The following is a 72,089-nucleotide window of genomic DNA, read 5'->3' as shown; positions in this document are numbered from 1 at the left end:
AAACAAACATATTTTCCCTGACAGTTATTCATTTTGATCAATTCATAAGATGCTAATTTGAGTAACTGAGTACAAGGATAATTAGCAATCATGCCAGTGATAGTACATTTATTCAAATTAAGTCAAATGTGAGTAATCTCTGAATGTTTTTTTAGCCAGCACAGAGGAAAATCATTTAGCAGCTAATTTTATACTTCCCTGAAAGAGAAAAACAAAATCTAGAGGCGATTCCTGCGTTACATTTTAAGAAGACGCTGGGCTTTCAGGAATAATATTTTAACATGATTCAGAAAACTCATTTTCTCATTTTGCTGCCCATTTATGGAAGAAAAGGTTTTCATCCAATTGCTCTCCTAGTTTATTTTTCCTCCCTCTCACCCTGTGAGCGGGATGTCTGCCCTCCACACCAGGGGAGAGGAGCCATAGCACAGCTTGTTGCAGGCATGGACACTTGAGTTTACAGCCATTTGGTTCCCTGGATGTGGAAGTTGCTTGAGTAGATTTATAGCCCTTAGTGAGGATTTTTTTGTGTAATACTGCAACTTCTCTCTAATGAAATTCCTCTGCATAAACTCCTGCAGGACTCTGGCATGTAATTTTACTGCACATTTTTTACTGCTCCTCTGGCAAAGGGGTACAGTGCACACAGGCAGAGAGGTGCAGCAGCTGGATGCCAGAGCTAGTTGATGGATGGACTCCAGGTAGGATCCTTTCCACCCCGCTTTCCGTTTCTTTGGGACTGTGTGATGGTGATCTCACTTTCCTTGAATGAGACCTTTGCATTTGGCCTTTGTACTGACGACCTCCAGCCAGGTGTACAACTTTCCCTGGGTTTGGTGTGCCCTGCTGGCCCATGGTATCTGCACGCACCAGCAAGCACCAGCCCATCCTAGGGCAGTTCTGCATGGTTTGGAGGCCTCATATGTGGAAGAAACCCTGGTCCCTCAGGCACTTCCCAAGGGAGAGTGCACACAGCAGTCAGTGCCCACCTTGCACACGAGTCTGTGCTCCCCTGAAGGCTTTTCATCTTTCTTGAAACCCTTCCCTGTGTGGTCCATCTGCTTTGCTGATGGCTTGGGAGGGACAGGACTTCCCAGGGCTCTGGCCCGGTTGTTGCTGTTTTCTACATCCCCAGGGCATAAGACAAAACTGCTCTGTGTCTCAAGAGCAACTGGGACTAAAGACACAATTTTACCCTCCTGCCTGCCCCCTGAGTCTGATCTCTGCCCTGAAAGCTGCCTTCTGCCCAATGGGGATCCTTCCTGAGGCACCAGGAACAGGGTGGGTCTGGGATGGGCTGCCCTGAAGCTTTGCCAAGCCTTGAGGCAGAAACAAGACTGGGATCATCTCCACTTAGAGCAATCAATTCTTTTATGCATGTGCCAAGGATTACTCCAGGAATCAAACCAAACAACATTAGTTAATTAACAGTAGTTAATTTGAAAGATGCCATAGCAAGTGAGTTAGAATTTAGTGAGTCCTATCCATTGATTCCTTTTTAATGTGAAGGTGTAATATCATAGTAAGATGAAGTCAACCAATTAAAACAATCCCGTTTTAGGTGATGTTTCAAGCAGAGATTTTTTTCCAAGGATTTTTACGCATCCGGTCCCTGATGAAAACCCATGTGTGCCACTGGTGCTGGTACCAGGATGGTGGGGTAAGGACATAAAAACATAAGCAGGACATAAACAGGCTGAGAAGAGTGTTCAGCATTGCTCTGATTTGGATGAAGGATAGGACACCTTCTTCATCAAGATTGCTTCTGCCTGGTGTTCCCTTGCTGAGCTCACTTTGCCTTGAGGAAACAAGCACTGGCTTTGCAGATCTTGGAGAGCTTTAGGGTCTTTTCCTTGATTTTCCTCAGAGGGTAACAGGGTCAAACTCTATTGTGCATACCTCTATTAACTGCTTTAAGAGAGATCCGCATCTTCAAAAGAAGCCCATGATACATGCAAACAGACATGCATTATTTAGAGACAGCTGCTACAGTAATGACCATGTGCAAAGAATAACAGAGCCACAAGCCGTAAGCACCACATCCTCATAGAACTCACTGTGGATGTAACCCTAAGACCCACTTGGCCTGGTGGGACTAAGTGCATCCAATGGTTTTATTTTTTTTGCAGTCCAAAACTCAGTTTCCCCCCTTACTTCCCTCTGTTTGGATCAACCCTGGGAATTTTTTCACTGGCTCATATTTGGATCAACAAATTTTTCTGAGTGCTTGAGAAAACTCTTACCACATGGACCAAGTCCCAGGCAATGGACAATGACAATTTTGGACAGATTGGCCTAACAATGGAAAAACATATTATCAGTGATGGCTTGTACTAATTAATTCTACCTCCCTTGATTCAGGCCATATGTGACATCGATTCATTCAGTCACAGGGTTTCCCACTACAGATATAATGATAATGCAGGGGCAGCAAGCTGAGTGGCTCTCAGCAGCATATCAGAGCAAAATACATAGCAGACACACACCACCAAGAGGCAGAAGATTGAAAAAAAAGCACTAGGCAAAGCTCTAGAATTACCACTTACCTGATCTCGATGAAAGCTCCAAAGGGGAGCTCTTTGTGTGCTGTTTTAGAAAAAGCAGAAACTCATTCAGCTTTCCATGCTCAAAGCACTGCTTTTTGGGTAATTGCTCACTGAAAACCAGTGACTGTTTCTGTTGCATTTTCTGAGGGAAATTGCAGACAGAGCTGTCACTCAAGCGAGCAGGAGTAGGGCTGATCCCTGTAGGGGTCTTGAGAGAGACTTTCTTGCATGACCATGTACAAGCTGTGGCTCCAGGCACATGCATTTATCACCCTGCCAGACATAAGGCATGACTTCTCACTATGAAACCACAGAAGTTACATGTTCTTCAATAACTGAGCACTGTGAAAAGATCAGTGACTTTTAGAGGTTTGGACTCACTCCAGCCTGCATTACAAAGGTGAGAGAGGATGTTGTATGGACACTCCTCTATGGGCTGTTCTGCCAAACCAAACTGACCTGAGTCCGGAAGATCCAGACTGCAGCAAATGCTGCACTTAAACCCATGTTTCTCATCCCATTCCAAGGCAAACCTTGGGATCTACAATTTGAGCAACATCAGAATGAATCACTTCAGCATTTGCTGAAGTGATCAGAGTACCTTGTTTTGGCACAATGAATTGATCTTGTTGCTAGGTTCATTTGGTAATTTTCAGCTCAGAGTGGATGATTACCTTATTGATCTTTGTGAGCAAAAGGATGGAACAAATTCAGGGTGCTGTGACCTCCAAACACACTCATTGGGACAAATTATTTTCTATAAACCCCGTCCCATGAGAAGAAAGAGAAGGGAAAAGAAGTCAGGACTCCCTGAACCCTGCAAACTCAAGACAATTCACAGCAGTTAACAGAACATTGTGACTTGTTTCAAATCTGTGGGGGAAAAAAAAAAAGTTTTCCTCAGGAAAACACTGCAGGCTTCCTAAAAATTATGTTTCTTTAAAATGCCTTTCTATTCAAAATTTATTGGTCAACTCTAATGCTGAATAAGAAAAAAAGTATAATGAGAAATTTAGTTTTTCAAAATCTTTGTAATAAGGTAGGAAAACTTTTACAACAACAGAAACATAAGTAAATGTATGTCTGTTTTCAAGTTATTAATTTTATATTTGAATAAGAAGAGCAAATCTGTTTCTCCCTTTGATGAAACATCATCTTCCCCCTTAGGACAAGATGAATGGACAGAAATGAGTGGGAGCTGTGAGCTCCTAATGCATCACGTAGTTTCCAGCAGGGCCCTAAACAAGAAGGATTTAACCTTCCAGGACTCTGTGGAGCTGGGTGAAGTTTTTCAGTAAAAATCCCTAAAAACCCCTTGCTCTTCTTGAAACTTGCAGGAAACCTGAGGAACTGTTGTGAGATCCACTTTCTTCCCATAAAGCATAACATAAGAGGGACTGCACAACACTGAGCTTGAACAGCATTCAGAGGAAAAAAAAAAAGAACTCCAAAGCCACCAGGCCATAGGTACTCTGCTCTCTGTTACCCGATAACAGGGTCATTTGAAAATAATTCCAAGGTTTTCACTAATCCACTTGCAAAGACACCCACGGGCACAAAGGAGGTTTCAAGAGGGCTCCCTCAAGGGTTTCTGAACCTGTGCCCATTCCCATTATCCCAGCGAGGGCAAAAGGTGGCTTGTATACAAATACAGCATTTGCAGAAACGTCCATTTAAGCAGAAGCTTAACTTGCATGGCCTCTAAGAGATGAATGGAACAGACAGTGCCTCTCCCTTTGAACCCAAATCTGAGCCCCAGGGATGGATTTGAGCTTGTTACATTCGTGGTGGATCCCTCCCCAGTACCTCCTCAAAGGAAATCATCCTGTGAGCCTGATTTTAGTCTGCCATAGGCAGTCACAGTGCTGGCCATGGCAAACAGCCTTACATGAATCATGTGAGATAAGACTGTGGGCAGTGCTGCCTCACACAAAGATGAACATGAGGCTCCCATTCATTTTCCCTTTTTACCTTGGCTTTGAAGGCAAACAATTCTCCTCAGCTTTGAATCTTGAGTGTAAATTGGACTTTCCTTAGCCTTCAAAATATTTTAATCTAGTCCTTTCCAACTGCCAGATCTAGCCAGAATTACCACTAATGGGTTACAATACATTAAGCTTTATGACTCGTTGGCTGACACTGTTTATATCACAGAGGTTTTCATTTATGTACCTTCTGTCTGTCTCAATTTCCAGACCTCAAATTTACTAGCTAAGAAGGACTGCCAGAGCTGATATAGGGAGCAGTATTTAAAATACATTTGTCAGCCAAAATAAATCTGTGATAGAAAGTGTTTCTCTAGGGGTTTCATAGAAAAAGGATTATCAAAAAGGGGTTTTTTGCAGGAGTTGAGCAATTATCCAGCTCATGTATACGTACAGAAATGTATAGGTGTACCAAACAAGTCCTGAGGACTCATCTATCATACAGAAATAAAATTTACTTCAATGAAATGTATAGTTTTCTGAAGCTACAAATTGTTCCAGTGTCCGGAAAAATAAGGTAAAATAAAATGGAGACCCACATTTCACCAAAGGTTATTTGGTTTCATGTGTCAAGCTTTTGCTGTCTGTGGCTTTGCTTTCAAAGTTACTGCAATCCAGGACTTTCCATGGACTTATAGACATGAAACTGTGGTACCAATGGACGTCTACAGCTATTCCATCTCATGAGGCACAAAGTAATTTGCCTGAGGTCACACAGTGTTTTGCAAAAACCCCCAGAATTTACCTAATTCACATTCTCTCCGTCTCTGTGGATTTTCATCACCTTAACCAGGAGTGCAGCAGGGAGCAGTGCTCTGGAAGACGGAGATGAAATACCCCTGAGCAATAGGCACATGCCGGAAAATTTGCCACAAGCCTTGAAAATCAGCTGAGAAGGCATTTTACGGGATGAGCCAAAACAGCAAGAATATAGACACAGCCTGGAAATCTGAAAGTGGAGAGGAGAAGAAATTTTTATGGGTGACCACATTTAGAAGCCTTGACCAATGATAAACAGTTACCAGGGCCTGGTTTTGAATGAAATTTTGTTGAGAGTCAGAACTAAATTATCACAAAAAAGGGATTTCAGTGGACCTGATGAAATACAACTGAGATGAGTCCTTGAACACTTAAGAGCTTATGTAAATTTTTTATAATGTTCAAGCATGATTTGGAGTAAAGATCCACATTTATCTAAACAGTAACATTTTGTTTTATAGATGTCAAGCAAAGGCATGTACTCCAAGACATGAAAAGAACTGTTTGGTTTTTTCTTAATTCAACAAATTGGTCCCTTCAGTGTTGCATTTTTTTTCTAGTTAGCCTTTAAGAGGGTCTTACTGCAGCAACAGAGAAGCTGGAAAATACCACACTGTGTCTTTTCAGAGTATTCCTTGCAGCAGGCACTGACGGGATCAGTGACACACCATAGACTTGGGGTGCTGCTTCTCTGCATTGACCCTGCCAACCAATGGCACATCTGCCTTCTTTGTGGGAACAAAATGCCGTAAAATTCGCTTGTATGTGAGGGTGTAGACTGGCAAAAATGGCAAGAAGGAGAATAAATCTGAGGTGCTCTGGGCATTTTCAACACCAGACTAGTTGGGCTGGAGTGGGTGACTAAAGTCCCCTCACCCTCCCTGCTAAATCTGCTCGAATGGTAGGTTCACTACTCAAAAGAAAAAAAAAAAAACAAACAACAAAAAAACCCCAAACAAGCTGGGGACCAGAGGGAGAAAAGAGAGTGAAAGAAAGGAAGAAATAGAAAAGAGAAGGGAAGTAAAATTTAAGACTGCATGAAGTTTCTAAGGGTCTTACAGGCCCTGGATTTGTTAAGCAATGCTGGTTCTGAGACATGAGTGGTGTGAAAGTTCAAAGTGTTTCAGGAGGAACTGACAGACTTGTAATTATCCCTGCAGGACTGATGAAATGTGTGGAGCTTTGCAGCACACCTGTGAAGAAGCCCCACCAGGTTAATCTGCCTCTCTCGATTTTACGGAGCATTTCCCTTTGCCCATCTTACAGGGCTGATTCACAACCCCTGACAAATAACTAGAGAAAGAAAAGATTGTTATGTTTTTCAACCTGTAAATCTCCTTTTTTTATCTCCCTTATTCATAAACAAAATTGAGACACTTGCCCAGCAAAGATGATAATGTTTGTTATTCAATAGCTTATCGTTGAAAATTCCTGTTTCCTGCCGCTAGGAAAAACAAACTCTCATAATTTTCTATTCAATAATCTCTTCTAGCAAGTGACTTAAATGTAAGACTTTGCCCTGGTTTTGTTTGTAATCAGACCAGGGCTTTAGATGAGCTGTGGACCGGTGCTGCCTGGGCAGAGTGGTGACACACAGACTCCAGAGGCACGAGGCTGGTTCTCAAGAGGGGTGTGGGCACCAGGGCCTCAAGGTGTCAGTGGCCATTGGTGATCTCAGAGACAGCTCTGCTCACAGAGAAATCAACAACATGAGCTCATGTCTTTTTAAATGGTAAGGGATTTGGGACTTATGGTATGATTTTGCCCAGGGAGCTGCACATGCCTGTGAGACCATAGCTTTTAGCAGTATGCGGGTTAGACACAGAAGTCTTATACTGGACCTATTTTGAAAATAATTTGAAGTTCACAAAGTTATATGAAGCTACTTGTCTCCTCCTCTATACATTTTTAATTATATTTGGTAATTTCAGATGCAAGAGAGCTCTTATGTAACATTTGGATGTGTACTTCTTGAATAATTAATTGCACCCTGAAAGGGATGATTTGGTCAACTCAAATATGATTTATTATTTGTCTAATGTGGGAGATTTCCATCTGTACAATAGTGACTGCATGAGATAAATTAGAAAGACTGCATTTTAAAATAAATTCTAAAAATACAGAATTAAGAAAACCTTGCTACGTTCCTCACAGTGCCTGAGAGGTAAAAGCCCAATATTCACTAACGTCCACCACATGTACTCTTTTATTTCAGGCTCACAATTACTGTGAGAGAGGCTAAATGACCCCCTGCTTCAAAAAGGTGCTTTACATCTGTAGTGATACAAACAGAACTTCACTAAACATTCCCCAGTATAAAGATAGATAACTGCAACCTTGTCACCTGAATAGGGACCCCTTACCTTTCTTTATCTCAGCAGATCCCAGAGCCACTCAGCCAGTACAGAGGTAGACCTGGGATCTGTGGACTGCTCCTCTGGCTGTGTATGTACTCCACCTAAAATGAAATGCCTTCAACAGCAACAAGAAGTTGCTGCTGCTCCAGAATTCCAATGGCTCCAGGGAGCATGGAGTGCTCATGCGTAAAACTTAGAGATGGGCACTCCAGCTCCCCCTCAGCACAAGTGAAAAGGGCATTTCAGAAAGGATTTGGCCAACCAAGGCATGAGGAACACCCAAGAAAATTACACAGGATGGTATAAATCATGACCCGTATGCTCTCCTGTATTGTACCATTATTTCCCAGCTCAGGGATAATGAAATGTAAGCACAGGATTTTAATGGTGGTGACGGTGTAAAATCAGTTCCTTGGAGCTGTTAACACTGAGGTTTGACAGAATCATGGGTCTTTGAAATAGGTCTTATAAATGTACATACATATTGTAGAACATATACCTATAAATTCTCTTTAGGCATACACTCCAAAGAGATTGCTGCTGATTTTTTTTTTTTTAATTTTCTTTTTTATTTGTGGATGGGAGAAGAATATATCATGGTTATCTGGAAGTCTGCAATAATAACTATCTTTTTCACTAATCAGGAGGACTTAATGGAGAAAAGAAAACATTTTAGAGGCCCAGAGATATTACAGAAAACAGTATTAGTCTCTTACCAATTTAAACAGCTTATATTTCCAAGTTACCACCCATAGGTCAGATCCCCAAGAGCTGACTAAAAGTAGTTATATTGCTCTGCACTCTGTGGTGTGGCTGCTGTGGAGCTAATTGTCTGCTCCTGAAGATATAAACCTGCTTGAAGATATAAACTGGCTCTTCAGTCCAACTGGGGCATCTCTCGGGAGAAATGTATTAATTTTTTTCTCACCATGGAAGCAATTCCATGTGAATATTTAGGGAGATAGATGCCTGCACCAATCCCTCGAATGTTTTAAACCCTCTGCTCAGCCTCAGCAGCAAACACTTTCCCTCCATTCTTTGCACTGGGAGAGAAGGTTTGGCAAGAGAAGCCTCAATCTGACCCCCAAAATACCAAAGCATGCACTTTTAAGAGCAGGTCACATTTGTGCCGGCAAGATGAGGGCACTTCCACATTGGAGTGTCAGGGAAGGCACAGAGCAAGTGGGGTTTGGAGGAAATCTCTTCCCCAGCACCTTCAGTTGAAGCAGTACAATCCCTAGGGAGGATGCAATAACCCCTTATACTGGATACTGGTAATGAACTCTGCAAGGGGGCGAAGTGTTAATGGAAAACTGACTCTCCTTCACACGCAAACCATCTAAAACCTGCAGATTACAGAAACTGCTCATTGATCTTTAATGGGATGAGGGCAGCAGGAGGAACATGTCACATAACTCATGGCTGTTACTGGGGCATGGATGTGCAGAACTGGAGAGCTTGGCACAGTGACGGGGTGGCTGGAAGCAAAACCAAGCAGGGAAAGGAGGCAACAGGAGAGATGGCTTGAGCAGTGATGTAAGTGATGCAGACAGATTGGACAACTTCCTACAAGGCCATGATCTGTGGATAACACGGCTGGCAGAAAGGTGCCACGTGCAGGGTACTGGGGCACTGAGGAGCTCACACATCTCTCCAGCTCCCAACGCTGCTGGCACTGCTCCTGCAGGGAGGAGAAATGGGACTCTGAGTGGGGAACTTGTTTTGCATAGCTGTGTGGGTGGGATGAACCTCGGGGTAGAGGGAATCACAGAGGTTTTGTGCTGCTGCTGACGGGAATTTTAAAAAGCAGTAGCATTTTGTATAAATGTTACATTTGAATCTCTTTGACATTTTCCCCTTGGTGCTAATTATTCCCAGCAGCTTCTCACCATGCAGCAACGCCTGGCACTGTGACAGTTATTAAAAACCTGTAAACAGGCTCTGGTGCGGAGTGCCTGGAGTCACCTTGCCATGTTAAAGAGAAACTGTCAAATAAACAAAACCAAACTAAATCTGAACCCCACTTAGCTTCAGAGACTTCTCAGAGGCAGAGGCTCAGGTAGGATCTGATCAGTAAGAACATGATGGGAAGGTGTAGATTAGACAGAGCTGAAGTCTTCCAAGTGGAGCCCAATGACAGGACAAGAGGCCTTGGGAACAAATTGAAATAAAGGCAATTCCAATTGAACATGAGAAAATCCTTCTATACTGTGAAGATGGTCAAACACTGTCACAGGTTGCCTAGAGAAGTGGTGGGGTCTGCATACTTGGTGGTACTCAAAAGCCGCCTGGACGTGGTCCTAAGCAGTCCCTGTAGGTGTCCCTGCTTGAGCAAGGGGACTGAAGAAGGTGACCTCCAGAGGAGCCTGGGCTGTTTTCCAGTTCTGAGTTTCTGTGTGCAAATGTGCTGTTCCTGTTGAGAAAAAGCTCAGAGAGGCACTGCCTGAGGGACATGAAGTACAGGGGATCTGCTCACCCAGAAGAAGATGGTATAGCACTGACTCCAGTCCTCTCAGGGACCAAGTGTGATTAATGCTGATGGGAGTCAAATACCCACCTGGAGTGAGGTGAATATTTCAGCCTAGCTAGAGCTGGGCTCCATCTTCCTTTTCCAAGCCAGGAACAATGGTATGGCTCAGTTCACAGGTCCAGTGTCAAATAGATTTTGCAGGATGTACAGAGCACAAGACAAAATTGTAGACAAAAAAGAAACTTCCCTGCTTGGAGCTTCAGCTTTCAAGCACCAAGTCCCCAAGAGCAGGGTTTGGACAATGGTAGCAGGACAATTAAGAGCTTCTAAAGCAAGGATTGTTTATATGCAAATCATATCACTTAACTGAACAAGAGGCAAGCAATGGCAGAGGTAAGCCAGCTCTTTTGAAACAAAATGGTATCTTTTTCAGACATTCAAACTGCATGTGATGGAGTTTTTCACAAGAATATAATAACCTGGTAAATATAGCATGATTATCCGCATTTTATTTTGTTAAAAATGTATTTCACTGCTTATTAAGTGCAAAGTCGTTCCAAAATTTGCATTTGTAGGATCAGATGTTCTAGTTAGCACAAAATCCATCAACATGAAAATTTTAGCCTGAAGAAACAGCAACTGAAAGAGGAACAATCAATTAGTAACTTGGTTTGTCAGGACAAGAGATAGACTGAGAACATGACTGGGCAGAATGAGGCCACGGGACCACAGCTTAGGCTGCATCAAAGCACTGCATCTGGAGCACAGCTCCCACTCTGTTCTGTGTAAAGGGCTCCCTCAAGGAGCTTGCAAACAGAATTTTAGCAACATAAGAAGTCTCTGGAAAAAAAAGGCCGGTGAATTGGCCAACACCACCCATCAGCCCTTGTGACTGACTGTCCTTAGGGCTACCAATGCCTCTGGAGCTACAACTGATCTTGATCTGCTCCAGGCCATTAATTCGTATTTGTGTTTACTGAGGGTTACACCCCACGTCGTTTCTGCTGCCTTGCTAGCCAGGGAATGGCTACTTTGAAGGAGGACCAGTGAGAGCTCTCCTTAAGACAACTGAGGAACTCACCGGTCTTCAGTCCTAGTTTCCCTCCTTCCTGAGAAATATGTGCTGTATTTCTTGCCATTCTCCCAGGCTTTTGGGGAGCAGGTACCAGACAGTGTCACACGGCACCCCTGTGAAGATGGGTTGCAGTGACTGTAGAACTAGGGCAATATGTGAGCTCCTGCTATGAGGACCTTGATGGGATACATTATAAACTGTCTGATTTGACCTTCATCTGGATGATGTCTCAGCTAGAAATACGTAAGTGGGCACAAATCAGTTGATGATGCACAATAATCTTCCCAGCAGATAATCTTCTTTATTGGCTTCTTATTAATTAACAATCTGCTTACACTATTTCTTTTTTGTAAGTTGAGTCTGTAAAACATTTACAACCTAGTCATTTCAACATTTTTGGAGTTGTTCGGTTTAACAGTCAGGCTCTTAAGCCTTCAGACCTACAAAAGCATCGCTTTAAAATTTTATTTCTCACAGGAACAGCTTAGCATTTCTTTTTTAGCTTATAAAAGCAGCATGCCTATAGATTTCCTATAAAGAATGTTTCATTAAACTCCATTGATGTAATTTCCTATCACTCCTCTCCACAACCTGTTTTCCAAACCAGTTCTTCCTTTCTTTGACAGTGAGTCCTTTAGGCCTCTGCAGGCTTTTGCATAATGCCTACTTACCTTTTCATCTTTAAATAAATTATTTCTACTGTGTCTTTTCCCCTTGTGTTCAGAACTAACCAGTGCATGCACACTCCACCAAAACTGTTTCACTCTTGCCATGCAAATGGAGGTCTTAACAGAAGAAATCTCATTAACTGATTTCAGTGGAGGTACTTCTGCTTCCTAGCTGACAAGGGCACAGATAAACAAGTCAAGGGAATCTGTAAAAGCAGGTGGATATAAACAGATTGTTCACCTCTCTCTACTTCTTCTAGTCCCACAGGTCTCTTTCTGTAAACCACAGGCTGGGATCTGAAAAGCATGAGGACTTTTCTTCCCAGGACAGAATTTAAATCAAGTAGTTACACAACGGCTACCACCATGAGACTGTGTATTAAAAGCTGCTATTTTTTATACATGCACATTGTGCATCTCAAACTGAAACGGATAAGTTTTTACCTACAAATCAATTTTGAATCTATTTCTTTGCTGAATGAAACAATCATGTAAAGATAAAACCTTCCATGTGACTGGGGAGGTGAATTTGTTCCATAGTGACACAGTAGATGTGTGTACAGGGGTAGTACAGAGAGCGAAGCCACCATGCTGATGTGAGAAGGGACCTCAGAGCCAGAGCTACACCAGGCAGCACTAACGGAGCAGAATCAAGTGCTCTTAGATTCCTCAGCCACTGCATGATGAGGTGACACCCTCAGGGAGCGTTTTGCTCAGAATTCTAAATTTCTCCTTTAGTTTCATATCAACAACAAGAAGAAGCAACTGCATTAAAGCAAACTCAAATATATTTATTACCATAGTGTCCAATGCACAGAAGCATTCAGAGTTTTACAGCGTTGCAAAAAGCAAGTCTCTTACTACTTCTCCATGTTTTTTGGTAATGCACTGGCACTGTTGGCCTTGGAGGTGTTCACAGTAGATAATTATGGCAGTCTTACACAGTGTTGATCTCACTTTCCAAGAATCTCATTGCAAAGCATCTCAGGCCTCTGGCTGAGACATTCTAGTTCCAGCCACGATAATAAAATCCATGAGAAATTAAAGAATTGAAAATAAGGTAATTTGGACTCCTCCCTCCAGTGAGCAGCCATCAGAGCTGGTGTCAGGGCAAAGCGTTCCTGCACAAAAAGAAAGCTAGCCAGCTTGCAAGCTGCCTGAAGCTTCTTGCCCATTTTCCTAACCACAGAAGAAGAGACAAAGGTCGTATCCTTTTGGGTCTCTCCATGCCTGGGCCACCTGCAGATGTAGAGAAATAAAAATAGATTCACAGCCCTCATTCTCACTCATGAGCAAATGTGGGCCTCAAATACTTCTTCACTCTTCATTTACATATCTGCTCTATTGAAAACTCAAGGGGTTTTTTGGCTCCTGGCAGATCAACCAACCAACCAAATTACCAAATAATTTTGTGAAAGAAACATCTTAACACATGGAAAAATTTTATGCTATAAACATTAAAAACAAATAATCAGCAATGATTCCCAGATTTTCTTTTTCATGCCACAACCCTGCACTGTCCCAGAAAAGGAAACTTCAAGCAGTCAATCAACTTTGCAGACCTGTTTTAATCTGCCTATTACCAAGTGAGTTGTGAATGCCTCTTCTATTGATTTGCTTTAACATTACACCATTTATACTCCACTTGATTTTCATTAGAAACATTAGTACTGTTCCGGCTCATTAACACACTGTTTTGTCCTTAGGTTTCAGCTAGTAAGAGTCATTCAGTCTTCTAAAACTAAAGTTCACATAGAAGGCTTCACATCTTGTTTATATAAACTCTTTGTGATCCTTTGCTTTAAAAAAATCTTATTTAGGTAGTAGACTGGAAGGTCATTTGTGTGATGCTGCTGCAGTGTCTCAAAAGTCAGAGTTTTGGGGTCAAAATACTTGAGCAAATTATGGCTTTGTTGCCTTCCAAACTATGGAGACTAAAATCAGAAGTCTGATGCTTACTAATACCTCCAGAAACCTTGCAGTAAAACCCAGAGCTAACAGCAAGAGAAAAGATGGACTTTAGGTCAGCTACTACTACATGTCAAACCAGAAATAAAAGTCAAGTAAGCAATCAATCAACAAGTCAATGACCTCCTACATCTAAATAAGCAGCCTACAGGTACAACACAGCCTGGACTCAAATCTAATCATCTTTTGTTGATCTAGTCTGCCTTCACAGAGCCCAAAGAGAGATTAAATATCACCATTTGGAAGTTAGACCTGACTGGACTGCGTTGCAAGACCTTTGGAGAATTTGACAGTGAAATATGTTTTGTGATAGCATCAGGCTCCCAATCACAAGGTGTTCATTGAAACAGTATTTTCCATTTGCACAAAACTAGAGGCTGAAAACTGACCTAAAATGGAGGTCAGGACAACACGAAAAAACCCCAAAGATTAAGCTGCCTTTTAATAAAACTAACAGTAATTACAATTAAGGTGATGAACTTATTTCACCAGGGCTTAAAGGATTTGCTGTACTTGGTTTTGCAAAGATGAATAAGGCACAAAAGGTTAAAGAATGCTTTTATTCAGCTTTCACAGTTCCAAACAGTAAACATAATTAACAATTCACTGATGGTATCAGAGAACATAGTCCTGGTATCAGTAAAATGTCTACTGTTTAAGGCACTGGTAGTGGGAAGAAAAAAAGACATAACATGGATTGCTCTTTATTAATCAAAATTTGAATCTATTATGAATATGTGCTTGCTATTCAATGCTTAGAAACCCACAAGCTACATTCACAAACAAATGTTTATACAATTTCAGTAACTACCAAGACAGGAATCAGTGGCTCCCCTACTTCGACTCTAGAGCAACTATTGCTTTTCTTTGGAGTGGAATCAATTTTTAACATACTAAAGGAAACCAAAACAAAAATTACTTCAGCAGTATGGCTTTAAGACCCTGTATTTGGTTACAATATAGCAAGCCAAGTTAAATAACAGCATACAAGTGCCATATACCATAATTTTAAAAGAAGTAGTTTTACAATATAAAAATTAGTTTAGAACATATTAAAGCCAGTTTTTGTACAAACATTTTTACAAAACTGAATTACTAAAAAAAATTCAATAATGTTTTAAATATGAATCACACTTTACATGTTGTATGCATGAAATTACTTATTTTGATGATATAAATTAGGAATGCTACAAAATTTTTAAAGCTGGCATTCATATGCTACTGAAATGCACACATCAGAAATACTGAAATGCTAGTTCTGCAAAAATCCTTAAGAGTCACTTTTATATTTGCCAAATTGATGTAAGATGACTTCAGTTTCTAGAGGAGCCACAGTGACCTCCCGTGGCTACCTAAGAAATCCCCGTCCTTAACCCTTTTTTTTTTTCCATTTTGTACATGACATTCCACACAAATGCCAATAAAACTTAAAATGTGCAACAGTGGTTTCATGCCTGGTCCAGCTACTCCAGAGAACTACAGTATTTCTATCTGAAATAAGCATAAAGGAGCAGAGCCTTCACACACTCTAGCTCCTGGTCACAGAAAAAAAGCTAAGTGTCCTCTAGATTTATCAAGAAACCTGTTTCAGAACCTTTTAGAGAACTGTTTTCTGTAAGTCAGTGAGAGATGATGTACAATAGATGTTCAACACTTATTCAATATTAAGCTCCCAAATACATAGCATCAGCTTTTGAGAGAGCAAAGGAAGGGAATGTTAATTGATGTTGCCTGAACCAAGTCCTAAGCAGAACACTGGTAAAGTTATACAAGACTCTTAAATGGGAGTCAAGTTCATTGGTATACAAAGCCCAAAAATATTCTAAAAAGAAACCAACTGGAGGAAAAGAATCCAAAAGTCACTTAAGTGCCTTCTTCCATTGCTCTGAAGGGATAAAACCAACAGGAACAAAACAGTCTTCCTACGTCATGAACAGATGAACAATGTGAAAACAAAAATCACAGTAGTGGCTGTCTCTCAGCTGTAAAATAGTAATTAACATGTACATTCTTCTACTGCTTATAAATCCTCCCTGTTATATGCAACTTTTTTTCCATTACGTGACTCTTCTGTGTTTGGTGCCAGCCATGTGAAATACACCTTCACCGGATCAATATTCCAGTGCTTGTGAAATGATACTGGAATTTGGTGAGAAAGGTAGTCTTTTGGGTAGTCCATTGGCCTTGCCTAAGATGGAAGAATAAAACAAAAACACCAGTACTTAATGATGAATAAGAATTTTAAAGAGATATCACTGCTCAATGGCCCCTGTAACACAACAGTATGGCACTGACAAAATACACAAGATGGTAACAAAGGGTTTTTTACACCATTATATTATATCAATTGACAAGGCATTAGTTTAAATCTTCAACTTACACTGCAGTCATGCTAGGAATGAAGTACGCTGATACTAAATATCCCGTTTCTCAGGATGAAATGGGCACAACCTCAGAAGTCATGCGATAAACAATGTAGTTGGTATGAAACCTTAAATATGCAGTTTTGGCTCAATAATGACAATATTATTTTAAACTATATTCTCTTCCTTCTCTAATGAGAGTTGTCAGCACTGCCACTGTGACTGTAGTATTCTAATAGGCAGCCAAAATATATAGAGTTTATGATAGGTTAAGGTTCCAAACATCGTGGTGCCAGAAAACTGTGTTGTTATTCTTCATCAGGCTATATCAAACCAGACAGAATAACAACATAGCTACAAGATGCAGCTGCTGTCCTAATGCTCCATGTGTATTTCATTTTCTCTGGCAGTTCAATGGCACTAAGTGCATCATCACATTAAAAAATTCCCACCTGTAGTGGTCCTTGGTAAAACAGCTACATTTTGCCATTAGAGTTTTTGTAAGAAAAATGCATGGAGGGCAAACATTTGTGCTTTACATCTAGGGGGGAAAAACCCAGACAAGAAGAAAATTGAATGATTTGGACAACAAATAATTGATTTGATGCCTAAGCTGGTAATTAATTCAATACTGCACGCTTCACCTACTTATGGTGGTATTTATAAATTTTCTTCATGCAGTTCTGTATATGTTACAGTCATAAAATTAGGCAACAGAGTTTGACATGAAATCTGAGTATGCGTTGTTGGTGTTTTGTTTTTTTTTTATTCTGATATTTAAAACACAGAGTGCTTATTTTTAAAAATTCCACTGGAGAAATCAAGAGGGAATCTGTATCCCTCATGACTTTTGAAAACACTTTGAAGAACATTTAGGTTTCAAGAACCTGAAGAATTTATTTCTGATAGAGACAGTTTTTACACATCTGAGACTAAAGATTTTTTGCTCTTTGAAAATAAAACAGCTTTTTAGTAAGCTGTAGACAAAATTCTGGTGTTTTGATAATTCTAAAATAATGATACCTACTCTAATAACTGTAATTTTTTTTGCTAAAATTTGTATTCGGTGTTCTAGAAAAGCTAAATATATTGCTTTAGCCCAGATTTTATATTTAAGCCCAAAATTCTGGCTGCTACCCAGCATGTGAAGGTTCCTGTTCTCTTTAAGAGTCTCATCATGTCAAAAACCTCTGGAACAGGTTACAGAATAGCTATCTGCCTCAGCAAGTAGGCAGCAGGAAACCAGTAAGAATGAGCAAACACATCACAGACACTCCAAGAATGAAGATACCTTTGCTTCTTTTTCATAATCTGTATCTCAGAACAATTTTAGATTCACATATTTCATGAAACATCACACATCATAATATTTCAGTCAAGTCCTTAAGAAGTTATTTTCTGCTTGACAGAAAACCCAAAATTAGTTTTCTCATCTTTAAAATATTTTTTGCACAATAGTGGATTTTGCAGAATAAGCACATTCAATTTTGATTCAGCGGTTTTCCCCCACGGGTTAATTTTTGTTCTAGGGATATTAAATAGAATTTGTTACAAGCAACAGTAAAGATGAATCAGAAGTCAGGTGCAATTTTCTATGTGAAAAATCAAACTGCTTGGATTTCCCTTTCAAAGTGACTCAGTATCAAGTGCACACTATTAAGGATTACAAGGAGATCCTTTTTTTTTTAAATAAGGATCATTTTAACAAATTTGGAAAATGAGTTCTGTTATGACTCTCCTTTAATTAGGCTGGTTTGTTGTTTTGGTTCTTTTTAACACCTGTGCAAGCAAAATCATTCAGTAATTGTTGATTTATAATATGCATTACTTGTTTTCTTTCTATATTGAAAGGAGTAAGCAATGACAAACAAAACAGCAGAGTAAACAGATAGGATTTTTTTTTATTAGGACAAGAAATTAAAATATGAAATAAAATTGAATAGTATGTTCTCAGTATTTCCATTTCTCTAAATAGCAAGTGTAATCAGAAATGGAATCTTAACATAGAAAAAGATGACAATTTAAATAAGAAACACGCCCTCCCCCCCAGCTGCTTTGAACTACAGGGTAATTTACTAATTTTCAAGTAGCTTACTATCTCAGCTCATATTCAGATATACAGGTGTTCCCAGTTTTCAATTAGATTGACACCTGAAAAACAACGAATGCTACACTAATTTAAATGTTGACTTTTAAAAAAGTTGTGCACTGTTTGGGAAAAAAAATCCCTAGTGCTTCTTGTTCATACCGTGCAAGAATTTGGTTTACTTGGCTTACAAAGAAGAAAATCTCTACAGCCTCAATACATTATGCACAATTTCCACTGTGACACTATGGTTAGCTTGTTAAATACTGTGTGAAAGACAGAAACAAGATTAAAATCTACTCCAGCCCTTTTATTCCAAACTCACACGAAAATTATGTTTTGTAAGCTCTCTTTCCCATGTGCTAGCATACAGCAATTTATCATACTTACATCATTCTTCAGAATCCACCATAAAAGCAATAATTTCATATTTTATATCTTCACTAATGAAGTATTTCAGAATAGTAAATACTGAACCAATAGAAAAATCAGGTAAGTAGAGCAGGCAGATTTATTGAAAAATTTTAGAGTCAGTTCTCCGTTACCTGAAGAAAAAGGAATTGTGCTGTAGGTTTTTTCCCTTAGAGGATATATAACTACTGTTCAAAGCATGTGGCTCCTAATTCCATTTCTTTTTCAAAATCCTCACCTCTGACTGCATTTCTAATAAAATGCAGTTATAGGTTAGCTAAAATATCATATAAACAAGCAAAGCATTGTAGTAATCCATGGTATGAGAATGTTCTTATTTGATCAGTCTTGTTCTCCTGAGAACCAAGGTAAAGCAGCAGCAGCTTCTTGTTCAGTGTTTTTACATATTGATCAAATTTGAATATTTATGACTGTTTTACGTGTATACTTAAAAAGTGAAATACATTTTTAATACTTGAAAATAGCTCTCTGACCTGATGAAAAAGTGGACTGTGTGTTATAGGGATTCCCAAGCCACTGAAACACATCCCAAGGACCATATCATCAGGTGCATCCATGCTGTAACACCGGCATTTGCTAGCAAGTAGTTTCTGAACTGCTGTTCTGCTGAAAACCATCCTGAATTTAAAAAAAGAGCACGTGAAATGTATAAAAACTTCTAAAGATACAAAATAACTGTAACTAATAAATATTGCTAAATTATTTAAAACTGCAATATTGAACGTAGCCCTCTGATAAAACATGTTTGAAATTCAAAATGTAAGGAGTCAGAACTGACAAATAGTGAAAGAGGAATTTTCTGAAAGATAAATACTTTTTATACTGAAAACTAATTACATCAATTACACCCACTTGATGTTATTCCAACAACAAGTTAGCTACCCATCATTTTTACTACAGCTGATAATTCCTCCTAAATTTGGCCTGGACTCAAAAGGAGTGTCCTCCACAATCTTCCTCAAACGTAAGGGAAAATAGTTGGGGACTTGAGATCAGCATGTGTCACTACACAGAAGGTGTAAGGTAAATTGCACACATCTGGGGAAAATATCACTGTTTCTGTTGAGACTGATTTGTGTCATAATTTAAAACATTTGCACTCAAAAAGATCTCAGTAGGAACTCAAACCAATTACCCTCCTCCACCAGTGATATAGCTGTATCCTCCTGTTCCCAAGCCATAGCCATAACGCTCTCCAAGGAATATTGGTTCATTTGGGTCATAGCAGCTGAGCAATTTTCGGAGTCTGAATATACTATAATATGAAAAGTGATTAAAAAACATCTTGTAAACATTCATTTTGGAACAGACATTGCTACCCTCAACAGCATTCTATTAAACAGCACAAAGATGACAGAAGAAATTCAGAAATTCTACCCAAAAAAACTCCCCTAGAGATACAGACTGCTAAACAGAAATTTATGATGGATTATTTACTATGAGATATGACCGCACAATTTGGTCAAATGATGAACAAATTACCTTAAAGTATTTTTTGACATAGATGGTTTGTCAGTAAATCCGCAATTCATCTCAGAGAAAACAGGAAATGACACTTTCCAAGCAATGGTTAAGATTTTGCAAATTATCTATGGACATTTACAATTTGAAAACTAAACCAGTAGATTTAGTTCTATGAATGCTGCATTATTCACAGTTACATCCTCTCACTACTTCTTTTGTCACATGATTTAATGTAACCACTGTTCATCACGATGGGATCCTGTGCATTGCTCACTCTGCCTTTTTTTGCTTATGTTGCAGTGTCAGATTTTACAAGAATGGGGTCCAATTTTCCAACAAATGCAAGTTCCAAAACACCATTCTGGGTAGCTCAGACAACTGACCTGAGCTTATGGAACCTTTCTTCAGATAGATTAGTCTGAGGAACACATCTTAGAAAGGTTTTTAGCAAATTACTAAATCCTATGAGCTCAAACATACCTACACTGAAGAATCACAAAACGTGGTGTGTCCAGACTAAATAATTACATGTTAATACAGCTTTAACCAAGTTACATCATTGTTTTTAATATCTGTCAAAAGAATACTGATGGGAAGTGACAATTTTTTTTCTTCAAGTCATATAAGGCCACATGGCTAATACAATAGCTGTATCTCTTAAACAAAGAAGGATAGGCGAATATTGCTAAATCTCTTATTGACATAAAGAGTGGTAGCTCATGAAGCAATGCAATATATACCTTATCAGTGTGTCATCATCCACTACAACTAACCAAGGGGTTCTGGGAGAAGTATGATTCAAAAACCTTTCCAAAATGGCAAAAGTTTTCCCACAGTGACCTAAAAAGAAATTAACAGGATATATACTTAAATAAAATATGAATTAAGTTAAACCCAAGCTTTATTCCAGTTATCTGTCAAGCTGTTGAACAATACTGGACAAATTGCTATTGTTAATTAAAAGAGCTATAAAAATGAGGAGACTATGATAGAAGAATGCTCTGCAAAATACTTCAAGATACTGTCACAGCATTTCATGATGCTTTTTTAGAAATAATTAAATATACACCTCACTGGGAATTCAGGTCCTGATCACTGCCTCTAAGGAAAGGTCTGAACATTTATCACAAGATTATAATGAAGTCCAGAGGTAAGACACCCTTTGCTAGGAGTGCACAAGTGAAATACCCTTGTTCAGAATAAGCAGGACATGAGAAAGAAAAAGTTTCAGACTTCTGCTGAACCTTTTTTAGATCTTGGACAAACTTCATTTCAGACATTCTTTATTCATCACAGCTGATTGTCTAAAGTAATTACTGCTATCAATATTAAATTTAGTAAAAAATCACTCAACATAACAGGTTTATATCTGAAGCCACTTTCAGTTAAAATGTTCTTTGAGAAAATGCAGTAATTGTATGCTGAAGAAATGAAGGAAATCCTTGCTCTGGTGATTTTGTGAGACTGTGAACTTAATCCAGACTAGTATGTGAACGTTTTTCAAAATTAAACCCAAGATTTCTTTATTATACTCTATCACAAAACTTGGAAGCTCCCTGGCATGACTAGAACTGCTGGGCATGGCTTCTACAATTAATCCATGTGTGCCCAGCAGACTGGCTGCCGCTTGACAACACTCACTGCTTGCTCATGTCCTGCTCCACCTGTGCACACAAAAAATCCTGCCTCTTCTCTCTCTGCCTCTAACAGACAAAAAAAAAAAAAAAGGGGGGCGGAAATAACCCAGAGGTCAGAACAACTGACCTTGTGGGCCACATGAGGCTAACAGACCGCTGCCTGGACACATGTAATTCAGAAGGTAATAAAGTATCAGCCTAAGAACAATAGATCAAATGAAATAGAAAAATCAAAATTAATAAACCTAAGAAAGCCACCATATCCATAGTCTTTTTTCTATTCAAACACAAACTAAATTAATTTAAATGCCTATTGTTTGCTATAAAAAGATGGCTCAATTAGTTTTTGTGCTTAAATCAAGACATGCAAGGCACATGGATATAGTATCTGAATACCATATGGCAAGCAGTTTATGCTTAGTACAGTTTGCACTGCCTAAGGTCTTTTGAAATAAATTTATGATTTCTTCACTGTTGATGATCCTACTGAAAATCATAAATAACTGTAGAGTTATAACTCTTACCCCAAGTAATAATACCATTTCTTTTTCTCTTGGAATGTATCAGTATACCATGCTTTCAAAATCTCAGTATTTAGGTTTCTGCTAAAAAGAACACATTATCTACACAGGGGGACGCTGAATGTACTCTCCATCCATTTCCTGTGTGAAGAGCATTCTTATAGTTTAGGCTGCACATATGTGCTAGAGAAAACCAGAATTTCTAAATGACATGCTTGACATGAGAGACACATATCATCCATAAAACTTCACTTCTTCAGCCAGTCATTTGTGCAAAAGTGACAACAGTCAATAGCTCACCTCTGTCAGTGTTAGGTATGCCTAAATCTACAGTAGGAATGGAGATGTCTGCATAATCACTGTAGTATTCAATAAGGGCAGCTTCTCTTTCCCAAGTCTGCTTTACAACCGGTACTGCAAAACAATGATTGGCATTCAAACACAATGAACTTGATTAAAATAGATACTTGATCCAAATATTCATGTTAACCACGTTTTGTTAGCCACATTTCTTCACATGGTAATAAAAACGCTGCTTCAAATACAGCATCATGATTGTAAATGTTCATTCTATTTTCTTCCATATAATAGTTAGAGAGAAAAAAATTTTACAATTTTATGAAAGCCAGTTGGGCCAGTTTTATTTAAATTATAAAAAAGATTCTATTAAATATGACAATAATTTCATGATACTATTATTTATAATAATAATTGAAAAATGTGATATTTATATTTTGGCTAACCAAAGAATGGAATTCTACTTTTACACTTGCAATTGTACAATTCATAGCACACATCAGCACAAACACTACCAGAGATTAGTCCTTCTTCCAGTATTGAAATGGCACATATTTTAATCCAACTGTACAGTCTGTAACATATTCTGAATCAGAAACAGACCAAATGTACCTTTTAAAATACTGTACTGGTATTAAACACATTCTATCTGACAGCAACATCATATTAATGCTCCAAAGCACCTGTCTCTGGAGACACACTCACAGGGCATTTTATAACCACTCCTGTTATAAACATATAAATATTTATGGTTTCATTTATAAATAAGATGTATTTGTGTAGTATAGCTTATAAATATCATACAATCAATTTTGATCCCATGGGGATTCTATTCAAAGGAGGATTGCTTAATGCTTTTCTAAAAAAAACAACCCTTTTCTTACAAGTTTGCCATTTCACATCAGCACTTAAAATTGATCATACAAAATTCTAATAATGATGCCATGAGTATTTACATTACATCCAGAAGTGAATAAATTACAGGTAACACAAAAACCTGCAGGGTGTTCAGAAGAAAACCATTGGATTGAAATAATGATCTCTCTTCCATCCTAAAAATGAGAAGGTCAGGCCTGAGATGAACAGGTACTCTTGAGCAAGTACTCTGTACTCTGCTGTTACTGCTTCTCTGCTTTATGCTCTGACACATCCAGGAGGTCTCACCAGTAGCAGTTAGTGCTTTAAATGGAGGAAAATATTTATAACTTCCCTTTGCTGCTATACAACCCTGATGCTCATGAACAACTCACTTTAGCCCCTTGCTAGAATCATCCATCACCTAATTTGATGCTTGTTGCCTACCTAGTTGCTCACTTCCCTCTACTCTGAACACACAGGGTTTATTACTCGATTGATCAACACTCAGTTTGATAACAGTTACCCTCTGACTTCATTTTACTGTTAAGACAGAGTAATAAGAACTCAATGCACTAATGGAAAGACTTTAACATTTTGAAAAGAAAAAAATCACTTTTGTAGCATTTTGCAACGGTCCCATACTACTTTTAAAAGTTCTTAAAGAAATGTAAAAGTTCTCATTTTTTCATAAAACATCCTAAAGGAATTATATACAAACAACAGGTACAGGCAGGAAATTATTTTCTTATTTTGTTGAAATCTTTTACTTAAAAATGTTTCTCAGCAGAACAAAACCAGAAAGGTTTCAGAAAACAAGCCTCCAGAACAGAAGAATTACAGACACACAAGAGCATCCAAACTTTCTCTTGCAGAGGGAGATGCACCTGTGAAGGTTGCTCTACCTTTCTCCAAACGAGGACCTGAAACTCAGCAGGGTCCTTTAACACACAGAAGTATTTGCAATTACAGACTGAGCCTCTCAATTCCTTTGGTGGATGCCCCCTTCTTTCTATAAATGAAAAAAAGTTTACTGAAGCAAGGACTTGAGTCTCATCACAGTTAAGACGTCTGGCAAGGGGGCTGTTAACTAAAGTGTCCTTCTCTTTCCCTTGCTTGTCTTGATGGAAGTGTCACCATGCAGACTAATGTCACTTGTAAATTGAATCCCACAATACTTTGTAATTTCTGGCAAATTGTACCTTCCAAAAGAAAACTACTTGAAATTTTGGACTAGATGATGATGAAAATATTTATCAATATGTATTAATACTTGTGATCACACCAAAAGTTTTAATACCCGTAGAGATATTTAAAGATCAGCTCTAAGCTCTTAATGACATTTTATTTCTGCTATTTCTAGAACCCTCTTGCATGTTTGCAGTCTTGAAAATTTCTTTTATAACCACAGATGGTATGTGTAAGAAGGAGAGTTGTATCTGAAGTAAATTCTGAGGTAAAATTTAGCTGCTTTTAAAAGCACATCGATTTCCAAGCCTTAATGCTGCATTAATGTAGTTTTTGGCATACAATAAAGAATGACTTACCAGGTAAAAAGAGCTCTCTGAAGCTGGCATCCATTAATCTTTCAAAATCTGGAGTAAGATTATCCTCTATTGCATAACACTGGAAGCTGTGAGGAAAGTTCAAGAATTTTCCTCAGTCTTCAACAGGTGTTTCTTGAAGGATGTTTATGCTATCTTTTTGAGGCCTTTTGTATTTTTCTGACTTTCTAGGTTGGTTTTTTTCTTTTTTTCAAATTTTGATGTTAAAAAATGAACATGGATCCAGGAAGGAGAACTCTTCAGTGAACTCCAATTACAGGACAGTCAATTTTGTTTTGTCAAAAGCTACTTTAAAGATAACCTAACAACTACATTATTAAAATACTACAAATGTGCCTTCATCAGGTGCAGTAGCATTGAGAAAAAAATTCCATAAATCTTAGTATGAAAAAATCCCGCCTGTTTTTAACCAGACCTAGTTAAGAAGAGTTTTACTTCCATCCTGTCCTCTGAGAACAGGTGTGGAAAACCCTCTCAAAATTTGGTACAACTACTAACTAGTTACTTGATTTTCTTTTTTTTTTTTGTTGTTGTTAATTATAATCACTTTAAATTATGCTTATAAACAAACTAAGCATATTGGAGACAGTATTATGCACCTGGAATATTAAAGAGCACACAAAATTCAAGCAATTTCCTGGGAATAAATCTCTTCCTTCTTAACAAAATGTCTAGAAGCAAACCAGACCAGAGGGGTAGGTGGCATCAAGTAGGTGGAGCATCTTCTGTTAAACTGGTGGATTTAGAATTTTTTCTTCCAAGCTTTGTTAAGACTTGATCTCCCTCAACTTAGCTGAGCATTACTGTGTGTTAGTGGAAGCTCAGAGTCTCTCTGTGTCTATTTTCTGTGCCTCTGAGGAGGAAGTTAATGCTCACTGTGTGTACCTTGCTGGGCTGCGCAAGGGGTTTTTCTGGTTGTTGTTTTTAGCATGGTGACCACCACTGCCTGTGTGACTACAGTTTTCAGATAGACTTTCAGATGAAATCTGCTATAGCGTTTCACACGCTCTTGATCTGGGCCACTGGCTGGCTGAAGTACTACATGTGACCAGATTTCTAGAAGGGACAAGTTTTCCCATTCCAAGCATTATAAAGCACATGTGCACATGGAACATCTAGAAGCAACGTGACAGCATAATAAGCTGCTCAGTCTTTTACTGGAGAGGAGGGCAGGACAAAAGGAAGAAGGAAATGAGGGACATTTCAGCTTGTTCAAATTTCTAAGGCAGCCACCAAAGAGCTGCACAATTGTCACTGCAGGTACAAAGAGAAAAAGTGAAGCAATTATCTGGGGGAAACTCACTAAAGTTTAATAGCTGCTAGTAACTGCTGTATTAATCCATATATTTCATACAACAATATAAGCTAACCCTATGCAGGTTTTAATTTAGGTATTCAATTCCAAGTTTTTTACCAACAGTGACTAAAGTTGAAACAAATTTTTATCTTAAGTGTTTCACAGCACTCCTGAGGACTCTGAACCATTAAAAGATCCCACCTGAAGGATAAACTGTTTATAATTCCAAAACTTTCCTGTTTCCCAGTCGATTTTGCAAACGTTTAGTCCCAAGAGCTACAGAGACAGCATATATCAGCTTTTTAAATATTCATTTTAGGAATTTTATTTCATAGAACTACTACCTTGACCAGCCAACAACTTACTTCTGTCACCATGAAATTTTCGACATGTTTTTACAGCAACAAAAACATCTTCCTTATTCACTGGCTCTCCCTACATGAACAAAACAAAAATTAATCTTTTAAGTGCAGGCTGTGCCTATAGTATTCTATAGGATATGTATGTCCAAACATATAATAAAACACGAAGTATCTTTTCATTGTATAGTCTATCAAGCAGAAGAGCGTTCTCATGATAAGCCAGGAAGTAACTTTTTATCTCTTAAAATAAGCACCACTGGTTGTTTGAAATTCCTGAAATAACATTACTGGAAAATTTTTTCCATTGATGTAGTACTCTAACAAGAACTAAAACGCCTATCATTAGGAAAAGACCATCAGTAGAAAAGCTCGTTGAACTAAGAATGATTCATCTGAAAAAGAATGATTTCTTAATTTCTTTGAAATCAGTCACAATGAGAACACAAATTGTATCACACTTGGGAAAATGCTACTTAAATGCTACACACTAGAAATCTTTGAATTTCCTCAACTCCTTGACTACTTTGACTTGTTATCCTTTTTGACACCTAGAATTTTACTCTCCTGGAAGCACAGAACATATCTTGGCCTCTAGCTACACTTAATTCATAACATAATAAATGTATTCTCCTAGAGGTGGAAGAGATGGGTTGTACTTTAAGGCACCAAATACTATTTTGCATTTTATCTTTAGCCTCAGCAAGTTTTAAATTCCCATCTGTGGGGGGAAAAAAAGATCATCTATACTTCAGTATCTCACTGTGTAAGGATAAATAATTTATAGATTATGCGCCAACCAAACACTGTGGTAGAAAGACTCATTAAAGCATATGTAATATTAGTTGCCAGGAAATATTCTGTGCCACAGAAGCCTGAAAGCATATCCAAAATACTCCCTAGATAAATGCCAGAACAAACTATTTTGTTGGGGTTTCTCTTAGCTTACTTAAAAATATTTTCTCAAGTTTTGAGATGTTTGAACTCAAGTATTATACATTTTAGTCAGTTTTACTTTTGGTAAGCAAATGGTATTTAAAAATATTGTACTTACACAAAGTGGCAGAAAATTACTGAATGTTGTTGCACAGTCATCAGCCTTATATGAATTCACATCATCTGTGCAGAACTCAGGCACTGGAGTAAGATGTGGTCCTTCCCCTTTCTGCCAAATGTACAGGGCAATCTGTCGAAATTGGGAACATTTATATCAGTAATTAAACCAGATAAAAAAATTTCAGAGCATACAAAGAAAATATATTAACAAGGAAAGTGAAAGATACGGGACAATGCAGCAGATTTGTCCCTGAGTTGATTAACTAATTCCTCTATATTCTGCTGGTGGCACCATGCTCAGAGGCAGGTATTGGTTGCTGGCTCCTCCAGTTTCTTCCCTTGTCACTCCCTGCAGCTGGAAGGACAGAGAACAGCACTTGTGCTCCTGAGTCCTTTAACCAATTGTATTAGTATTAGTCCAGAATTCAACTATTCAGAGTTAATGTCTATCACGTGAACCAAAAAAGAACCAAAGCTCCTAGACAACAAAGAGTATTTGACAACTGGAACTTATCACTGATTATTTATGGAAATTCACAATGTCCTAAAATTTCCCACTGAAAAATGAAATTTCAATTGAAAGCCTTAGAATGGCATATGGCTGTATTATTTTAGAAGCGAAATTAGAGTGCCATTTTGGGTTGTAGCACAGGATGACACAAGGTTACTAAAACAATGGAAACAGATCTACAGTAAAAAGACAAAAAAAGTCTTAATCCTAGTTCAGATCTAATTCTACATGTACAAAAACCTCTGTTATTCAATTCCAACATTGACTAAGCAACAGAGAATATACCATATACTGTGGAGTTACAAAAAGTCCAAGCAACAACCAACAAATGAGTAGCATGAGAAAAACACTTTACCACATCTGCAAGATATGGAAGTATATAAATGTTATGGATGTAAAAAATAGTAACTTGGAAAGTAATAAGGTAAAACAAACAAAAAAGAAATAATAATAATGATTGCAAAAAAGAAATAATAATAAAAAAGGTGCAGAGCACAATAAAATACCAAAGACTAGAGGCATATGTTATTAGGAGTCTGTCAAACTAAAATATTTCTTGTAAACTTAAACATTATACACAACCATTATAAACAACAGATTATATTCTTTGATTTGTTGTCAATCTTGATTCACACAAGAAGAGCATAGACATAAAAATGATTTAAGACAGAGAAGATGGTGATTTATTAAATAAATGAGAGGAAATGAAACTGTCTCTAGGGAGACATGAGACTGTGCAGAAAGAATAACTACAGGGCTGAAGTGGGTTATCGATGGCAATAAATTTGAAATGAAACATATGCAAAGACTTGCTAACAGAATAATAAGTGGATGGAAGTCCTTTTGTTGGTCGAGTGATCAATTGTTTTTTACTAAGCAGTCTGTAGCACATAAAAGGAGTGGCTCAATGATTTCTTTTTAATGACAATATGTTTAAAAACTTTGTTAGCGCTGACGTAGGCTGGGAATATATGAATAGTTTTGTCTTAAAAATAAAGATAAAATAAAATGACATTGTGAAGCCTAAGGTCTTGCATCGAGAAAAATTAACAAGAGGTAAAAAACACCTTCTTGTCTTGTTTCTCACAGCAAAATGAAAGCTGAGAGGGATTCAATTGTTTTTGAGAAATACATCAGTCAATGAGGGGAAATTATATAAAAGAATACATTTGCACAATACCAAGTTTATTTAAATATGCTAAAAATCTATACTCTATAAATACACTGTAGATTTGTGTTCTAAAAGAGGAGGTTTATGACCACTACAAGATCTGAAAAAGCAGCAGTAGTTTTATGTAAAGGTGGTTTTTTTCTGGACCAGAACAACAATTTATAGATGCTTTTCAGGAGCGTTAAAAGAATTAAAACTACTTCAGTGTTACACTATTTCAGGCCAAAATCTTTATCCTGTTCTTTCTTCCTTCTTCACATTCCTTATTCCTAACCTTAATCATATTCTTATTTCAGGCCAGAAGCTTATTCCAGATTCAACCCCCTCTCCCATCCCTGGTTCAGAAGTTCACTTCGGTGACAGTACAAAACCCTGGATGGCAAAATTCGTTTAAATGCAGAAAAAACAAAAAGGCCTCCAAAAAGGAGCACAGATACAGCCTCCTTCTCACATACCTTTCAGTCAGTTCACTCACTGTCTGAAATACCTTCTGCCAACCTTCTGAAAGTGTAGCATACCAGAGACAAAAAAATGTCTTTCTAGACTCGCACGCTGCAAGTGGCAGCACAGCGTGTTCACACAAAGGTAGATTCCTCAGAGTATTTAATGCAAACCCCACCATATTTAGCTCTGAGAGTCTGATTCAGAAAGTGAGTGAGGATGGCTGGAATTGAGATACTGCTCACCTCATCTTCTGGTTTCTGAACTGGAAGTCTCTCTCCTTCCTTACAGAGCAAACCTTAGGAGATCCCTTAATATAAACAACCATGTATGCATTCATATATGAATGCAAGCTTATTAATAAATTTTTCTATGCTCAAAATATAGTTTAAAAATACTACAATATTCTAAAGGAAGGAGAAGGACTCTAACACGCCATTGCAGTCAACCTTTTTTAGCAACATTTAAGAAAAATCTCTCGTTTTCATTATGATTTACTACCATTCACATTTATAAATTTGAGACCATTTTTCTTTCATTACACCACTGCTTACCTCATGCTTTAAATCTATTGTGAAGTCTGATTTGAGTGGTTCACTCTTTAGCTTCTTTGCAAGCCTATGCAAATAGAGATGAAGAAATTTAATCAAACATATTAAAAAAATCAATCACTAGTGCATGCAGGCAAGTGTGGCTGGTACTACTGACCACCTTATAAGGGGGAAATAATAATAAATCACATTTCTATATTTTTTGCCTCAAGAAGCAACTCATATTTATCATATAAATCTTTTTCTTAAAAAAATCTGAACAGCGTCATGACATTAATTTTCCGCACACACGTTTTGATACATTCTTCCTGTGCAAGAAGAAAGTTCTCACCTGGGGAAGACTGAGAGTCCGGCATAAAATTTACAACAAATTAAAAGCAACAGTGCATCTGAAGCGCAGTATTGATCAGCATCTCAAACTACAGACAATATTCTCTACGTATTTCAAAGCATATTATTTAGGGACCTTCAATTTGTGAGAACATCGATCCTTGCTATGGTAAGATGCATTCAACTTCTGAAATCCATGAACTTTTCAAATCTCATTTGAAAGCATCTAACCATCTAAGCTGAAATAAATGTGTAGTTTGTCTGAACAGCATGAGAAACACTTCTAGAGGGCAATGCAGCCACTCTGAGACTCAAGAATAAAACCACTGTCTCAGGGAGAATACATTCTTAAAATTACAATATGAGATTGAACTAGTTAAACAATTAGTACTGGACAACTATTAGCTAGTTGATGTAGGCAGAGTGAAGCAAAATAAATCACATCAACACAGCAACGATACAGAAATTTACTTCTGCACTCATTTAATTTTGAAGCATTTACAATAATTATACTTGGAATGTGTAGAATAATGGAGAATAAACAGGAAGTGACTTAAAATTCAATTCTTACTTGTTAACGAGTGGAATGCTAAGAGCCCAACCAGCAGCAAAATCGGGAAATTTAAAGACTGTAGGATTTTCAGCAAAGGCATAATGGTGAATTATTGTAGATTCTTCATCATATAATGCTTTACCTAAAAACCACTCCTGTAAAGGAATATAGGAAATAATTTTGTTCATCTACAGCATCCTTTTAGTGAAGATGACGACTGCATTCATGCTGAATAAAGAAAACCTGAAAACAAAAACAAGGGAAGCATATTGTTCACAATAAATAATCTGGACAAAAACTGTATTTGGTAAGAAATGAAAATAAAGAGTGTTCTCTGAAATCAAATACAGGCTGCGTTTTCAAACTCCAGAACATGCCTTGGCTTCCACCTGTTCAAAGAACACTGAAACATAGAATAGTGGAAGTTGGAAGAGGCCTCTTGAGATCATCTAGTTCAATTCCCCTGCTCAAGTAGGATCACCCAATGCAGGTTTGCCCAGGACTCTGTCCAGTAATGCTTTGAATATATTCCACAATCTCTCTGGGGAATCTGTTCCAGTGTTTGAATTCCCAAATTGACTGCTCTTCAGACAAGACACTCAAAAGCATTGTATTCAAGAACTTCATACATATCAGTTTTGAATTTCCATCCAGCTGGCCTCTTCTACCCTAGGGAACTTTAAAAAGAGATTTCAGCTGTCATACCCTCACTGTTTAACCACAACATTTTATGAGTTCTTATGATTCTCAAAGATAAACTGTTCTTAAGACAGATCTTCCATACCATTTAGGTATCAACAGCTACTAAGTCATTGCTGCCCATCCACTTGGTTTATTCATTCCAGGCATCTTTGGAGCTGTAGCCTATCACCCTGTTAGGATGACTTGAAGAGGAGTGGCACATGTAGTTCAGTTTAACCTTGCTGCCATCTTTCACAGTTTGAATCAATCTACTGTTGAAACACAGAACCACAGAGGGGCTGAGGCTGGAAGGGAGCTCTGGGGATCACCTGGCCTAACTTGCCCTGCTCAGGCAGGTCCAGCCACAAAGCAGGATGCTCAGGGCCACATCCTAATGGCTCGTGAGTTATATCCAAGGATTGAGACCTCACAACATCTTTGGGCCAGTGCTCATTCATCTGCACAATAAAAAGGTGTTGCCTGATGTTCAAGTATAATTCAGCATCTGGGTGCTGAAGACATTGCCCAGTGTTTTTCAGTTTCACTGCAGTCAGTAATGCCATCAGTTATCAATGCAGGACATTTTCCTAACATTCCTCCACAGTCTCTTTCAATGCTTTGAAACATCTGTTTTCACTCATTATTACATTCAATACTACACTGGTATCAGTCTCAATATTTCTGTTACTAATCTCTACATATCCACACTGAAAACCTGCAGATTGATCAATTCACATGCCCACTGCAGACCTCTTAACAAGATAAACATATACCAACTTTTAATTATGCAGACTGCTGAGACTTTAAAATGAATATTGAATGCGCTCTGACAGAAATCACCTTAAATTTTGTACATGATGGACTACTACTGTATATAAGGAATCATGGACGAACTGTTACACTAAGATAACAATTACTATGTACAAAAGCAAAATATTTTATTGCAGGTTGGAACATAATTTGTTATTTTATTAGAATCTGTATGTAATGCAAATGAGAGAGCAAAACTGGCAAAAGGGCAGCACCTAGAACAAAAATATTCGTGTTTCTATTCTCAGAATATCGATTACAAGTAGGTGTTCCTGAAACAGAAAAAAAAAAAAAAGGATTTTCCAAAGGTCTGAATATATTCAGTCCTCTGTTTTGAAGACCAAGTGTTTTAAAAGGTAAGAACTAAACTGTTATTATCATTATTAGCAATTTTAGAAAAGAACTGTAAGAAAACACAAGGCCATGTGCCTGAAAAGGAAGTAAATATGCTAAGGCAAGTCCTGAAGCAGAATTACAATAAGGAAGCAAAACATATTTCACACAGCACAGTTTGGCTTCTTTTATTAGAGGCAAAGGACTGACATTAAGGTGTTTTTTTTTCTGAACACTGAAAACTCTAAATATTAACATCTTTCATGTGTTGGTATTGCCAGATTTGCTTTGCTCCTTGGTGAGTTGAACTTATATTTTGTTCAGCAAGGCTTTTGTTTTTTTGATTTTGTTTTTTTTTTTTCTGATAGGTACAGAATACTAATCACCAAGACAGATCAGAAACAGAATGCAAATAAAACATCAGAGACAATCTAGCATCAGCCAATCAGTCTGATGATAATCAGAATTGATAACAGACAGGAAAATGGGGAGAAGGGATAATAAAACAGACTATATTCGTATTCTTATTTATGGTACGTAATTTTCAGGCTATTCACAGAAGTGGTTTCTCTGCTCAATTTTAACAGTTCTTTAACAGCTACACAGGGTGTGTACTGCTTCATGTTAAATACCTTGTTCTCAGCCTCAGCAACAGAAATCTATGCCCCTGTTTTAAGGTGTTAGGACACATCTTTTCCAACATTTGGCAAAACACACTGAGTCACACACAAAAAAGACAGATCTCTAAATTTTTATTTCACCTTAGACTTGTCAAATCTTCTGAGTGTTTCTAGCAGTTTTTCGACTTGTATTCTTGTATCTTCTTCACAGAAGAAAATCCATGAGGTGTTCCTACCATACGTAACAGAGAAGCTAAAAAAAATAAACATTTTACTAAAAAGGTGGCTTATGGACAAAAATGGCAAATTCAAGGCACATTCCCGAAATATCAATGATTTGCCACTAGTTTTTCATTTACAAAGAAGCAGAAAATTTTACTACCAATTTAAAATGACACATCAAAGGACTACTGTGAATGGATAAAGATACTGACTCTGCTGCTATCTACAGAAAGAAGGGGAAAAAGACACGTTAAGAATTGTACAGGTCTAATAGCCACCTATGAATTCAGAAATCCATGGATAGCAGTTTAAGTTACCTTCCCCTTCTTCCAAGGGACCCCAGCATTGGCCGTCTTAGATCTAACAGCACTGCAACCATCATCAAAATGCCTAATGACAGGTTTTCTCACAGCTGTTGGACACTGATCATTCCCAACTTAAAACTTCATTAGCTTTTCCAGTACAGTGAAACTGTACAGACTGAAGGGACTTCTCAAAGATAGCAATAATTTTAATGCAGGATTACCGGCTCCTTCAGAAAAATGTCACTCCTTGTTTCCCTGTTCCTCTAGCCTTAATTCTTCCACTACTCACCAAAACAGAGCCATATTAATTAATACCATCCCAATGGAAAAAAAAATCTAAAATATTTATTTGTCCAATTTCCTTTGCATGGCTTTTACATTCATTCAATTTAACAAATCATCTGAGGAGAAGGAAAAGAAAACTAGTATTTATAAACATCACAGTCTGCTTTCTCCAAAGCACTTCCTACTGATAAAATCGGCAATGAAAAGAAGTAGCAGGTTTGCAAAAAAAAACCAAACAAAAAAAACCCAACAAAACCACAAAAAAAACCCCCAACCAACCAAAAACCCAAACCAAACCCACTCAAAAAGCCAAACCCGTCATCTGAGAAATATTTAAGGTAGAAAATGTGTTACCTGCCTCTGCAGGTATTGCAATAACATGCAAGAAGCACCAGATGGTTGCCAGGTGTTAAACTAGTTCAGTCTTTTTACACCTGGGACCAGTTATTGTGCTGGTTTGGGTTGGGGTAGAATTAATTTTCTATACGGTATCAGCACAGTCATCTTCTTGTTATGCTACCTTTCCTCTGTGTCTTGCAACAGCATTTAACTATTCACTGTTCTCTGCTTAAGACACTTAATCTGCTAAACTCCAGTAGCCAGAAGAACTCATCATTCATCCTTTCAGGTCATAAAAGCATATAATTGGTGCATAGTCAACACTGAAGTCCAGGTAACTCTGTACCATTCAACCAAGAAAGCAGGACACAGTCAAGTACGAAAAACACTTCCTAGTTGCCCCTCTAAAACTTGCCAAGCAAGCAGAGAAAGGGTATCAGATACACCTCATGTTCTTAAATATGTACAGTAATTAATACCCTCTGAAGACTGCAGGCTTTTCTCTCACATTTTAGTGCTCAGCTAGAACTTCAAGACAAAAATGACTGGATTTACATGAAAGCAGGTGGGTGAAGGGCAAGGGGAAAACAAAAATGACCCCTACAAAAAGAATTACTGAATCTTGTGAAGATAGCACACACAAGTTCACAAAAATAATGAGCAGCTCATCTAGCTATTGATGGACAAACAGAATGATTCCCAAGGCTTAGTACTTAAGGTCTCCAAGAGCGTGTTATGCAGACCTCAGAGCACAAAAGTTTGGAGTTCAGACTGCAAGGAGACATTGGAGAAACCCAGATAAGATTCTGTTTTGGATAATTTTTTAAAAAGTATTTCTTCTCTGTTGAATGAATGTGGTTACTGAGAAGAAATGTAGCGGGCCTTCTGGGCACAGTAAGGATACTGTGTCATAAGGCATCCACTGATCGTAGCTTCTGAAATTAAATATTTTGTCCAACTTAACCTGTGCCCAAGAACTAAAAACTAAGACTTTTCACAACTGCTTAGAGAGCTCCTTAAAAATGCTGAGATCCACAGGACTGAGAAATTTATTCTTTTGAAAGCAGTTTTCTGATACAGATGCATCTTATATCACAGTTTAAAGCATCATCAGCTGCTGCAGGATGAGCTGAACTCCCTTCTTCCTCTTTTGTCCATTGAGAAAACAAAACAATACAAGCTTCAAAAACATCAACATACTTCTAAACTACTCCATGTCTTCATCTGCTAAAAGCACTAAGTGAAACAGTACACACAAGGAAACTCATACTCCATAAATCTCAAGATGGAAATCCTGTACTTTAGATTCCTCTTCTGATTTCTAAAGAATTTTCTTCTGCTTTCTCACACAAATGAGCATTTTTATTTTTTCTTTTAGTTTTGCTGTCTTCTAAGAGCTGTATCTGTAAACCCTGTCACCAAGACATAAATAATTCAGAAGAGGAACCACAAGGTCAATGAAACAGGAGCTAAGCAGGAAAAAAAAGAAAGATGACTGATAGTTTGAACATCATCTTCCAGTTTTTCAATTTACTTCAAATCTCTTTTGCTATTTTTCATAGTTTACATATATCTCTAAGACAGCTGCTATACAGGCACTATTTACATTTTTCTACACACAAAGCAGTGGAAAGCAGAAGGAAAAGTATCCTGTCCTGCAACCACTCTGACATAAAAACCTCACCCTGAATACATCTAATAAATTATATTAACTAAATTAAACCTCAGGAGGTTGCGTATTTCAAATGCAAGCTTCAGGCAAAAGACTTCAGTATCATGGAGCTTCAGGATTACTAAAACAATTTCCTGACAGTTTACAAGATACTAGCATGTAAATGTAACATGTGTTCCTTGGAGCCATCTGTATAAGCTAAGAAGAAAAGATACTTAAGATTACCTTTCTTTTCTGATCATACTAATATGAAAATTTGCCCATATAAGCATCTAAAAAGATGCTGAAACCTACAACTTCTCACTACAGAGACATACCACCTCTTACAAACACTATAAGCAGTAAAAACCCCAAACAAGCATTATGATACATTTTTAAAATTTATTCCACTTCATTCAGTCAAGTAATCTGAAAGACCAAAATTTCTGTAATGCCTCACACCTTACACTGTAAGAAGTGGGGACCAAATAGAAAAATACACATTTAAAAATGCTGCTTCTTTAGACTAGTTTACTTCCCTAATAATTTTAAAACATCAGTGATTCAAAGGTTGTTGCTCAGTTAAATTTTATTATTATTATTCTTTTGTTTCAAATAGGTCTCTGATTTACTGAAGTTTATCAGAAATCTGCTTTGTAAAACAAATAAAAGTAATGAAGTTTAAATATATAAGGCAGCAACTCTCACTAAAAAACTTAGTTTCTGAAAAAAGAGGTCTGAGTAACTAATATATTCATTATTACAAAAATATGTTTGTTACAAAATATGTTACAAAAACCTCGGAAAACAACTGGCATTCATTACACTTACTCTGTCATTAATGGCAATATTGTCCATGCACCTTCATGCCTGTCGATCTGATGAGTAAGCAGAACCATAGGCGATTCCTTTTAAAAAAAAAAAAAAAGTTCCCATTAAACTTGAATTATATGTACTTTCTTCCTAAACATCAATTAATCTTTAAAAAATTATTCTGGAACAACTACCTAGTTTTCATTGGTTTTGAGTGGCAAGTAGCCCTGAAGAATAGATGACTTAGGATGGTATGAGACAAGGTGAATTGCAAGTTAGGGATAGTGCTTCTTCCAACTCATAATTTCTTAATTGTCTTTTTGTTATAAAGCTAACAGAGTCAAGTTAAATGCTTTGCATAAGAACCCGTGTAATCAATATATCATAGTAATCTCCTTGCCATACCATAAAATCCCATAAAAGAAGTACTTATAAATAATAAAGGGTGTTCTACAGAGGCTTCCACTGGACAATCATGTTACACACAACTTGAGTTCTAACACTTTTTACTTTGAGCTGAGCTTTGGCCTGTCACACTAACATAATGACAAAACCCGGTGGATTTACAGAAAAATCAAAATGAAGAGTTAGCTTTTTTTTTCTGAAAGATCAAAGAAGCTTTTCTACAAAAGGGAAATATTTTCTCGTAAGTTCCTTTGCTCTTTTGTTACTTGAAACCTCTGATGTGGCAGATCCCAATGTCGAGCAGATAAGCTGTCATTACGGGGTAGTTTCCAAGAAAAGACCATTTATCAGCCTTCTGATAAACCAAACTGCACAATTTGTAATACATGAGAAAAGCTGGATACATCCCTTAACACACACGCAGTGCCTTACTCCACCAACGAGTCCAGTCCCCCACTGCAGCATCATTCTGGCCAGGTGTGACACCAGCTAAAGAGAAGGGAGAGGCTCCCTGCTCACCTGACAGTCTGACAGAGGGTCGCTGCCCACAGGAGAATGGGACTCACCACAGCAGTCAGGGGAACAGCACTTTGGGTTGGCACAAAACTTCACACAAAATGCTTCGGAAAGCGCAAAAGGTCAGCAAAAGAGGGATCATGGTGGGTTGAGGAGTGGTTCAAGCCCAGCTGGAAATTAAGCACCACACAGCTGCTCACTCAACCCCTCCTCTTCCCCTACCCTAGATGAAACCAGGACAAGGAGGAAAAGTCATTGGTAAATACAGGATTAAAAGGGAATTTGTCACTTGTAACAAATTGCTGGTCAGGACACTTGTCTGGCCATGCACTGCAGTCTGTCCTGTCTTCTCCTTAAATTCCATTTCTAACTCCTGGGCAGGAGGCTTTCTGTGTCTGTACTTGGAGGTCTGTGTTCCCACAACCAGAGAGAGGACCATGAGTCACAGGGGTGCACCTGTCTCTCCAGGCCCTAATCCTTATCCACTAACAGCTTGCACGTGCCAAACATCCCTGCTTGATGAATGCTTTTCATGAACGATGCCATTAACATAAAATTCACACTTAAACACAAAAATGATTTATTTTCTAAGAAAAGCTCTAAGATAAAGTTTATACTATTTGCTGATTCTGTCAAGTTCACTTTAAATCCTTTTTAAAGGCAGTTAAGCACAGCACCTAGAAACAGATAAAACCTCCCAATTTCATATGCTAAAGAAAACAACTCTACTGCTCTAAGGAATAACTGTGCCTCTCAGGAGTGCATTAACCTTACACAAAAATAAGGATTTATGCTATTGGAATGACCCAAATTGGAAAAAAAAAAAAAAAGTGCTAAAACTCTAATTTGGAATAGGATATTGACCTGCATCTCAAAACTCAGCTTTTCTGATTTATGGTTCCAGCTAAAACTAACCGAACAAATATGTTTCTGCTTGTTTTCAATTTACTTAAAAACCAAAAGTTCAGAGTTTTTTGGGGAAGTGGCAAATCTTAGTCACAGTATTCTCAACATCTTGTATTTCACTAAAATGTGAAAATAGTAGAATTTACCTTGGTATAGTTTTCTTTATTGGCTTTATTTACTTGGATTTATTTATTTATTTTTGGCATAATTTTATGGTAAAATCATAAAATTATGGTTACTTATGGGACTGAAGATAGGAAGATAAAAGGGCAGACCTCAGTTTTTACAAGAACATTTATTTTTACATGCATACAAAACCTGCAGTTCCACTAGTATTTGTAGGCAGCCATGTATTGCATGCACAATAGGATCCAGACAAAGAAAAATGTAGTTAATAATAATATACTCAGTGTCTCCATCACATTGAAGGCTGAAACTGGATTAATTTTAGATAAAAACAGCATTGACCCATGCAAAAGATATGAAGTAAATTACATAATCTAAGTAGCTGTACCATATATGCTATTTCCTTTGTGCAGAGCAAAGGAATGATGACAAAGAAAAAGCATTCCCTGTCGAGCTAATCCAATACTTTTACAAGGTATCTTTTCTCTTTGATATCTCATAAACCAGCTCTCTTTTTCTACCCAACTTCCTCTAAAACATGAAAATACATGTCCTGCGTGATCCATTCCTTCCACTCACCTCTAACCATGCATCAATTCTAATTTAACAAAGATGCTTAAAACACACTGTAGAGCTCTAAAACAGCCTCTTTCAAAAATACAGCAGGATCTCTGTTGTTTTTCCTTTCTCATTTTTACTCTGAACCTAGTGGAACTGGGCTGACCTATTCATTTTATTTATTCTATCTTCTGTACAAGGACAGAACAAAAAAGCAAAATGTACCTGCTGTCAGATTTGAGGAGTGGAAGGGCATGTGTAGTCAAGGTAATGAAATATAACTTGCACACTGTGTCCATCTCATAACACTCTCCTACAAATGCATCCATGGCCTGCACTGCATTCACTGGTTATTCTAGCTTTAAACTATTGTTTCCACAGTTACAAACCACTTGTGCTTCCACACATACCAACATTTTACATATGACACAAGTAAAGTACCTTATAATCTAAAGAAAATAATTTAATCACTTTTTGAAGACTGAGAAACTACCCTCCCCACTTACACAACTGAGCTGAATTTAAAGGGCAAAACCAAGAAATGGAATTGCTTGTGGTCTGAAATATAGCACAAGACATTTTTACTCCAAATACCACCTACTCCATCAGCACAGTGAGCTCAGCAATACCTGCCACAGATTACAATTGCAAGCTTTACACAAACGAAAAACTAAGCATGAATAAAGGGGCTAGACCCACGTTTTCAAGTCAATTCTACAGACACAGACTCATTTGTACCTTAAAATCATCAAGTATTTTTTATGCAAGTTGAAGCATGAAGATGCTAATGACACAATCAATTTCCCACAAAATCGTCAAGAGAACTCAGGTTCTTGAATTTAAATATTAAAAGTTCTTTTCATTAACATGAAAAACACCTTGGAGGACTAGCATATCCAATAAAGAAAAGATAATTCAGAATAAAAGAATTAAGAACTAAGTAAGGGAAATGTTAAGCTGAAACAAGTATCTGTATTCTTTCTGCACTACATGCTATTTCCTATTAATTTACCAAATCCAATATGAGAAATGTGCAATTTATAGAGAACAAAACTGTACAGGGTAAAACCAAAAGAAAATGCTAAGGTTTCATAGACAACAAGGCCAAAATGGGCTTCTGTATGCACCCAGGATGACAGAGATCCACCTGAGCTAAAATGGGATTTTCCAGCTAGGTCACATCCTCTATGATCCTCTAGCAGAACTGTGTTTGCTTTGTTTTCCTACAAAATAGTTCACTGAATTTCATCTTAGCATAACCAAACCTTCCCCTACATGCATTCTTTTGTAAGAATACACTTTATTACAACACAACTCAAACTAGATCTTGCTCAGCAAGATTATTTGTCCTGTGTGACATGATTTTGCAAGTATGACATAGAAACACATACAGAAATACAAAACACAACAGTGATGTGTTCGTTATTATACTACTGAGTCACTTGAGCAGAGCAAAAAGCCATCTTGTAATACACTAGAGAAAAATAAAGCAGTGTATAGGAATTTCCTCCTAATGAGTCCAGTTTGCTGGTATCTGTAGGTGTCTTGCATATATTATCTCTGTGCTTTGTGAGCTTATTAAACTGCCTCATGCAGCCCAGAGCCAAGGGGCAGCACTGGGGACCTTAAACCCTGAGCACTGCTGCTGAACTGCAGAGCCCCGGAATCAGAAATGTTTCCTATCTCTACATACCTTACAAGCACGTAAAAACATTTTCCCTACTCTCTCATCTACTTTTCAGTAATCAATCCTAAGACATTTTCAGAGCTAGCCTACCTTCTCAGCCTTCCCTTGGGAGGTTAAATAAGCCAAGCTCTTACCATCATCTGTTATGACTACTTTGACAAAGTAGAGCTGTGGAATACATACTGAAGTCTCCCTACAGCTTTATTTTCAAAAACATGCCAATTCTGTAGACATCCTGAAGGATTTCTGAAAGAAAGTAATACCAATAGCAATAGTAAGAGAAAGTAATAGCAAATCTCCTACCTCTAAGCCCAGCGGGTCAGACAATTTACTGGGAATTGGCAGCTTCAAACATTATACCAAACACTACATCTTCTCTATAGTCTAACAATTTTCTTAAATATTGAAAATCACAATGCACATTTCAAATACTTTTCATGCTTTAAAGACATAAGTATCAATTTTATCAGAGCCTCATTTCCAAGAATCCAGGACAAAACATTATTTCAACAATCCCATTCAAATAAAACTCATAAATGATTTAAAGTACTATTTTACAATACCACTGTAAGAGAACTTTGCTTCTGTTTAACACATCTGTTATTTAAGAGTTTCTCCAAAGTTGTCCAGTCCTTTAAATTCCTTGCTCTATTTCTCCCTCGTAGAACAGTTTTGAGTTGGAAGGAACCTTTAAAGCCCTTGTCCAAGCCCTTCCAGTGAGCAGGGACACCTTCAGCTACATCAGGTTGCTCAGAGCCCCAACCAAAATGATCTTAAATGTTTCCAGGGATGGGATGTCAACCACCGCTCTGGCAAAATTGTCAGTGTTTCACCAACATCACTGTAAAAAATTTCTACCTTATGCTGAAGTCTGAATCTACTCTCCTTTAGTTTACAAACTTTACTCTTTCCTTATCATTGCAGGCCCCCTAAAAAGCCTGTTCCCACCTTTCTTTATAAACCCCTGTTAAGTACTGAAAGGCCACAATAAGATGCAAAAAACCCCCACAACAAGAAATCCCATGATCCTAAATAAGGCATGGTTTCCAATAATCTTCTGCTCCTCAGGAAGCCCAAAGTAATAAAGTATGATGCACTGCTTTCCATTAGAGAGAATTTCTATTTCCGTTCTACTCTCAGATGCCCGGTTATCATTTTAAAAAAGAACTGAGTTTTCATAATATATTAGGTGTAATTTCAGAGAGTTCAGTGAAAGGCCATAGCTATACCCTGCTTTCACAAATCAAGAACAAGTACAGTGTGCAAATCAATAAATTAGACCTTATTTTGTAACAAGACAGATAAAAAGATGTGGAAAAAATCTGAAAAAGTTTTGAGTGCTTACCATAAATGCTACCACAGATGTGTATAACAAGACAGTAGCCTAGGATGACAACACTGCAGTAAAGTGCCATTAGTTTGCTCTTCATTTGAGTGAATAAAAAGCAGCAAGGAATACTTTCTCCACAGCTCACAGCTTAAAAGACTTCTAAATAAATGCAATCATACGAAAGACAGATGCGGTATACAGTACAAAGCTATTACTCATGAAAGCCAATATTAAAGATGAACCACTGTAATTATGTTGCCAACTGGTCTGAGTAAGATCTTTGTTTAGAATGTGTTTAAGATAGGACTTTGGTATGGTAGTTGATAATATTAGTGTATATGGTTAAATTTTTTACTTAAAAGCAAAACCTTTGTCAATCTAACTAGTGAATAAAAACACTTCAGGTTGGATATTAGGAGAGATTTCTTCACTGAAAGAGTGATTATGCATTGGAACAAGCTTCCTAGGGCAGTGGTGGAGTCACCATCCCTGGAAGCGCTCAAAAAACTGAGCAGATGTGGCACTTCCTGATATGGTTTAGTGGGTGTGGTGGTATTCAGTCAAAAGAGATCTTTTTCAACCTTAATGATTCTGTGATTCAAGCACTGAAATTAAGAAATTTATGGGGTTTAGATGCTTCTTCTAATATTAGCAAGATTAGCACTGTAAGTAGATTTTCATATTCACAGAAAGCCTGAAGCATCTTTCACTGACAACAGTATTGAAGAAATTGTCTCCCAAGCTATGTCAGTGTGATACATGGGTGAGCACGTCCCTTCCCCACAACAGGCTCTGGCCAAGTAAATCTAATATACCTTCTTTAACTAGGGAAGAAGAGAAGGAACAGCAGAGCAGAACGAAGCTTCCACAAGGCAAAAAATTTGGTAAATGCATTTCAAGTACCAGTATAGATGCTCAGGAGAATTTACAAGAGCAAGACAACTATCACCAGGCAATTATTTTAATCTGATGATTTAGCAATTCTAGTCTCATGTATACTTCAGCACTCTATTCAAAGATGACTGAGCAATTTTAATATAGCCAACAGCAGTGGGGGAGGAAGCTTTATAGCAATCTCTTACTCTTTACTAAGAACAGAAATACCCTAGTAAAATGGGTTTGTTCAATTCCTATTAAGTATGCAGAGATTGCTGCTGAAGAGGCTAAGAGAGACACTTAGCCTAAAGCACTTTAAACTTCTGAATTTCTTGTATATATTTTGCTCTGACATGACACGACATCCCTGCAAGGTGACAGGTCTTATTTTCTGCATTAGAAAAGCAAAGGAAGTTACCACATACTTGACTGGTAAAAGCAGCTATATAAAAATGGTATATGATGTGTATAGGCAGGGCTGAGGGCAGCCCATTCATCACTACTAAAACATTTAAAAGATCTCATTAGTGCAGAATTATTTGACTTCTACAAATTCCTTCAAATCTGCTGAGCATCCATTAGAGGAAAACTATTTTGTTCACCTTCCAGCACTAAGTGTAGGTAGCTTTTACAATTTCAAGAGTTAATGAGCTAGACATCAATTCTGCTGATAATAAAGCCTAGCAATTGTCAAAAGGATGTGTACCTTTGCAGAATGAGAAGCAAGGGCATAGCAGAAAGTCAAAGATCAAACAATTAAAACAAAAATCTAGGAGAACAGCTGGAGGAAAGCAAAGCTAAAACAAAAGTCACTCAGACGTGTAAAGCCCTGCAAGTTGACCTTGAAGAGATTTAAGACAACTCTGAAATACATTCTCAAAACTAAGCAGTAGCTTTCATACACTTTTCCTGGAACACTTTCAAAAGCTTTTATTTTGAATACATCTCACTTTTCCACACAACAGAGTTTAGAAGCATTTCACAACTTGAGCACCCAAATATTGAAAGCCCCAGAATGAGCAGTTACAGCTTAAAATGCAAATCCTAAAAGGAATGAAACATTATGAAGAAAAACAAAGAAAAATGACCAAGAGCATACTAATACTAGGCAATGTATGCAAGCAGAATAAGTAACACAACATAAAACAAACACAGGTGCTAACGTTTATAAAAAAGTACAAATAGGAACTTCATACACTGACCACTTAAATGCACACTCTTATTAGGGTTTTATACTGCAAGTTCTCCTCACATAATATAAGTGTAGTTTTATGGACAGATTCAGAAAATAAATGTAAATAATAAAGTCGCGGATGACCTTGCAAACACAAGAATGAATAAATCCTCATAGAAAAAAAAGAAAGTTGTTGCTAGGAAGGAAACAAAGGGCACACCATTATTTTACACAAAACCAAAGGGAATCAATCTAGTAATATTGAGAAATCAAAAAGTTTAAAGGTTTTGAAGTTAAAACACATCTGCTTTGATTAAAAAATAGGGTTGATCTTGATCTGGTGGAAGGCCTTGCCATAAAGACAAATTACTGTAGACATGAAGATGGAGGCGCTGGTCAAAATGTAGCCCAACACTTCACTTAAATATAATCTGTTAAACCTTGTTAAAACTGCAGGATCAAAAAATGAATCGCCAGATCAGTCTCAGCTGGAAAGTGGCTTCCATGAAATTGGAAGCCATTACAGGAGAGAGAAGTAAACAGGGTTTTCATACTAAAATGCTGAATTTGAGCAAGAAACTGAAAATTGAAGCAATAGGTATATTACAGATTGCATTGAATTTATGGCATTAATTTTGAAAAGGCTCAAGCAAATTATGTCTGTCTTATCTAAATTTTAAAAACAACTCAGTTGCCTTGAAAAAGAAGTTCTTCCACTAAATTTTATAACCACAACATTATTAACTTGCATGTGAGCTTTTCAATAAGTTCAGACCTACTCCCAAGAATCATTGGGAAATTTTAACTGTAGAGCTTGTTGAAGGTCAAGAAAAGGAATGCATGCCCATTCATTTCTGGAATTCATCTATCATGAAATGAAATAAGGAGAATACAGTCCAAAAAAACATCTTCAGAGTTGTTTCTATCATAGTCTGATAGTATTGAAAAATTAAAAATTTCAGGTGAGATATGGATGTCAGAATATAGTGATTTCTGAATTTGTTGCATTCTGAATACAGGAAATAGTATTGAACACTAACAGAGGACCATTTTGGAAAACAGAACTTCAGATAGATTCATTCCAGCATCTAAAAGCAAATGTAAAAACAGAGCTGGAAGAACTTCAGGAAACATTAACTCGCCCAGAATGTGTCACTGCCAAATTAAGGAAAAAAACCTAAGATAACTGGCCACAAATCCCCTGAAAGCAATCTCTCAGAGATGGCCAAAACATCAGCAGGAACAATGTGGAGACAGATTGTTTCAGACAGTGATGGTGATGGCTTAATATACATACATTAAAATTCAAGCAAACTGTTTTACCTTTCCCCTCCTCTCCAATCCTTTAACAGAGAAATCTTCCGTATCATTAAAACAGTGCAATGCTCCATCAGTACAGCCTAGGCAATTAAAAATAACTGGCTTTTAAAGCACATATGCCATGCCCAATGGTCACTGGCACTTTGGCAACACATACTGTGGCCATGAAACCAATGATACAATAACACTAACATGGGCACCAAGAGGCTTTTCAACATCTGAGATCAGCAGGTAAGACACTGAGTTATAGTTAATTTGTGTTGAAAGCAGAAACCAGAACCTGGTGTAGCCATGATCCTGTAGGTAACAAAGACACTGAACTCCTGAGGCACAGACTGCTGGTACAGGCCAGCTGGGTTTCTGATCACCCTTGTTCCTGATGCACTTCATAAATCAGGATTTTGCAAAGTTGTTTTAAATAAACAAGAACAAAACTACAGAATGGTCCTAACACCTGCCAGTTCTTTGCACATTAGTCCAACTGGAAATTGGGAGACTGAAGAAAAAGTGGTATTATGAAAGTTTAATGATGGTATTAACTAAAGCAAGCATTTACTCATGAAATATAATATACATCCAATTCCTACGTATAGTTCCACACTTTTGACTGCACTTGTTTAATTCAGACTGATGTTAACAACCACTACAGTAACAGTCCTCAAACTCACAAATAAGCAATATTTTCCTCTATATGCAGAGATATTTTAAATGTGTGAAACTTTATTTCTGTGTGATGTTACAATATATACAACTTCCTAAAACAATAAGTCCAGCAGCAAAAATACTGCAAATTAGAGTTACAACACTTATATAAAACATAACTCATACTTCACATCATCTATTACTCAACATGGAAGTATGTGATACTCATTTGCATTTTCCAATACTACATGGCAACCACTTTAAAATATTCTTACCTAATTGGTTTGCTGTTTTGTTTTTTTTACTATAGTGTTTTGATGGTTTATTTTAACTTCATAATGAACAGTACTAATTTGCTATAGTTCTTCTGGTCAATAAACATAGGGCACCATTTGATCTCTAGATCAAATCTTGGGCTTTTTCAGAAAGAATTATAGTTTTTTGAATTGGCCAAGGGTGTTCAATGTGAGAACCCTCAATCATCCAAACCAAAAATATCTCCTACTCTACTAGACCAGTTCTCATAGGGAAATATACAGACTTTTGTATTCTAAAGAGTGTTACAATTACAGGCAAAAAAACCACACTGAGTGCATCTAAACTGGTAGTTTTTCAAAAACTTTATTTTACCTGTTTTCTCATTTAAATGTAATAGTCAAAAAGTAATCCCGATTTTGATTTTTTTAAGACAGAAAAGGCATAGTCCCAAATATTACCACTTTACACTCCCAACAGCTTTCTTATTCTTATTTGGTGCTTCTTACAAAGGTCTAATTTACAGAGGTTAAAGGTTCAGGAATCTCAGAAAATTAAGAAGCTTGGTAGAACATGTAATGAATTTTTGCCATTGCTAAATTCTAACTGAAGGGTTTTGGCTAATATTCAATAAATCGCTATGAAAATGTTTTTAAGCAAGAACAAAATACTGACATCTACTGGTGACCAAAATTACAGATTGGTTTCACATTAAAAAACTGTTTTAAGTACACCATAAAAGAAAATAAATGGACAAATCACTTAAAGATTAATGTCAGTGACTTAATCCATTTTGAAGTGAGACATATATACTAGTTCAATGAAGTAACACAAATATAGCACTTGGATTCCATTTCTCATTCTGAACTAGCAGAAAATAACTAATGAAACCTTATGGACTAAACATCTATTGCTCAGGCATGTAACAACACAGTTATGAACCTGACAATTCAGTCTTTTGTTTCCATACAGCAGTTGTCTTTGAAAGCACAAGGATTCAACTTTTTTTGCCTGAAACTAATAATTTCATATGTATTCTTTGCAGTGAAAAATGCCAGTTTCAAATGTTGATATGCAGGATTGCAGAGATGATCAGCCCCATCTTCATAATCAGCATTTCGGGATAGTGTCTCACAGTGGCACTGTGAGTTGACCAAAACAATCAATTACCAAGTACCTGCTGATTATGCCCGTTTATTTTTTTTTCCTATATACTGATGCCTTTCTTCTTTACTCAAATTTCAAATCAAATGAGATCATTGGTGGGATTTCCATCACTGCTTCTCTTAAGACACCATGACTCCTGTTCAACAGGTAACTGTTAATACTGGAAAGGCATCACCATTTGAGCATTTCCATAAAAGCACCTCTTTAATTAGGCAATAAAGGTTTTTAGAAGCCAGGTCATTTTCAGGTACAACTCTAATTACAAAAATATTTCACCTCCCTCCCTCAAAACATGCTTCTATTCCACCCTCAATGAAACTATTTGTACTTCTACTTACAGAACTTCTCATTACTCATATTCTGCAACATCAATTACAGAACTCAACTAAAATCCTTGAGTTTAACAACTGACACCATAATCTTCTCTGCACACATTGTATCTGAACACTTGTCTCAATTCCGAAGAGGACTCTGAAAGAGCAGAACTCTGCAGCGCAAAGGCTGTTCACATGACTGATTTCATTAAGGGATTAAAAATTGCATTTAGAATGGATTTAATTACAGCAGGTGTGATAAGCTTGGATAAATGAAGCCAAAAACACCCAGCAATCTGATTTAGGCACTACAAGACTAATGTACATAAGACAATTTACATCAGATTTCTTTTTCCTTTACAACAAAAAACATGGAAATGAAAAATAGGTCAAAGAACCTCACAGCAAGCTGTCTCATATCAGGGGATGTATACCACTCTTAAATTTTTCTGAATTTTATAAAAGACAAAGAAAATAAAGTATTATTTATGCACACTGAACTTTCAGTGTAGTATCTTAAAAACCTCTTCTCAGTAGGCATAAGCTTTAAAAATCAAATTTCACATTAGAATGTAAAGTACAACACACAGCTCTCAGGTCAGTGTGACCCACCAGCAGGTCAAGGGCAGAGTGCTCAGTCTGCAGAGGGGGGTGCTGAGGAACAAAGAATAGGGAAGGTACTGAATCATGGAGGGACAGGGGCAAGAGAGGTGTGGAGGACTGCTGTCACAGGAAGGGGGGAATCCTGCCTTAGGAATTTAATGCCCACACACATTTCCATTCTACTGCCATGATATCACAACTGTGCAATGGAATTCTGACAAAATCTACATTACAGCACATTCACTGGCTCTATTAAAATATGCACCTAAATTATTCTAAACAATAATTGTTATGTTTTTCACTTCATAAAGAATGCAAATGTTTTCTCTTTTTTTGTAAACACACTGCAGTCTTATTGGAAAACTGCCTTATTGCAAGTCTTTTTCATCACTTTTGCATCAAATGCCATCCAAACAATACCAGCTGTTACACAAAAAGGTTGATAGTTGAAAAAAAAAGTACTGATAAATCACAGTATACAATCAGTAAATAACCACTAAAATACTTTACTTGTAAGCACACAGTAAGAAATTAACAAAAGAAATAGAATGGATTTGAAAAAAGGCACAACAAATCCCAATATTTTAATAAAATGCAGTAACAGTATATATAACAAGGTGCACTTAATATTATCTCAACATACCTTTCCAAGATCTACAGCCTGTTTTAAAATATCTCTTTTTAGATCTTCTGCTCTCTTGGAATGAAAAGAGTTACTTTGACTCTGGATGACAAATACAATTCCTTTTAATTCTGTAAACAAGAAAATAAGAAGATTTAAAGATAAGAGAAATTGTTTTCTGATTTGTTCCAAAGCTAGTGAGAACCCAGATGTATGTAGGAATCCATTACACAGTAAGCTATTCCTTTAATTAGGCAAACATTTAATGAAATAATAAAAAAGGCATTATTTAATACATGCACACAAAAATCCAAATCAGCCCTTTTCAAGATTTATTTTAAATGAGCATGGCATGACTGGAAGATGTGCAGCAGTTAACAGTACCACATTCATGAGGTTGCTTTTTCTCCAATACATCAGCACTCCTTTGTCATCAGAGCTAAAAGGTGTTCATCACACACCAGCATCTCCCCTCACCAGGAAATGCATGAACATGAAACAGAAAAGCTGCCTCCCAAAGAATTTAAAACCCAACCCAGAAACAAACACCAGGTGGAGAGACACACGAGAACACTGACTTGATACTCTTATCTAATATGACAGCATCACTATCTCACACGTCTTCACAGTGTTTAGAGGCATCATAACTAAAAGCTTTAAACAGGAGAGAAGACTAAGAGAAACTGAAAAGAAAACAATGAAGTAGCTTTGCAAATGTTTATGGATTATAAAAGGGCCTCTTATAAAATACAAGTAGACGATGAAACAGGTAGCCAAATTTGCTTGATGATAGGAATAATCCCTCAATACTTGGAAATCTTAGAAAAACAGGAAGATATGATCCCATTCAGAAGCAGAGCACAGCAGACAACCACAGAGGATGAGAAGATAAAAGGAAGAGGACAGATGCCTGTTCCAGAACTCTTAACAAATTCGATCTATGCTGTTTAACCTACTCAAGAGCATCAACTAAGTATCAATCAATGAGGAGAAATAACACATGATATTGTTGACATATATTGATACGTGGCTTCTGTTTGTTTGGCCACAAAAGGCTGAACTTCACAGATATTATGTAGGAAGTGCACCAGGAAACTCAGAATATAACTTAAGACAGCACCACAAGGAAAGAAACTAATGCCCAGGAGATCTGTACAGAATGTTGAAAATTGTGAAGGAACAAAGTTCACACCAAAAAAAAAAAAAGAAATAAAAAAAAAATATATATATATTTATGCTAACTTGGAAAATAGAGTAAAATAAGTGATGGACAGTAGAACAAAGGCAGAGAAAAACTGGAGGAAGAAGGAAAGTCCAAAGAAGGAATCACAAGGAAAAAGAGTGAAACTGAACCCATGAAGAAGGACCACAAGGAGAACAATGTGAACAGAAAGAGCATTAACCACAAATACCTGCATTAAGGTTATGAGAAGATTGCTAAGTCCAACACCTGAAGATCAATTACATTGCTTTGTTTCTCTGCACAGTTATTCGTTAATTTAGATCTATGACAGCTCAAAGCTGCAGTCAGATGTTTTTCTACTTTTCCCTCAGTTTATTAGCTTATTCATCAAGACATTGTCAAATTGTGTGAGATTTCTGGTGATATATTAGGGAGATGGAATAAGCATTGGTTTAGACATCAATATTCATTTCACATTTTTCCCACAGAATGTAGGAATCAACAGTGTTCATGCTCTGAACCACTAAACAATCTGCTATAAAATCCCATGCATAATATAAACTTCTGAATAGCAACTAATTGCTACCTCACAAGATCTTTGCTAGATTTCCTGTGCAAAATAAAAAAATCAGTGTGAAAACTGAAACTACACTTCGCTGATGCTAATGAGAGTCAAAGGGCTAAATCTACATGCACAACACCAAAAACACCCACAGAGACAAAAAACAAACACAACCTTGTTTTTATATAATTGCTGTGTTAGTAGCAGTATATTTCCAGATATGGAAGCATCTGAATTACACTTAGTTTCACTTATGGTACATTCAACAATACATGTGATGTTCCACAATAGCATACTTTATAGCAGTGAGATAACATCTACTTCGATGATTAAATCAAATGGAAATAGTTTCCTTTGTTATAGGTAGTTTAAAGTAGTTAATAAAAGATTTATTCAGTGTATGAAAGTGTCAGCAGAAAATAGTTACAATATGGAACACCTCAATTGTTTCTCAAGCTGAGAAGCACCCAATGAAGCAAGAGAAAAAAACAGTCTTTTGAAAGCTTAATATCCAAAAGTGTTACTGATCTGTATATAACAGTTCAAAAGAGAAGAATGAAATATCAGAGAAACTAAAAGCCATCAAGAACTACATTCTGTTTCAAGCCCTTACATTTTACCTACAGAAATGGGTTAAAAGACCAAAAAAAAAAAACCAAAAACAAACACCTCAAACCCAAATAACTTTATTAGGGAGAGGCAAAAAATGTATTGCATCAGACCAGCAGTCCATCTAGTCCAGTATATTTTTTTGACAGTAGTAATAGGAAAGAGTACTTAGGGACACCACAAAACCTTCACTTTCTCCTGTGCTCCTCATACCCTCACAGCATTGACAAATATTACATGAGGAAATGCCAGAAGACAGACATAATTAAGCTGGGTCCTTTCACAACAAGCAGAGTCAAGTCCTGAGGGTTTTTAGCAGAGTGAGACATCTACAGTTACAGTGCAGAGAATGCAAGTCAGCTCTGTTAACTTTTTGCCAGAAGGATATCAGACTTGTCTTCGGAGAAGGCAGAACCTTGCAGAAATTTTATTTTCATTATTTACCATGTGTCCAGCAGCAAAAAGTTGTTTTACCACAGTTCCACCTATTAATGTTTGACATGCTTCTTAAATACTTGCTTCTAGATATTACAAAGTTATTATAATTTGTTACAAGCAATTTATAATAACCCTAGTTATTACAAGTACAATTAGAGCCTACCAAAATGGTAAAATTCAGTTTCATCTTAAATTGTTACAAGAACAGCTACTAAGTATCATAAAATTTTATTTTAAACTATAGTGCACTACAAAAAGCAAATCATCCTTTTCATAGTGCAAGTGCACAGGCTCACAAGAAATTTAACTACAAGAACTACAAGTACAATCAAATATTTAGAATTTTCTCTTTTATGAGACTGCATGAATCAAGAAAATAAAAAAAACCAACAAAGTATTTGTGAAACAGCACTATACTTACCTCTGCCTATTTTACTAATTGTTCTACTTTTTTCAGACTTCTAGAAGAAAGAAAAAAAAAAAACAAGTAAGAATATACACAAAGACTCAAGTATTTCTACAGAAGCACACTGGGAGTCAAAGCACTCATCAGATTATAAATGTATGCATAGAGGTTTTAACTCAAAAACTAATATCAAAAATAAAGTTAAATCTTATTCATCATCGAGAATTGCAAGAGATATCCTATATGCTTGCATACTATTATGCAGAAAACTGTATGAAAAGAGAAAATGCTTTTCCATTACTCAATTCATACCAGAATGAGTATGAATGTATGATACCTGAGCTCTTTAAATTATTACAATCAATGCCTTTTTTTTATTATTATTATGTATCTCCTGAGCACTAAGCTCAGAATATGGAGCTCTACAATAAAAACACACCTGTTCAGTGTAGGGAAAAAACCAACACACTTAATTCATTCAATCTACTATCAAGCTCCTATCAAAACACGATTCTTAAAGAAAGACTCAAATGCAATTTATATCAAGACAAATATCAAAAGGTTGTTGCACATAACATGACTCCACTGGAATTTGCTCAGGTATCGCAAGCACCAGATATCTCAGCAGCGCCTAGAAAATTGTAGGAAGGAAAACAGTGCCTTCATTTTGTTACACAATTTATCCCAGGTGACAGCACCCCATTACTTTGGTTTGTCCACATGAAAAAATCACTCATCTCTACTAATTGCATAAGAATGTTGTAGTATTTATCTTGGTTCCAGTGTTTTGAGACTTTCAGAGAGAAAAGCCATACGTATCCTCTGCAATTCACTCGTACATAGTTTCCCTACCCTTAAGACAACTTCTATTTTTAAATACTTAACCCCCTCCCCTTTTTTAAAATATCAGATCTATGTAATCCTTTTCACTCTACTCACATCAGATGATCTTTCCTCTGACTTTTACACTGAAATGAATAAGCTCCAACTTTCCTGACAGTCACCTGTAAAACCTTTTCAAAAATTACTGCAACTGCATCCATTCTTATGACCCTTTTCCTGCTGCCTGGGTCAATAAAGTTTAAAAGATTTCTTATAAGATTAATTTATTTTGATATCTACACACAACATTGTCATTATATAGCACAGTAAGTTAACATTCTAAGCTAACCTGTATCAGAAAAAAACATAGGGAAATTGATTTTCCATGCAAATAAAAACCTATATGTTTTGTAGTACACTGTGCGAAGAATAAGCCATATTTAAAATTACTCTTATTAAAACACAAAACAATTGTTGCCTGTTATATTCCTGTTAATGCTATTTCTAAAAAAAAGGGGGGGAAAGATATTTTGGCCTGAAGAGTTCTAGCAATCACCTCCAACTTCATCTGAGGGAAGGTTTTGAAACTCATAGTAGGAAAGCCTTCATAAATTATATCCTACACAAGAAGGGTAACAGCTGCATTGAGACAGGATTTAACAAACAGCAACCTATTAGCAATGACAACAGAATGACATGACCAAGTCTCCCAGACACTGCAGCAGATCAGCAGCTTGCAACAGGCAAATTTTTCACTTAGAAAATTACTGTAGTTATACCAATCATCATCAAAACCAAACATTATTTAGAGATATATACTTCTGACCATACTTCTATTACATTTGATGTCAGATCATTAGATATAAATGGCAGCTATAGATTCTAACTGTCAATTCATTCCAGGTTTTTTAATTTTCCTCCCTTAAATTTCTTTTATACATACACAAAATATCTGTTACAAATATGTGCTCAGATAAAAATGGTAGTCAGAAGTCTGTCAAAGGCCATACATGTGTACACATCTAACATTTAGTAAGCCATTTAAAGCTAGGGCTAGCTCTGACCATTAGTTCTCCTAATCTGGTTGATTTGAAATTTCATAGGTGAGCTTTGCTTGAGCCATGACTAGAGTGGTAATATGTAATAATGCTAATTTGGCAGAGAGGCAGCCATTTCCCTCTCAATGTATTACATATTTAACAAAACCAAGAAGAAAAGCCTGTCTTTGAATTAACAAAGGTTTTATGCTCAAAAAGACTTTTCTCAACAGCAATAGCACTAAGAACTTATATGACACAAAAAGATACCATGTGAAATTTGATACTAAAGTCAAAAATTAAAATAATCAATGCCACAGATTTTAGGCTTTCTGCTCAGGTCTATTCTAGCTTATTTTATAATGTCTGTAAAATGTTCCTGCTCTAGCAATTAAAATTTATTACCTGCAGCACTGGTAGTTCAGTCTCATCTTCTGCACCTTCAGAAACTACACTAATAGCAAAAGCTGAAAGAAAAAACAGACCTTTTTTGTATTACAGGAGCTCATTTTCACAAATGAAGTTCTGCAGGAAAAAAAAAAACCAAACAACTCCCCCATCATTTAGGTAGATTATTCACATTAAATAATACTGTATTTGTAATAATCTTTGTGAACATGAGAGTCTGTTCTTATAAAATCTATAAATTTGCTGCCTGACAATTCCCACACCATCACTGAAAAAAATCACTCTGATATGAAGCCAATTTTTCTTGGCTTCAAGGCAAATAAATCCCTTAAAAAAAAAAAAATCTGTTCAGTGCAGTATCTCCCTTGATAACAGCCTGATGTGCTACCACACAGGAGACCTGCAAGTCCACTGTTTTTAGGTTAAAGTTTGGATTACCAAAGCTTCTCTTGGAACTGACAGTGGCTGACTAATTTCCATCGAAAGTGAAGATGAACAGGTATTCAATGCTATCTTTAAACAACAATTGAACTTGTGAATGTAGGAGACCCAAATAAAAGTTAGCAAAAAGAACAGGGACCCCCGAGAGCTAATCTGCACAGAAGCAGCGTTATCTTAAACTATTTACAGTACAGTGACACTACCCTTTGCATACACTTCTGGTTTGTATTTTAAAAAATAATCGTAAAACAGGTTCTGGTGTTACTTTTTTTGTTGTTGATATAGTCACCCAATTTGTCTCAGCCTGTTCATTTGTAAAAGTAGTTCCATTTAACATAAGAAAGGCTAGCTAAGGCTCTTCTTAAGAAATCTCTTAAGAAAAAGTACTAAAGAGATGCAAATGAAAGCAAATTGTTACAATTTGGAAGGAATTCAAGATACTATTTACCATGGTCAAACTGATGGTTTTCTTAAAAACTGGGGTGGAAAACAGATTCAAGTGGATTGTCCCACTACAAATTTTATTATTTATTGCTTGAAATTTATTTCAGAGTGAATTGTTAGCCATTATCCTTCCTTTGATGCACTAGAAACCTACAATACAGGACAGCAAGACAAGATCATCACAGGTCCAGGGTCTCTGAACTCCTACATCCTTATGATCTTTCAGCTGGAGATCAAATTTCATCCAGTGTCCAGGAGCTGAGGTTCAAAGTGACATCTCAGGTCCTGATTAACCTGCATCTTAAATCACATGACTAGATCCCGACATCCCCAAAAATCATTCTAACACAGCAGACTCATGATAGCCATAGATCAGAATCACAGAATGTTCTGAGTTGGAAGGGACCCACAACTCCTAAATAAGTGGTCAGTACAGTGACTGAATCCATGTTACAAGGACCAGGCTCTAATCAACTGAGAAAACTTCAAGGTCATTTTCCTCCTCTTCTCCCAAAAAACAGTGTTTACAGATCCAGACCAGGAATAGCTTCCCCTACACAAACCAGATCCACACCTTCTTCCTGACACACTCCTAATTACAAGATCAACACAAAACATCCTTATTCCAGGAAATGTATTAATTATGCAGTATTAATCTGAAAAAGTGTCACCTCATAAATTCAGCTTATTCATAAGCCTCATTTTCAGTTTTTAATATGCACCTGAAGAATGATACATGAAACCTAAGACAACTGTCACTGACAGGAGATGCTGCCTCTGTCACCACAGTGCATTCAATAACCCATGCCACACTGCTCCTCAGCTTTATAAAATATTAACACACACAATCCTTGAAACAAATCAAACAATAATCAGATCACCTATTTCACACCACATCTTTGAGAGCACAGATAAAGCTCTTCCGGGAATTAAACAACCTACTCATCCCGGTATTACAGAACCACAGATTTGTTGAGGTTGGAAAGGATCCCTAATGGTCATTTAGTCCAACCCCCTAGAACTGGATCCTCAGGACCTTGTCTAGTTAGGTTTTGATTTCCTAGAACAGACTCCATAAACTCTGAGCAACCTCTTCCAGCATCCATTCTTAGATTAAAAAAAAAAAAACCCAAACAACAAAACAAACAAAAAACAAAGAAGTAATTATGTTCAAACAGAATTTCCTGTATTTCAGTTTGTATAAACTGATTCATGTCCTGCTAAGTCCCAGAGTCTGGCTCCGTCTTCTTTATTGCATCCCATCAGGTTTAATGTTGGAGGTCCTCCCTGAACCTTTTTTTCTCCAGGCTAAAAAGCCCCAGCTCCTTTAGCTTCTCCTTGTCTGTCAGGGGTTCCACTCTATTAATAATGTTCATGGTCCTTTGCTGGACTCACTCCAGTATGCCCACGTCTCTCTTGTACTGGAGAGCCCCAACTCGGATACAGTAGGCCAGATGTGTCACACTGTGTCACACAGGGCTGAACAGACAGGAGGGGTCACCCTCCTTGCTCTGCTGAAAACACTCTCTCCCCTGCAGCTCAGGGGCTGCTGGCCATCTTTGCCACAATGGCACACTGCTGGTCCATGATCAGTTTGCTACATGCCAGGACTCTCAACTGTCCCTCTGCAAAGCTGTTTCCCAGACAATGTGTGCCCCGCGTGCAATGTTGCATGGGGTGCCTCCATGTCAGGGACTGGACTTTGCATTTCCCTTCACTGAACTCAGTTTCCCAAGTTTCCTGTCTGCCCGCTTTCCCAGCCTTCTGAGCTCCCTCTGAATGGCAGCACAACCAGCTGGAGCAACAACTCCTCCTGCACACTTCATATCCTCTGCAAATTCCCTTAGGGTGCACATCCTGCTGTCATTAATGAAAGGTTAAACACTACTGGAGCCACCATGCTACTCAGCAGAGCCCGTGAGCCCACCAAGTCAGACAGCTTTCTATCCACAGACATAGTCTGTACTTCCATCAGTTTGTTACAACATTACAGGAGACAGGATTGAACTCAAACGCCTTGCTGAAATTGAGATGAACAACATCCACTGTTTTCCCCACATTCATGAAAGTAGTCTGTCAACACAGAAGTCTTTTGGGTTGGTAAAGCATGACTGCCCACCCATAAAAACGTGGTGACTTCTCCCAGTCACCCTCGTCTTGTCCTTCCTTGTTTGGCAGTGATCCTGAGTACTATTTGCTCCACCACCTTCCCAGGGACTGAGGTACCACTAGCCAACTTATCCTTGCCCTCCTTGAAGACCAGGGTGATATTCTTCTAGTCTTGAGGAATCTCCCTCAATCACCATCACCTTTCAAGGATTATCAGGTCTTGGACTGATACTGTCAAACTCCACCAGCTCTTGTATGTGCCTGCCATCAGGTCCTGTGAACTTCTGTATGTCCAGTTTGTTTAAAGGTTCCCTAAACCAGTTCTCTTCCAGTGAGATTAACTCCTCTGCTCCAGACTTTCAAGGGCCTGGAATTTCTGAAGGTGAGTCTTAATAATATTGATCAAGGCAAAAAGGGTTCCAGTTCCTCGCCTTCTTTCATGTCCTTCTTTTAACCCTGTCCTCTATTCATAAGAAGGTCTATTGTTATTTTCCCTAGTCTCCCTTTTGCTGATACACCTGCAGAAGCCCTTTTTCTTACATTTCACAAGTTGAATCTCCCCCCAAATTCAAATCCAGGTGGGCCCTGGATTTCCTAATGGCATACCTGCACTCTCAGACAGTGTCTCCATGTTACTCTTGGGGTGACCTGACTGTATTTCCATCTCTTGCATGCTTCCATTTTTATGTCTGAGCTTTGCCAGGAGCTCCTGTTTGTGCATGTGAGCCTTCTGCCACCTTTGCCTGCCTTCCTGCATGCGAGGATGGATCATTATTGTAGAAGAACCTTGAAAATCAACCAGCTCTGACCCTGTCACAAAGTGCAATTTCAACACACGTATAATTTCGTCAACAAACCAATACATGCAATGAATGCTAAAGTCTCTCACTAAATCATTATTCTTATTCCCTGTGATTCCAGAAAGGCAGCTTTCCCTCCTTTTCCAACAATTAAACACATTAAAATGACTTGGTATCTTTTACATTAAGTATATCAGGAAGACTTTTTCCAGCTAATACATTTTAATAAGACAAGAACTGTTCAGACTATTTTTAAACTACTGAAGAACCATTCACAAAACAGACTAACAGACCACTGAAGACATCACCAAAAAAGCCTTAAGAGTCTTCACCCAACATTAATGAAGTTTTTCTCACACCTAGACTGTATGAATTTATCTTAGCAACACTCTTCTACCTGACTAGCAAATCTGTTATGCACACCTAATTTGATAAAGCAATCTTCAGAAGTCAGCTGTGGCCAAGACTGTTCTGGCTAAGCAACCTGATCTCTCAGCACAGAAATAAATATCCTCTTCTACGGATTTGCTGGGAAAAGGGCAGCAGGAAAAGAACATGGTAAATTTAGCTGGCCTACAACACAAAAACAAAGGGACCACAGAGTAGGTAGAAAATACAGTGCCTTGGCAAAAGTGGACAACTCCAAGATTAACTCATTCACATGCAATTCACTTCCAAGAGGTTTCTGAAGATGTTCCCAGGAGTGGACCACTGATAGAAAAATTCTAACTCCAGATGCAGCTCAAGGCCAGGTCACTTGTACAATACAGGCAGAAACTATAAATTCTCTGTATGAAGGATATCTTTTTGTTGTGTGCAAGACATATGTGCACTGAGAAGGATGACCTATGTCTAGGAGCTATCAGATGCTACTGTAACAAAACAGTAACTTTTCTTGCCCAGACATCATTATTAATTCAGACAACTGCAATGGATTTCTTTCAGTATAACTCCCTAAAATACGTATCAATGTCTGGAGCTAGAGGTACCGTTGCTAAATCCAGAATTTCCTCTAGTCCTTTTCTGTGTTCTAATACAATGTAAGCACACCTCAGATGGACCACAGACTTGCCATAGAGCACAGAAAATACATGGCAAGAAGAAACTTACTAGCTGGTAAAAGTCCAAGCCCTGTAGGTACCACAGTACCAGAAAGACCAGGGTGATTAACTGTAGCACTGCAGCGTTTCTCACAAACAAAGCTACCCAAAGCAGAAAAAAACCAACAGGCACCATCTTAAATGTAACCCGTAATCTTGTATTTGTCACCTCGTTATTTAATGCATTGTGTACTCCGAAGGTTGTTAACACACACTGTGCATTAACATCACGTCATCTGGCACAAGCAGACAGAAACAGAACGTGTCAATCGCTAGTCCTCCCCTCCTTTTGCTAAATGGCCAAGAACTGAGGATAAGAAAAGGAAAGAAAATTTAGAAAGACTATAAAGTTCTATATTGTGATCAACGTTATCTTTATGTCTTTAGAGAGCATGACTAAAATCCACTAGAAAAGCCAGACAACATTTTTGGATCCATTCAAAAACCTGGACATGTAATACTATAATTCCTATACAAATTCAATTCCTTCAACTCCTAATTATTTTTGTCAAGTGTTCTATTATTTCCATTAAAATTTTCATAAGTAAATAGACTTGCTTATAACACTAGAAAGTAAAACCCAGTAATCATTTTCATTGTTCAGCAACCAAACTGCAGGAATGTGTGCAGGATAGAAAAATGGATGTAAACACTGCAGCATTAAAATACAATAAACTGTATAAATATATACAATTATACAATACCACATTTTATATGTAGAAGCAATCCTTTTTTCAATAATAGTCTTTCATGCATAAACACCTTCCAAACGTTTATAACTATATGTGCTTCAAGTGTAAAGGATATTAAAAACTGAGGAGTTAACTCCTTGCTTTCACAGACTAATCCACCCGAGACAGAAAAGCAACACTTCTGTTATATTCCTCTTTTACAGTCTGATTCAAGGTTCACTGACCCCAGAGTCATTACAACCACCTCACTGAGCTGTGGGTCAATTTAAATGAGCTACAAAACAGCAACAATTCTATTGACTTAATGGATGACAAAACTGTGACTGATAATAACCACTTCAAATAATGACACCCAGTGATTATGTTGTATGCAGCAGAGAAAACATTTAAAATAGAATTTCTTCATACTTCTAATAATAATTTAATGAAAGGCCTATTTTTGTTTTGGTTGGGTTCCCTCCCCCTTACAAGTTTTCAAAGAACACAAGAGTCTATGGATTGACGTGATTCCAGAGAAAATCTGCACTGATGCTGTCAGTCAAAGAGATAGGATCTTCTGTTATGAGACAGCCTGTGAGCTCTATAAATTAGTTTTGTGTATTTATATGCCAGCTTTTATAATATTTCTTCACTGTTGCCACCGTATCAAAGACTCTGGTCTAGCCAGATAAGAACGCATTAACATCAACACAAAATGGGGGGAGAGCAGAGGGAGGAGGAATAGAAGAGGCTGATGCAAGCAAATTTACAGCATCTGAAGCTTTTCATAAAATATAAGCACCCACTTATATTTTCTCACACAAATGGCACATATGGGAAGAAGGCAGCTGAAATCAACACTCTGAACCACTGGATGAGTGCTGTGTACAACACTATCTTTGTAAAAGGCAAGCAAAGACAAACAGTAGAAGAAAAAGCATCATCATGATCCCTAGAAGTTACACCATACAAAATCATTTTCCCATTCTGTAAGCTGCCACTTGCAAGTCGGAATTTATGAAATTACCTAACTACCAACAGATAAGCTCTTTGCTTCTGTGGAAGGCAATCCAAATTATTTCCAGTTTTGAAAACCAAACTTACTATTCAGGCCATCTCTTCAGGCCATCTCAAAAGCATGGGTTATTTGGGAAAGGTTGGACTCTGCAATGTAAACAGGTATTAAAAAAAAAAAAAAAACAAAAGAAAACCACAATACTGCAGGAAGCTTCTGGTGAATAAATTCCATACAAGCACTAATCAAGACCTACTAAACAAGAACACAAGTGTTTCCATTTCTGCTTTCTACCTGCATGTCTGTAGGTATGCACACATGTACAATAAATATAGATACAGGAAAACTGAATCTGCTATTCTCTGACTGTGATTACAACCTGTGATTACAAGGGCGATAGTACCTTACTGGAGGAAAACTACTCATCCCGGAAAGAATGAAATGCAGCTTTAGGAAGAGCTGTAGAGTATTAGGACTCCTCCAAAACCCAAGCTGTGTCAGTGAAAGGAAAAGTGCTTAGCAGAAGAAAAAACAAAATATCACAGTTTTACTTTGCTGAAAACATGATTTATTAGTACCAGTCTTCCCCTGCATGATGCACTAGCCATTAGCAGTGAAGAGAATCAAATCCAAAGGCTCACAGCAAACTGACAAGCCTATGCTGACAGAGATGGAAATACTCAGGAATAGAAATAACGAGAAACAGAACAGATGTAAACATTTACTTTTGTCTCTTACACTCATGCCAACAGCTCCCAACTCCAGGAGCCTGTAGCAACCCAATCGCCGACATACTACTAATTCTTCTCCTTTCATCTTCTCCCACCTGAATAAACACATGAAAAAACATCTCTAAAACACAGTAATTTATATTCTTCCTCTCGGCTGGCATTTCAGGCGGGCCTTTTAACCTTTTGTTTTTTCTCTTTACCCCGCCCTGAGCAGAACACCCTGTCAGTGCGGCGATGCCCAGACACGAGCACGAGAGCTCCGCGCTGGGCTCGGCTGTTCCACGAAGCTGTTCCCGATCCCGGGGCCGGTTTCCCCGCGCGGGCTGTCCCTGCCCGCACCCCCCGGCCTCGCACCCCGTCCCGGGGACGGGAGGCGCTGTCAGCGCTGCGCAGGGACCCCGCTCCGCCCGGCCGCGCTCCAGCCCGGATCGCCAACAAACTTCGGGAACAGGGCATCTCGGCTCCCCGCCCGCCTCCCCGCGCGGGGCGGGACAGAGCGGGCAGGAAGCGGCGGCGGCTGCGGCGCCACTCTGAGCTCTCCGTGCCCTCCTCTCCTTGCCATCACCTCCTCGGAGGGGCCGAGCGTCCCGGGTCTCCTCCCTTCACCTCGCCATGGCGTCCCGGCCCGGCCCCCGCCACTCACCCCGAGCGCGGAGCGGCGGGAGAAGGAAGACGAGGTGGGCGCAGGCAGCGAAGAGGAGCCAGCAGCTGCAGCCGGGCTCCCGAGACATCTTGGCGGGGGCCGCCGATCCGCACGGCGCGGGGAGGAGGCGAGCGGCACGGTGCGCCCGGCTGCCCGCCTCTGCAGCAGGAGCGCGGGCGAGCGGCCTCCGGCTGGTGGCGGTGCCGCGGTCGCCGCCTGCCCGCGCTCCTCCTCCTCCTCCCGCTGCTGCCGCCTTCCCCTTCCCTCCTCCCGGCAGGACCGGCCGCCAGCGCCGGCAGCGGGGGGAGGCGCTCCGCGACCGCGGCGCCCTCTGGCGGCGGCAGCGGAAGAGGCAGCGCCCCGCGGCGCTCGTCACGGGACACCCGCCGCCCCCGGGGACAGGGTGTGAGCATCCTGCCCGAAATAGTCCCCCTAAGCACGGCTCTCCTCAGCCATTAACCCTTCCTAACCATCCCTTAGAATGGGCTGGCCGGGAGGTGGTGGCGACTTTAGTGGTGCTTGAGGGAAGACTGTGGCACTCAGTGCCATGGTGTGGTTGACGTGGTGTTCAAGTCATGGGTTGGACTCAATGATCTCAGAGATCTTTTCCAACCTAATTGTGCCTGTTATTCTGTGAAGTGTTACCCAGCACTCCAACAGGAACCTCATCCACCAAAGCGAGGGACTTAACTCATCTCTACAACAACCCTCACCCAAGAGGGCACATGGCACCTTCAGATAGCCTTTCCTAAACTACCTGCGTGACCAGGAGCAGGGACACGGGGTGCAGCGCGGTGTACAGGCACGTGACCTGGAGCACAGCCTTGGCACTGGAGGCTCCACAGCTAAAAGGACTCGCCCTATTTGGCTAAAGAAATGCAGACCTGGAGCTGCACAAAACTGGTTTTAGGGGTAACACAGAGGACAAAATAGATTCTAACACTCATATATGTCACAATACAGATAGTAAATTCGGATATAACAGTCACAGACCAATGAAGAAAGACAAAGTGTGTGAAATCTTGTTGGCAAACAAAAAATGACCCCACATGAATCCTGGCAGAAGGAAGAAGAAACCCTCCACAGGAATGTCAGATTTGTCCTAGTGAAGCACTCCACTCACTTACTATAAGTGCACCCCAGAATTAAACTGCTGCCCTTCAGATCCACAGAAAGGCAAGCAGTGATAGGACTAGAAGCTCAGCAGTGTGTGGATAATTTTCAGTGCAATGTTATTCTTTTTTTCTGTAAAATTAGATCTGTATTAATAATTATTAGAATTTCAAATTTAAACTATAGTAGCAAGAAACAAAAAAATTCTTGGTATTTAACATAGGTGGTGTGTTTTCTCTTTGCCCTTAAACATGATCTTGAGCATAACGCCTGGTGCCCTTAACAATTCCTTTCACACTGGCTACATATAAACATGAATTCCAGCTAGGTCTATATCTACACATTTTCCCATCAAATACTTTTCACACAGACTCTTCCTAGCAACCCAACCATTCAGTATTCCCTGACCTCACTGGAGAAAAAGTGGTGCTGAGTCCAAGTCAGCCATAAACTATTTTTAATCCAGAAAGGCCAAACAACACAAGACCCAGCTTAGATCTTTCTTCAAAACACTGCAACCTTTAGATCTATGGCATTCTTCTCCTGACAGGTCAGGTGGTTACAATAGGATACCTTGAATATGCCAGAGAAGTGGTTGTGAAGATGAACAGAAACCTTTTTGCAGAGATAAATGCTCACTCCCACTGCAAACTCAGGCAAGCATATATGTATCACAGTAACTTGGTAATAGGCCTTACACTTTCCTTTAAAACTATCACAATAGAAATATGTTAACCAGACTTCTCTGGGGTACTCAACCTGCTTTATGTATTTTCTAAACAACACCCCCTGATATCACAAGAGAAGGGAAAATGAGGCACAAGTGTGAACATCAACAGCTTATTATTTGCCTTACACAACAACTGCTTGTTGCTGGCATTCTGATTCACTAAAGTTACTGGCTTCAAGAATAATAATTCTGATGCCAGAATTAGTCTATGTAAGATAATAAGCAGAAACTTACACAGTATTTCTCTGTCTGATTTCATGTGCATGCTCATCATTACCAGAGAAAATAAAATAAGAGAGAAGCATAAAGTTATCCTTCCATTTCTGGAACTATAACAATATAAAAATATTAAACCTTTGGCTTAACATGCATATCTGCATTTGCTTGGTTTTCCTTATAAGTTACAGCAGCATTTCCCCAACATTTCTTTCATTTCTCTGTTTTGTGCTGGTTTCTTCAAGACTCCACATCACAAGGATCATGCCCACAACATCTGGGATAAACATAAGACTTTCCACTTTCAAAATAGTTAAGATATACCCACGTTCCAATGCTACCCCATACAGCGAGTATGTAAGGAAAACAAATCCCAGCCTTTTGCTAAGATGTAATAAGTGTTTTGGCTTGTCACAAATATAAGGAAAATTCCTTTGTAACAACCCCCAAGAAATATGGAACTCTACCATGAAACATGGTGATCTCCAACTGTTACAAAAAATAGCACTTAAGTGTTTTGACTCTTATATTTAGGTCTGTGAGGAAGAAGTAGGAAATAAAGCTTTTTCTCAAATTCTACTCTACTTACAGACTCAGATTGTGTTTGTTTGTTATTCTAACTATCCCACTGAGAATTTCCATCTCAGGAACGTTAAAAATAATGAACTTTCTGTAAAGGAACACAGAGATTTAGAGCACCACCAAGCCTCCTTTCTGTATGGTATTACATATATTTTAGATTCCTAAATAATACAAATGTTGCTGTCCCACCTCTGAGATAAAAAAGGGGGGGGGGGGGCACAAATACAAATAAATGCTGCCAGGTATACATATATATAATTATGCATATCAAATCCAAAGGCTGGTATGTGATTCAAAGGTAGCTTGCTCATTGTGCAGGCACTGCAGCAGTGCCTCCAGATACCCTGGTGGCTCTGTCATCTCTTTCAGTAGAAGGACCAATACAGGGAAACAGATGAATTATGAAACAGACACAACAGCAATTACTGAGTTAGAGAACTTGATTGCAACTTCTTTGTTCTTTTAGCCATTTGAGAAAGGTTTCATCCAGGAATGACAGAGTTTCCATGTTGGAGCAACCCTCTTATTAGACTATAAAAATGAGCCGAGGCACAGACTTCTCATTAAACACAGCATAAAAAAGGTCCGGATTTACTTGTCTTTACAACTTAGTCACCTTAAATCCAACTATTTGCTAACTCTGGCTGCAGCACACTCCAACTGTAGGCTTCCCTTGCAGCCTCTGACTTCTGGTTACCTCCTGCTAAACTCTGACTGCATATATTAGCTTGCAGACTCTGACTGCAGGCTTTAACCTAACTAGAGTGTGACTACAGATTCCAACAAGGGCTCTAGCTGCAGACCCAGACCAACCTCACAGCAGTGATCCTCCCTCCCCGGGTTCCTGCTTCATGATTCTCTTCTTCGTGCTCCTCAAGGGTCCTCTTGCTAGCTAACCCCCTCTTTTATCTCACTTATCCTTATTGGATATAGCTGTTGCTCATCAGGGGTGAGGCTGTATTGGTTAATTAACAAACCTGTTATTTATCAGAAGTGAGGTCGCCTGTCTTCCCTTCTAAATTTCCATAGTTTCTTTCTAGGTGGGGAGGAATGACCTTTCTGTTAGAGACAGCTCTGCAAATCACGTGAATTAAGGTCTGTTCCAGCTCTTCCTCAGGCTTCTGCAATTGGACCTCTCTGTCCTACTCAGGAAGTCACGTAAGGAGGAGCATAACTTTAAGTGATGACTAATCCCGTAGAAATTAGCAAAACCGATCCAAATGAGTTCAGAATCACACAATTACTTTTTAAATTACAACATACATTTGGAAACAGAGTTTCTCAGCTTTCAGCTGCCCAAGGCAGCTATTCAATGCCAGTTTCAGTCCATTATTATATTCCCTAAAATACTGGTACTCTGGGAAGGCACCTACATTTGTCAAAAACTTGGTACTGGGCTTGAGCAAGGGAGCTCTGATACTCTGAGCTCCAATCTGAACTACAGTCGCTTGTCCCCTTTGGACCACTCTAAACAGCTCTCCCTGGGAGAAACCTGCAGTAGCAGGGAAAGCCCCCCCACACTCTGAACATGACTCATTCAGTGTCACTTGGCCTGGGACTTGCCCCATCTTGCTCAGGAGAACTGATAATGTTGAAGTACCAGCATGTGCATGCTGTAAACCTGATAACCAAATCACTGGGGGAACTCAGCACTCCAGCCAACCCCTGTGGCAGCCCACAGTGTAGTCTGAGTTTAGTCACCTTTCTTCCTGGGTTAACCTGGGAAGTGCTTGTTCTTAATTAAAATTTGAGGACTCCATTTGAGCTGGGTGTTAGACCCTTCAATCAAAGCTTTATAGAGAACTGGTATGTGGCTGTAGCAAAGAATCCCAGGAACAGAGTACAACCAACCAATTTTTCATTATAGAGACTGCTCTTATTAAATCACAAACTCTCTAGAAAGGACTTGGAAAAACACTGGGTGTGAAGCGATCAGTCACAGAATCTTATGAGATTGTAAAGATGGATCAAAAACAATTCCTTTCCTATGGGGCAGTAATGAGAGCTTAACTGTCTCTGGCTGTCAGTTCCTCTGCCTTCTGGCAGAGAAACAGTGAAAATACCATCTGCAGCATATCTTCTGGTGCTCATTTAGGATTGTCCAAGAGGCAGAATATAGGCACTCAGGGGAGGGGGCAGGACACACGAATTTCAACATCTTTCAACTATTACAGACCAAGCTACAGATAAGAAACAATATACATCAAGCTGTGGAACTTAACGCAGGTCCCCGGAGTTCAGGTGAGGAGATTATGAGATGCTTCTGTCTACTGTACTGCACACAGTCAAGCAGAAAATTCTATAGGCAGATGTAGAAGCTTTTCAGCCTTGATTATAAGACTGAAAAGTGGCATGTTGCCCACTGCCTTGGTCAAAGGAACAGCTTGCCTAAGGAACTGTCAGACGTGCTGCTCTCTCCTGTTTGGTCTCCTGCTGCTTCCATCTGACACAGAACTGCCTCTACCAAGTACATCTGAGCTCTTTATATTTTCCCTGCTGAAATGTAGCTATTTAAAAATATGGAACATTCATCCTAAACTCCCTGATCCTGTCTTTTAATGAATTAGTGAAAATATTACCTTGTCAACCAAAAGTCAAAATATAGATAAACAATAAGGGATTTAACTGAGCAAAATAATATATTAACAAAATGCTTCCATAAATTTTAAAGAGTGGCTGCATTAACTACTTTCCCCAGCTTCTAACTCTTACAAGAAAAAGACCAGTGGTGTAAAGAATCCCACTTTTCTCAACTGTGTACGAAGTCATAAGTGGCAGGGAAAAAGAATGAGGCAAACAGTTCAAGAAACACTGAAGTGAGTGGTTAAATAATGTCCCATGAATTTGTCTTTAACATTTCTGCTGGTTTCATGAGCTGAAAATATCATGATCGCTCAAGCATTGATTAACCTGCATCAGCTCCTGTGCAGATGCCTCAGGATGTCCCATGCCTCACAAATAACTTCCATATATTTTGTTTTACCTTATTACAGCTGCTCTGTAAACCATGGCAGTTCAGAAACCAACTCAAACATTGTTATGACATCCCAATTTGGCAAAAAAAAAAAAGAAAAAAAAAATCCCCAAGTGTGGAAAAAAAAAATCCCTGAGAGTGGAAGAGACAAGCAGTCACAGTAATATCCAGAGATGTTCAGCCAGCATGGAACATCTTAATGAGGCTTTAGACTCTGGAAAAATCCATGCTATATGACGGTGACACCAAAGACTTTGGGTATGTCTGTCTTACAGTTTTTGGTGCCAATAATCTCAAGAAGCAAAGGGCCTGTATACTTAGATGTGAACACTAAAGAGTGGCAGGTGCATAATAGCTAGTTTCTTCAGCTGAAGTAGTTTTCCTTTGAACCAGCTTGGGTGTGCACAGTCACCGTGCCATTTGACAAGCAGAGTTGGAAAATTCTGCCACTTCAGAAGTAGCTTTGAGCTGGGTGTTGGACCAGATGACTTCAAAACTTCTTTCCCAGTTTAATTATTCTCTTATTCTGAGATGGTAGGGAGAAGAATAGAAAAAGATGCAACACCTACCTGTCACATACCTGCAGATAAAATCAGTCAACTTTGGGTATGTAAACTCACTCTTACTACCAACAACAGAAGTTGGTATTTTCTGCCTGTTGAGGCCTCCCACAGGCAAAACAGCAGCTTAAAGTCATTATAACAGTCCTTATTGAAGGTAAAATGATTCAGTTCTGAGCTTGCCAACCATCCTTGCTTATGAATGTCACCTGACAACCATCCCTCGATATGAACAGAGCCACATGAATTATCTTCTATGCAATAAAGTAGATTTAATTGTCTGAAAATATCTTCTGCATCCTGATTGTCTTCACTCAAAGCTGGACATCTGCCTTGTCCTTGTCAGTGACATAATGGATGGGATAGTTAACCACATGAGCAGCATATTTATCAAAACTGACAGAAGGAACCGGAGCACTCCTCACTCAGAAGTTTTCAGTTATGAAGTGGCTCTTAGGAGCCGTTACAGCCTGGTGTCACTTCAGAGCAACTGCACTCATCACAGCCTGTATTAGCCTCAAAGCAGTTTTAGATTATGTCCACCCACAATTGCTCCCTTGGGACCCTTTCATTCTGCTTTTGATATGGGAAGTCAAACAGAACTGGATCTAAAAACCACAGAATGCCACATGTGGTACAGAGCCATTCAAGTACAACACCAAGCCTACATGACATTCAAGTACAACAACAAGTCAACATGACACAGGGAAACTACAAAAGTCAAAAGAAGTTTGAGAGTTTAGTGGCAGCATCATCTAGGAAAACCTTGCCCAAACCCTCAAAATACATAGTTGTAAATCAAAACCACTCAGTTAAGAGTCTGGAAAACTGCTTTGTGACCAAGCAGTATGGCACACTGGGCATAACAGCAATACCAAGTTTTTACACAGCTTTATGCAAAACACAAACAATCCTAAGAAAATGACCGTGACACGCAGAGTAAACCTCAATAACAAGTTTTGTGTAGACAGTATGGAAAACAACTAGTTTGTTGAATTTTTCCTAAAAAGCTGTAAAAAACTTGGTGTACTGGCTCTGGCCAGGATGGAGATAACTTTCTTCATAAGAGCCCATACGGTGCTATACCTCCCTCCCAAGCTGAGCAGGAAGTTGTGAGAGGACCCAAACTGGCCAAAGCCATATTCCATGTAATATAAAGTTATGCTACCCAGTAGAAGCTGGTTTAGAAGAAGGGGTGTGTGTGTGCCCTCCAAAGTGTCTGATGTCTGGAGCTTGGCTAGACACTGCACTAAGGGGTGGCGAACAATTGCCTTGGCATCACTTGGGTCTTTCCCCTTTTTTCCCCTAATTTAGTAAAGCATCTTTATGTCAGCCCGCAGCTTTAGCTCTCCTTTTCTGCACTGTCTTGCTGGGGGAGAAGGAAGTGTGAGGAAGCAGCTGTGGGAGTACTCCGCTGTTGGCCAGGGTCAACCCACAACCCTTGGTAACAATCTCTTCTAAATCTATGACATTCTGGTCTTTTCATCACAATTATTTGGCAGTGAATTTACTGTAACACATTGTGGGCTGAATAGACAACTTTTTGTTTCCAGCAGAAATTGTACAGAATGTACAATATTAAAACCATGGGGTGAGATTGAACAGGATTTAGAAGGAACTGAAGAGGTTCTTTCTTATCTGCCCACAGCAGGACCCAGGCCACTTCTCAAATCATGGAGACACCAGAAATCAAAAGTATCCTCCAGTTGGGCAAGGCAGTGGCTCCCAGTTCCTGGCTGACACTAAGCTTCAAACCTTGTTGGAGCCAAAGGGTACTTCCATGTTTTAATTTTAAGACATTATTTCTCATCCTGTCCTTAATGGACCGAGAGAAAGTCCTTACATAATTTTTCAGTACTTGAGAAATAGTCGCTTGTTTCTTTTCAATTTCTGTTCCTACTAAAAAGAATAAAAAAAGTAGAATGCTTCCAATCTTGGTTCACCAGTCCTCACCCATTCTCACAGTGTATATTTAAAGCTTCTGTCTCACTTTTCAGCTCTGAAACTATCTGTTCCTCTAAGTTTATTTGTGAGTCTCTAAAAGAAGAATGAAAAGTCTTGAACTGAAAGAACTGCACTGTGATGAGTTCTAGAGGAATATAAACCTATAGAGCTGGTCAGACTATGCACTACGAACAGATAATCCAATAAATGTATTTTAATGATCTGCTCTTTAATTCTGCAGTTGACCCAGATTCCAGTGAACACAGTCCTTACAAGGTTAACAGGGAAAACTTTGACAAGTAGCAGGTTCATAAGTTGTTTATAGAAGATACTACTGATACATTTTTTGATATTGTTTCTGAAAATGCAAGTGGTTGGCACCATTTTCAAAGAATTAGCAATACTTTTATGCAGATTTCTGTTTATGCTGATCTTCTATCTTTATGCTGAACAGCCAACATACATGGAAGCAGGATTGGGGGTTTTTTTTGTCCAAATTAAAAAAAAAAAATCACTATTAGTCTTTCAGCTTTCATCAGAATGCCTTCTCCCAAGAAAGTTAGTACTGACACAGATCTACATAACTCTCACTGTGCTCTTCCATGAGACTCTGAAATAATGTCAAAGCCTAATTCTGCATTTTTGCCTCAAATACAGCCATAAAGTAAAAATTA

The 72,089-nt window shown here is 38.3% G+C and overlaps 1 protein-coding gene across 4 annotated transcripts; it reads right to left on the bottom strand.

The window, feature by feature from the left end:
• Window positions 1-14,369: 14,369 nt before the first annotated feature.
• Window positions 14,370-63,554, bottom strand: B3GLCT (beta 3-glucosyltransferase). Of its 4 annotated transcripts, XR_010719367.1 has the most exons (16): window positions 63,297-63,420; window positions 55,340-55,401; window positions 53,091-53,130; window positions 49,899-50,008; window positions 37,395-37,471; window positions 33,903-34,014; window positions 31,336-31,472; window positions 30,438-30,501; window positions 27,759-27,890; window positions 26,711-26,780; window positions 22,632-22,745; window positions 20,914-21,013; window positions 19,845-19,964; window positions 19,183-19,327; window positions 18,668-18,822; window positions 15,927-16,016 (listed from the first exon to the last, which is right to left on the bottom strand). XR_010719367.1 is itself a non-coding variant. In XM_066175969.1 (15 exons), exons 1-15 carry the CDS (start codon window positions 63,382-63,384, stop codon window positions 15,849-15,851), a joined length of 1,539 nt encoding a protein of 512 aa, XP_066032066.1. In that variant the 5' UTR covers window positions 63,385-63,554; the 3' UTR covers window positions 14,370-15,848. The 4 variants fall into 4 exon arrangements, 3 of the variants coding, with proteins under 3 accessions (XP_066032066.1, XP_066032065.1, XP_066032063.1); XM_066175969.1 differs by lacking the exon at window positions 18,668-18,822 and having other exon boundaries at window positions 14,370-16,016; window positions 63,297-63,554; XM_066175966.1 differs by lacking the exon at window positions 15,927-16,016 and having other exon boundaries at window positions 18,092-18,822.
• Window positions 63,555-72,089: the final 8,535 nt, after the last annotated feature.

This window comes from Chamaea fasciata, unplaced genomic scaffold (assembly GCF_029207755.1).
Source record: "Chamaea fasciata isolate MVZ Bird 193981 ecotype frontalis unplaced genomic scaffold, bChaFas1.0.hap1 SCAF_2, whole genome shotgun sequence".
NCBI classification, from domain to species: Eukaryota; Metazoa; Chordata; class Aves; order Passeriformes; family Sylviidae; genus Chamaea; species Chamaea fasciata.
The sequence above is the reverse complement of the archived record's forward strand: the minus strand, read 5'-3'. Positions and strand labels throughout refer to the sequence as shown.

What these genes read in the sequence shown, in the direction of transcription:
- B3GLCT (XM_066175969.1), bottom strand. Translation starts at nt 63,384, where the DNA reads ATGTCTCGGGAGCCCGGCTGCAGCTGCTGGCTCCTCTTCGCTGCCTGC. An exon ending in GTAATTTTCTGCCACTTTGT is followed by an intron (nt 26,781 to 27,758) that starts GTAAGTACAATA and finishes TTGTTCATGTAG; the next exon opens with GGAGAGCCAGTGAATAAGGA. An exon ending in GATGATGACACACTGATAAG is followed by an intron (nt 19,965 to 20,913) that starts GTATATATTGCA and finishes TTCATATTATAG; the next exon opens with TATATTCAGACTCCGAAAAT.